This window comes from Astatotilapia calliptera, chromosome 12, assembly GCF_900246225.1.
Source record: "Astatotilapia calliptera chromosome 12, fAstCal1.2, whole genome shotgun sequence".
Lineage (NCBI taxonomy): Eukaryota > Metazoa > Chordata > Actinopteri > Cichliformes > Cichlidae > Astatotilapia > Astatotilapia calliptera.
The window spans coordinates 36,627,178-36,699,266 of record NC_039313.1 but is presented as its reverse complement, the minus strand read 5'-3'; the positions used below and the strand labels follow the sequence as shown (position 1 = coordinate 36,699,266).

Here is a 72,089-nt window from a genome sequence, read left to right as displayed (position 1 = left end):
TGGAGCTGCCAGGCAGGAGGAGAAGAGGAAGACCTCAGACAGTATTCACTGGTGTAGACATCAACCTGTCAGCCTTTTTCCTCCACAGCTGACTCTGATCCCACTCAGTGGAGCTCACACTGCTCCAAAGTCTTCCTGTGAACGTCGGCTGGCAGCGCCGACACGACTGCTGTGTCCAACAGTAACCCATCAACACTGCAACCAGAAACCATCCATATCCAGCACGAAGGGCTCCATCATCATCATCATCAAGAGGATTTCCAGGGCTTCCTCAGCCCCGAGACGTGTCCCAGTTTTCTACAGTCATGCTGTAATGCTGATAACACATTATATGTAACTTATAAGTAATGGAGTATGTTGCTTAATTACTCTTAACTACTCGCTACATTACTTTCATGTTACGTCATAAAATGACCTGAAACATAAGAAGGAGGGAACAGTCCAGCCCACCTTCACAGACCTCTGTCCGACTGAGGAGACACATGCAGAGCGAAGACGAAAACCCGAACAACCTGACCTCGGAGTGGTTGTCATGGTGATCCTACCGTAGAAACGAGGCTGCAGCCTGACTGTCTTTGTTACCTGCTGAAGTTCCTGCTCTGGCTGCTGGACTCGGGTCTGTGTACACTCGGCTGTCTGCGATAGGGGAACTGAAGAGGGTCCAGCGTGTCGGGGGGGAGGAGCAGATGTGACCTTTGACCAGCCGCTCCAGGCACTTCATGATGACGGATGTCAGTGCAACAGGACGGTGGTCATTCAGACAGGAGACCACTGATTTCTTAGGAATGGGGATGATGGTGGATGTTTTAAGGGACCACTGACTGCCTCAGGCAGAGGTTGAAGATGTTGGCGAACCCCCCTGCCAGCACACGCTCTGAGAAGCCGGCCTGGGATGCCGTCCGGTCCCGGAGCTTTGTGAGGATTGACCTTTTTGAAAGTCCATCTCACAGCTTCTGTTTTGAGAGTTACAGCCTCCCTGTGCTCCTGAGGGTAGAGGATCTGCTCTCTGTTGTCTTCATCAAAACGAGCACAGAAGCTGTGAAGCTCGTCTGCGAGAGATGCAGTGGGCTGAGCACTGACCGTGTTGTCCTTCTTGTAGTCAGTGATGCAGTCAGTCCATCCCACAGTCGCCTGGTGTCAGAGCTGTGGCAGCTGGACTCCACTTTGTCCCTGTAGTCCTTTCTGGCCTTTTTTATGGACTTTCGGAGGTCGTACCTGCTGCTTTATATGCATCAGCGTCCCTGGAGTTAAAGGCAGAGGTCCGCACTTTTAGCTTAGCACGAATGTCTTTAATTACCCAGGGTTACTGACTTGGATATATGTTTCTTTACTGTGTCACTGAAAAATGTAATCTGATTACACTGATCATACATCACCATTATGTGGAAGTGATCACAAACAGAAAGATCTGCAGCTGCAGTGAAGGGTGGGAAACATGCAACAAAGAAGCCGGTGGAAGGTGGTTCTGAGGCTCCCTAAGTTAATGTCAGTTTTGCTGATTGGCTGGAAGCCATGGCTCTGCTCTTTTCTTCTTCAGAAGCTAAATGCCAAAATTGCAATCTGTGCTGGAAAACTTTGATCCAGTTTGATCAGATCTGGTCCGTCTACATGACGGGGTCCTGATCACAAACCAGGTCCTGATCACAGAGGCCTCCCCGCAGCCCAGCGGGAGCTTGGGATCTGTGTGGGCCAAACTGAAGGATTCTGGGAAGTCGACACCTAACCTGCCGCTGATGCAAAGACTCTGTTCAGCTTTAGGCTGCACTTCAATCCATCCATGATAGCATGCGACTGCAGAACCTTTCTCCTGAAATCTGTAATAAACGTCCGTATTAGAACGAAGCTGTGCACAAATTGCTGCCATCATTTTTACTTTTTAGTGCCACTGAATGAAAAAGGTGTAATTCACTTGTTCTAAGTGTTTCCTGTCAGGTTCAGACCTGCGGCTCAAACAAAGCACAAAGAATTCATTCACATTCACATTCAGAGAGAAAGCAGCCACAAAATGATCCCCCTTCAGGCTGACGCGTCCCCCGCAGCTCACACTCACATGCAAAGGTAACCTCCCTGCTCAGCATTAAAAGGCAGCTGTCATTAAGGCCACTGCAGTGTGTAACCACGTGTGTGTGTGAGCTGCCATTAGGCGCCCACCGCAGAGCAGCTCGGTCCACTCTGGCCCACGGCATGCTGGGAAAATCTTCAGCTTCCCTGCCGGTCTGAGCTCAGAGCCAGAGAGCTAAATGACAGGGTTGGCTCCTCCTGGACACCCCGCACGGCGAATCCAGCGCTCCCTCCACTGCTACCCTGCAATTAACACACTGCTGAGAGGAGGAGGAGGAGAGAGCTGAGGGAAAATAAAAGTGATGAATGTGTCAGATGAGGATAAAGATGTACTGAAGGAGTCGCAGCCATGATGGAAAAGCTCCATGTTCATGTATGTAGTCTGTGTACCACTCAGCCTCTTCTCACTGCTGCTGAATCATCATTCAGAGCCTGAACGGATCATGATGTCAATAAAACAGCAGAATAGCAAAACAGTCCTCTTTCATCTAACTGATGAACTAAGGACCGTTAAACGCTTTGAGTCAATTCAGATTAAGACTTTGGGGTGAAAAAAGGCACCAGGGAGCCTCCTGGGTGGGTATTTCATTACCAACATCATGGAGACCCAGATCATGCTGGGGGTGGATGGATGGCTGACAGACGGATGGATGGATGGATGATGGATGGATGGATGGATGGATGGATGGATGGATGGATGGATGGATGGATGGCTGACAGATGGATGGATGATGGATGGATGGATGACAGATGGATGGATGGATGGATGGATGGATGGATGGATGGATGGATGGATGGATGGATGGATGGATGATGAATGGATGGATGGCTGACAGATGGATGGCTGACGGATGGATGGATGATGGATGGCTGACAGATGGATGGCTGATGGATGGATGGATGACAGACGGATGGATGGATGGATGGATGGATGATGGATGGATGGATGGCTGACAGATGGATGGCTGATGGATGGATGGATGGATGACAGATGGATGGATGGATGGATGATGAATGGATGGATGGCTGACAGATGGATGGATGATGGATGGATGGATGACAGATGGATGGATGGATGGATGGATGGATGGATGATGGATGGATGGATGGATGGATGGATGGATGGATGATGAATGGATGGATGGCTTATAGATGGATGGATGATGGATGGATGGATGGCTGACAGATGGATGGATGATGGATGGATGGATGACAGATGGATGGATGGATGGATGGATGGATGGATGAATGGATGGATGGCTGACAGATGGATGGATGATGGATGGATGGATGGCTGACAGATGGATGGCTGATGGATGGATGGATGACAGATGGATGGATGGATGGATGGATGGATGGCTGACAGATGGATGGCTGACGGATGGATGGATGATGGATGGCTGACAGATGGATGGCTGATGGATGGATGGATGACAGATGGATGGATGGATGGATGGATGGATGGATGATGGATGGATGGATGGCTGACAGATGGATGGATGGATGGATGGATGGATGATGAATGGATGGATGGCTGACAGATGGATGGATGATGGATGGCTGACAGATGGATGGCTGATGGATGGATGGATGACAGATGGATGGATGGATGGATGGATGGATGATGAATGGATGGATGGCTGACAGATGGATGGATGGATGACAGATGGATGGATGGATGGATGGCTGACAGATGGATGGATGATGGATGGATGGATGACAGATGGATGGATGGCTGACAGATGGATGGATGATGGATGGCTGACAGATGGATGGATGATGGATGGCTGACAGATGGATGGATGGCTGACAGATGGATGGATGATGGATGGGTGGATGGATGACAGATGAATGGATGGCTGACAGATGGATGGATGGATGGGTGGATGACAGATGGGTGGATGGATGGATGGGTGGATGGATGACAGATGAATGGATGGCTGACAGATGGATGGATGGATGGATGGATGGATGGATGGATGGATGACAGATGGATGGATGGATGGATGGATGAATGGGTGGATGACAGATGGGTGGATGGATGACAGATGGATGGATGGATGGATGGATGGATGGATGGATGGATGGATGACAGATGGCTGACAGATGGGTGGATGTCCTGACTGCACGAGATCTTAATGCAGATTTGATATTTGCATTCTAGTAAACAAAGTAAACAGACCTACAAAGCTTTGTCTCTCTCGGGTCATCTGCTAATCTGAAGGTCGATAGTTCGATGCTGGGATGCTCCAGTCCACATGCCAAAGTATCCTTGAGCAAGATGGGACCCTGAGTTGCTCGTGATGGAATTACTGGAGTGTGACTGTGTGTGGTGACATATAAAGTGCTTTGAGGGCTACAGTGGAAACATGGAAACAAGGACCGGTCCTGATGACCTGCAGCTGACGGCCCTGCACGTTTCACACTGATGCATCATGATGCGACGCCGACCGTGGATCAGAGACGCGTCGGACGAGCTTAAACGTCTCGCAGCATCTGTGCTCAGTCTTTATGTGATTTATTTATTATGTGATTTATTGATTGTTTTGTAGCGATCAGCAGTCAGACTGACGGCTGCACTTCCTGTCCTCTCGACTCAGAGTGCTAATTGGATAATTATCCAATCAAACATCAGAGCTTGTCCACAAATTAGCTGCTAATTGACCTGAGAGCCCCGAGAGAGCCAGAAACATCCACCCCGCCTCTGTGTGTGTGCGTCTGTGTGTGTCGCAGTGGGGGTTACTAATGGAGCAGGTAGGCAGTGAATTCATTACTGTGTCATTTCTAAGGAGGCCGTTTAAATGACCGAACCCCACGGAGCGAAATTACTGGTCTGTGTGTGTGCGTGTGTGTGTGTGTCTCCTTGTGCGTGTGTGTGTGTGTGTCTCCTTGTGCGTGTGTGTGTGTGTGTGTCCGTCTGTCTGTGTGTGTCCCCGTGTGTGTGTTACCGTCTGAAGGTCAGATGTGTTTTCAGGTGGAAATAAATAAAAGTAAACGAACAGTAGAAGATGATTTTACTGCCGTGTGTGTTCCTTTCCTAACCTTGATTGGCGTCTATTTCAGTCTCAACTGTGTTTTTATTGGTTTCCAGTGCGCTGAGCCTCCCACACTCTGCGTGAGTCGTCCTCCAACACGAGCTCGTGGTTCTGGTCCGGGTCCAGAGATCACATTTAAACCCAACGCAGCACCAAAGACTCTCAGAGGACACTCGGGGAGGTCTCGTCTCTACGTCGTCCTCAGACCGCCACACAGACTGAGCGCGTCCAAACTTTGGCTCATCTCTACCATCATCTCGTGCTTGTTAAAAAGAAGACGACCTCCATTTATCCAAATGTAATTCACCAATGGCACGTCCTCCTGATGAGCGTGACAGCAGCGCTTTCATTATGTCTGAACAGACGTGTTTTCGCCACGATCGTCCATAAACAGATTTCTCCATGAAAACACACAAAGCGTGTTTATGACGAGGAGGAATCAGACAAAACGAGAGCAGACGCTGCCGTAGGAACAAACGGGGACGCTCAGGGTCTTTCATCACAAACTGCATCCGAATGAAGACAAAAGAAATCCCATTTTCATCACGCAGGTGGAACAAAAGGCAGGAAACACAAAGAGCTTCCTGTCGAAGTCTTTGTGTTTGTGTCAGAGTTTCTGACAAACACCAGGAAGAGGAGGAGGAGGAGGAACGCACGAAGGTCATTGAACTTGCGTGAGCAAACGTCCTAAAAGTTCACGTCATCACTGAACGGCCTCTAACAACCATGTTTTTATTACTCTGCAGCTTTGTGTGTTCGGGGGGTGAACTGGTTTTACACTGGTTTTACACTGGTTTATTCTATTCATTTTTTCTTTTTTTTACTTTAGTTTTGTCTCATTAAATCATGCAGAATATCACCAATAATTAAAACTCATATGTAAACTGATACTGGATTGTTTTACTTTCCAGAAATTTCCTTGATTCTCCGGATGAAATAAAGCAGAATTTTCACGGGAACATTTCCATCATGAGCGTCTCCTGAACGAGCACCGCCACCCGAGTCTAACCTCAGTCCCGCATCTGCAGAGAGGACCGGTGCTTACAGGCTCTGCTTTGTCATTGGTCCTCACGTGAATCACACACACACACACACACACACACACACACACACACACACACACACACACACACACACACACACACACACACACTGTAACTGGTACATAATTGACTCACGAGTTGTTTTCACACCGTGGATCGGCTAACACGCCGTGACTTCTAATGGACGTCCGCACAATGCGGCCTCATTAGTCGGGCCGACAGCCTCTCCTCCCTGTGAGGCCACAGCTGTGGGACTTGTTGCAAACAGATGGACTCGTTTTTACGGGCGACCCTCGACACAGCGCGCTCGGCCTGTATTGTAGCGGCACAAAGAGCAGCTGGTATTTAGCGGCTGCTGCAGTCATGTTCGAGGAGGAGGAGGCCGCTGCGCGTTCTTAATCTTTTGACTCTCGAGACTTTAATGATCCTTTAATGAAAACACTCATTTGTCACATTTATTGGTGGAAAGTCGTTGCGTTTGGAGGCCGCGGGAGCGCCTGCAGATATTTGAAACTGCAGTTTTCATCCTCCAGCACAGCTCAGCCCGGTGAAACAGAACAATATTAATAATGTCTTTATCTTTTCTTTATATTATTTATATTTGTTGTGTGCAGGAATCTGACAGCGCTCCTGTTTTCCATTTTAAACATGACAGATTTCCTCTAAGTCAGTGGTTCCCAAACTTTTCCTGCTGGCCCCCCTTTGTTTAACAAGAAACATGTTCGCCCCCCCTGCGTGCACGCGCACACACGTCCTCCAACCACACGCCCATATTTTGCTCCATTGCGGTTTATTTCACACCTCAAACATTTAGTAAACAATTAAACAAATACAAGTAAACAGCAATAAATTACAGGTAGTAATAAAATAAACCACTAACTCTTTTACGCTGCGTCCGCACCTACACGGGTGATTTTGAACACGCAGCTGTTTCGTCCACGTAAACGGCGTTTCGAATCACCGAAAACTGAGATTTTTAAACTCCTTTTTTTGTGTTTACGTGGACGAGGAATACAGAGTTGGTCACGCAGTGTCAAAGCTATGTGTCTTTTTTCACGTCACGCTGTGGCCACGTTATTGCTTACACGGGATGAGTTGCAGAATGATAGAGACGAAATGCTGTTAATCTGACTGTCTGCAGGTTTTACACGCAGTTACTGTCCCTCCGTTTACAAAGGCAGAGGCGTCACAGTGTGATTATCTTACGTGTAGTTGTTTTTTCTGTGTAATAATGTTCAACATTGCTGTCAATGCATTTTTCAAAAAATGCCTCTCTGTGCAAAATGTGTTCAAAAACATAAACAGCTGTGAGATCCTGTTAGTCCCTGATTTGAAGAGCCCAGCGCTGCTCCCGACGCAGGGAAACCTACCTCCGCACCTGTGCAGGTGAAGCCAAAGGGAAGATTTGCTTCACCATACTTTCTAGTCTTTGGCTTAGAATGAAGTTGGTTTGGAAACATATTCAGCGACGCTTCATCTCCTGCTTTGCGTCCGTGTGGGCGCCGTGCTAGCAGTGTCCAAGTGTTGTTTTTTCTTTTCAGTGGTGAGAGTGAGACAGGGATCAGTGTTTTGAGCCATTTTATTCAGATCACAACACAACACACACCAACCCCGAGTCCCCGTGTTTTAACTCTGCGGGCGTGATTAAGGATGCACCGCAGACCACGCCCCCCCCCTGCAATGGCTCGGGGCGGGCCCCACACTTTGGGAACCTCTGCTCTAAGGGAACACGTTTGTTTTTCTGCATTTTTGTTTGTTGTTTGCGGCGCAGTTACAAACCTGTTTAATGACATCACTCTGTTGTTGTTTGTGTAGTTTTCACGTCATCGTTTAGTTTGGTTGTTGTTTCACTGAAACAGGAACTCGTCTGTTCAAACGCATCATAGTCCTCATGAAACAACACAGTAATCAGATTACCACAGGCTGCCAGTACAAACCGTGGCAGTAAGAACAGTCATCATCACTTTGACCTTCTCATTAATCTGTTGACCTTGATGGAGAGGTCAGAGGTCAAATGTGACACCATGTTTGAAGTCCTTGCCTATGTTGACAGCACGCTCATGCTAAATAAATCCTGACTCGAGCTCGTGGATAGACCGTTACCGTGAGCCCGTTCGACCTGACGTCTGTGGCGTTGATGTGGCGGGACGTTCCCATCGCCCTGAACAGCACGGGTGAAGTACCATCAGCAACACGTGGCGTGTGCAGCTGGCAGTTTGTCCCGCGAGCTTCGCACTTTGTTTGGGGCTCGTCGAGGACTCGGAGCGAGCCGCCGTCTTCAGCTCTTTAAACTCAACAGATTTCCGCTCTCACCGCTTCATTCGCAGCCTCGACAAACACAAAAAGAAAAGATGAATATTTTTCAGGGAAAGTGACGCTATTGAACCGCATGACTTTGTCCTCCAGAGCCAGGCGGAGATTGACGAGCGCTAATTTTCCCCCTGAAAGGCTCCCATTCAGGAAGAGGACTTTCTTTCAGCGCTGAAATCATTATGATTAACATTATTATGAAGAGGAAGAAAAACTAAGGTCAACACGTCTCCCACAGGTCAGCAGCTGAGAAAAGCTCGCCCATTAGCACACGCATGACAGCTGATAGGAGCCGGGTAAGAGAGGGGTGATACTGAGCCACACACACACACACACGTTTGTCCTTATATCCCTGTGGGGACCCAGATCAGTGCCGAAACATGAACCTGCTTCCATAATAATAAAAATACAAAGGTCCCCACAAGCTATATTAATCTGTCGTATATTTTTCAGGGAAAAATAATCTTTATGCTGAAACATTTGTTTTTATATCAGGCCAGTTCACAGCAGCAGTCATCTTTGGTTCATTATTTTCCTTTTAATCTAATTTTACATTCAATTATTTTTGAATTTATTTTTCATTTTACTTTATTTTTTATTCTATTCAGACTATTTTTGTATTTTCCTGTAACATGTGATTTTTATTGTTTGTGCTCATTTTATTTTATAGTTTGCCCTGCAGCATTTTCAACGTATATTTTTGTAAAGACTGGAAAACACTTTAAACTCGTGTAATTTTAAACGTGCACACATCATATCATCTGCAGGTAAATACACTTAACTGTTCGACCTCCAACACGAGCTCAGCTTCATGGTCTGTCTCTACGTACTGTCTCCATGAAGTGACATTTAATATTATATATAGTATTAAATACCATTGAAATCATACTTTTGTAGTATCAGTGCTGTAGTACTGCAGCGGAGGACCCGAGCATTTCTTCCTGAAGCAGAGCTGGTTTAAAGTGTCCTCGCAGCGTTGGTTAAAAGCTGAGGCCGGTCCTCACAGAGGTAGCCCGGTGAGCGCACACACACACCAAAGATTCAGAATTGCTAATTGAATTTCATGGCCTGTCTTTGTCGTTGGCCGCCACCTTCTGCTACTGTTGTCGTGCTCTGTAACAGTGAATGAATGAAAGTGTGTTTATGGGGGGGGGCGATGAAATGGCTCTTTGGCAATAAATGGCTCTTTTCAGTGGCGGTGTGTGTGTGTGTGTGTGTGTGTGTGGGGGGGGGGGGGGGGGGGGGGTAATAGACAAGCCTATATACTCCCAAACAATAGCTCCCCTCCCCTGGTGGCGGTGGGGGGCGGCGGAGGATCAAGGCCTTTCCAGCCCATGAATTCATTAGTGCTGCTTTCTGGGCGAGGGGGCGCGCTGCCTCGTCTTTATCGTGCTGAAATGAGCAATAAAAGAGGCTTAGGGAGGTGACGGGGGGGCGGCGAGGGCTGACAGGACTCGGGCGAGAGACGGAGGGTGGATTTAGGGAGACAAGAGAGAAACTTTTGTGGAGGTGGAGAGCGAGAAGAAAAGTGGATGGTGTGGAGAATGGGGAGTGACGGGTGCGCTAATCTGGCATCCATCTGCTGCTGCTCGTACGTGACTGCCAGCGGCCCCCAGCACCTCGAAATGACACCAAAACATTGGACTAAATGTTTCTGGATTAGGGGCTTTGTCAGTGACACCCCTCAGCACCCGGCCTAGTGCATGACAAAGAGCCCCCCCACCACCAAATGGTTAATAATTAGATTAAAACTGAAAATAAATGAGGTGTGAATGAGGCTGAAAGCTGTCTGCCCGTCCCTGGTCACACCGTCCACTCGTGGAACCAGTTCACAGCACTCTGCTGGTTCCCAACGTGCAGCTCGGGCCCCCCCAAAGTTCCCTGACAGATGATTAATGGTCACGGGCGTCAGTCCGCGTGCACGCTCAGTCGTGCAGGTCGCTGTAGACTGCTCTGTGCCTCGTGAACATGTTTAGATCCTGACCAGCGGCCTTCTGCTCGACCGCCGATCTCTGCAGCAGTCACTTTATTAGGAACACCTGCGTGTCATGCAGTGATCGAACGAGTCAGGATGTGACCATATGTTGCCCATTCTTGACCAAGAAAACAAGAGAACGGCGTGTGGCATCACGGAGATGGAATGAGCTTTTCTACTGGTTTCTGATCAGTTAGTGAATCAAAACTAAATAAATAAAAATATGAGAGAGGAATAAAAGTTCCCGGTCCATCCTCCCAACCCGCGCCCATGGTCTGGATTTGCTTCGTGACTGGACCAATAATATTTCAGTTTGAATTTCATGACACGATGCAGCTCAGAGCGTCGAGTGCTTGGCACCAAACATCCTCCTTCTGTCTGCACACACACATCTCACCAGAGTCCACTGAAATTTTCCCAATTTTTAGAGTTTTGTGACAGAAGCTGAGGCTTTGATGCAGACACGTGCGTTTGTGCGTGTGCACGGAGATAATGCAGGCAGGACGAGGCGGCTCGTCCCTGAAGCTGTAATAGCGTCGATGTTGTTGTTGTTGAACCATCTCGGCGCTCAGCGGCAGCGTTCGAGGAGATTGAGGCGCAGATGACATTTTGTGTTTGGAGCTGATGTGAGTTTTCCCAGCGGGAGGTAAAAAGGACTCGACTGCACTTTATTATCACTTAGACACACAGGAGGGTGAAATCAGGCTGTTTGTATTCAGCCTGACACTCCTCTTCATCACCTCCTCCTTCCTGCCTCTCGCTTTCTCTCCTCTTTTCTCATCCTGCACACCTCGCTCGGTTCAGTTCAATGATTCAGTCAGCAGGCAGTGCTGGAATGTAACTAAATACATTTACTCAAGTAAATCAGATTACTCGATTACTTTCTTTTTAACTCAGCAGGAAATATTCTGCACTTCCTGGATCCAGTGAATGCACACTGAATGAGTTCATGTTGATGGTTTGGCTATAAAAACATAAAATATGCAAAGTTTTAGCAACTCTGCTCATTTTAATATACGGCCATCATCGTCATCCTCATCATCACCAGCTGTACCTGTGTGTTTAAGTTAAAGACAACAGCTGTGATTGGTTGTGACGCTAGTCGACGTCCACATGGAAACACCAAGCCTGCAGTTCCTCCAGCATCCAGCAGGGGCAGCAGTGAGTCAGCCCCACACACTTCCATGTTAAAACTTTCCAGCAGAAATAAACATGTTTACAGCCGGATACACAAACTGCTCGTCTACAGATCAGCGCCCCTTGGTTATTTTTAGGGGCGTGGCCTCTTTGACTGACACTGTAGCTGCTAGCTGCCTGCTAGCTTCGCCTGAACTCGCCGTCTGGACCGTGTTTGTGCTGTTGGAGCCTTTTGGAACATTCAGAATTATATGACCAGTAACAGGTTATTGTACTAACAGGCCGTCCAAGAAGCTCCAGCTTTACTGAGAGAAATTGTGGTCAATTTATGTTGACTCCACCCTCTCATCCCATTGTGGTCACCAACGCAGCGACAGCCACAAAGCAGTCGTTGCTTGTTGAAGTCGATGATCTCAGCCGGCTTTGCTGAACGTTGCTTTGAGCTTGAGTCACAGTGATACCATAAACACGCCTCCGTCTGATTGCGCCCAAGTGCCTGAGAGCAAAACAACCCCGAAAACGAGTAAAGAAAGAACAACAATTAAAAGAGAGGTAAGAGAGCAAACTGTGAGCTGCGAGCAGTGCTTGTCGTCACCGATGGAGCTGCCATGAAACCGACAGCGTCCACAGTCTCCCTGCAGTCTGTGTTTGCTCAGTCGGAGCACGCTCACTGGGCTGAACGCCTTTAAATGTGTGGTTCCAGAGGAAAAGTTTGTGGCTCCATACATTTGGATGTGCCGGGCGTCTGCCTGTCTCAGTAATGTGTAATGGATTGAGTCTGCAGGAGGCCGCCATAATGAGTCGTCTAAAAGCAGCAGGCCTCTGATCATCTGTGCGATCAGCCCTCCTCCGCACACTTCAATCAGAGCTATCCGAGCGGGGCACGGCCACAAGTATGTGGACGCTGCTCAACGGGAAGAGCTTTTTATTCTTTGAATGATGATGAGCACAGAGGCAGAGAGGAATCTGCCAGAGGAGATGATTCAGAGAGCAGAGCCTCTCCTCAGCAGCACATACACGTCCCTCATAAACTGTATGTGCTACCCGCATGTCTGAACACCTCTTCTTATCACACTTTGTGCTTATCTTTTACATATTTAGTGACATCCATCCATTTTTAACCATTTGTCCGGCTTTCCTCACCTCAAGCACCACTTCCAGCTTTCCGCTGCGAGTCATTCCCAGGCTGTAGTATCCTACAGCGAGTATGGGTTTGCAGCAGTGGTGAACCGACAGCTTCTCTACAGATGCTCCGTCTGTGTTATTGACAATGAATCAAGTCAACTTTATTTACACAGCGCCAAATCACAACAACAGTCGCCTCAAGGTGCTTTATATCGTAAGGTAGACCCTACAATGATACACACAGAGGAAAGCCCAACAATCATGTGACCCCCTGTGAGCAGCACTTTGGTGACAGTGGGAAGGAAAAACTCCCTTTTAACAGGAAGAACCAGGCTCAGGGAGGGGCGGGGCCATCTGCTGTGATTGGTTGGGGTGAGAGAAGGAAGACAGGATAAAGACCTGCTGTGGAAGAGAGACAGAGGTTGATAACAGTATGATCACCTGCGACCGGTCTTTGGCTAGAGTTGGCTCTGCTTAGGTACATGCGAAGTAGAAGGATTTTCAGAAACTGGCAGAGACGCACTTTTTAAATGACGTCTCCTACAGTCAGGTGTGAAATTCTGTAAAAAGGAGAGGAAGTTAACCACACCCTAAGCCTGGATGGGTCACCAGAGGCCTGAGGTACGCAGTCAGGTGTGTAGGACTTCAGGCAGTCACTGCAAAGGACTGTCATTCAAGTACTAAAACCAGGCCTGGTGTTTAACATGATGTTAGTTCATGCTTCATTCATATTTTATTATATGAGTATGAGGGGAATCGGAGGCGCCTGCAGCTTGTGCGTCACCGTCCCATCAGCACAGAAACCTTTCAGCAGCTCTGCGCCGACCTGAAGCGGGACGAGCCGACCCAAACCCGCCGCTGCAGGAGCCTCAGCTATTACTCACAGCCTGCCATCCTCATCCTCACTGAGAGCTCCCTGACCTGTAAAGCTCGGGCCCCCTCCCTGCTCTGCGATTTCAACAAAGAGTCACTCTGAGCACCCGACCTCTTACAGCAGCTCGCTGACCCGACCGTCGGTCTTTGCGTCATTTTAGAATTCATTGTAAGACGTGACTGATGGTTGTAAACGCTGACCCCACCCTCTCTTGTGTGTAAGTATTTGATTTTTTTAAGTATATTTAATGTCTGCAGCAGGAAGGACGTACAGGCTCCTCCCCCAGGATGCATTGTCATGGCAACCAAAAGAGGAAAGCTTTAAGGAGAAGCGGCAGGGTTTTCCATGTCTGCGTGTGTGCGAGCGCTTTGTCCACTCAGACTCGCTGCCGACGCCCACAGCTGGCCTTCAGTCAGCCCAAACTCAGCCTCAGGTCCAGCTGCTGTGGGCCAGATGTTATTATTCGTTTCATTTGTAAAGGCACCATGTGCGGTTTTACCATACATGCTGTCGCTGTTGATGAGATCAGGCAGGGCATGTCACTGCCTGAAAGCAGAAGAAGGTACAGTTCAGTCTTCAGCTGACCCTCGTTGATCTGACAGAGCGAAATCAGTAAGGTGAAGCAGCGGAGGAGGTGCCACTGTTTCAAATGTTAAACACTGAACACACGCTGCAAAATAATCACACTTTTCTAAAGTCGTTAAGTGACGCCTCTGCAGACTCTCACCGAGGTGGGACTGCACACATCTTTTTAGTGGAGCGCTTCGGTCAAAAGCCAAAGTTGCTCGTAAGAAGCTGAGCTGTCAGGTGACTGCAACCCTGGATGATCCTGGCAGCAGACTGACGGGTCTCCAGTCAGTGATGAAGGCCTCTGACTTTGGTCCACTCAGGTTGTGTTTGGTCAGGCAACGTTTCCGGCGTCTGCTGGATGTGTTGTGGTTGGTAGGACCTCCGTGTACGCAGGACTTACACTCCACATGTGCTCGTTGTGGACGTCCAACTTATTTTAGACGCTGTGCAGACGGCTCTTCAGCTCATTCAGACACACTTGCACAAACTTGTTGTACTTTCTGTCGCCAACGATCACAAGCACACTCACTTCCTCTTTCACAATAAAACTTGTAAAAATTATACATAAATGTTCTTTTAAATTCATGAAAATGAATCGTGAATTTTCAGATTCATGTTTCATAAATTTAAAAGAGCAAAACGGATTCAAAATGTTCTAAATCCTTTAAAAATGAAAATGTGATGAAAGTTATGAGCGAGTGAGACACTGCAGTAAAAACAGCTGTTAAATCCAGCAGGGACACAGAAGGTCACGCAAGACTGAGGACATCTACGTTTTTACATGGACATGTTGGATTCTGCAAAAGGGGACAGTGAGATTTTATGCGTTTTTTACGGCCTGTTAAAACTGCTGCGACTTCGTCATTGATTCAGTAAATAAGTCAAAAAAGATTTTTGATCCCACAAACACAGAAGGGAGTAAAAATCTCGACATGTTTCTCAGACTTATATGTATGAAATCAAACTTTATGGTTTCACCGGTAGGTACAAACAGGCCATTATCATTCTTCCCGCCTGCGCACTAAACACGGCAACGACGCGCACGTCGTGTCCAGCTCTGGACATCTAAACACGTCCACGGTTCAAACGTGGGCGTCTGTCACAGGTGCAGGAAATGTGCAGGATTAATAAATGTGATATTTTTACATTTACAAATATCAACATGATACATATGAATTATTTATAAACAAACGTGATTTATTGGGGTTGTTTTTATTTCACATTTTGCTGTTTTTCTTTAACTGGTTTGTTTATTTAGGTAGATCAACATATTTCTTTGTCATGAGGTTAAACTGTCAGTTATTAAAATGTGTTGAAATATTAAAAATGTTGAAATGTAAAATATGAAATAATAATGTTCAACAAAGCAAGTGACGTTTTTTCAGCTTTTATTCTGACGGAATTCATTTAACCAGCAAAAATGTTGCGACATGATTTCATGAATGATTGCGACACGTCATCACCTTCAGATCATTTCTTTCTTCATGCAGCGATGAAAACATCGAGTCACGTTTCTCCACGATCACGGAGTCTGTCTGACGGCCCAGAGCAGAAACGGGTTTAACTTGTTGTCTTTAAATATTCACGCGTGTTTTTTATTTACCGTTTTTCTTTTTCATGTATCCTTCCGCCCATAAACACGTGCAGAGGGAGGCCTGCACACTCCACACCTGTTGAGACCTTTCACACCTGTGCCCTCCGTCGTGGAACACGTTCGCCGTCTCTAACACGGGAAACGTGACGTGAACCGTGTCGCGCGCTAACCTGTGGAAGTGTCCCGGCCTCAGGCCCGCGGTGCCCTCCGACCTCAGCCAATCAACAGAGCGTCCGCCGAGGTCGTCCCGCTGAGCTCGGCGCGTTTGGGAGCGTCGCCGCTGCGGGGACCTCGGGCGGTTCAATATCGGAGAAAAGAAGAAAAACAGGAATTATCCACATGATTAGAGCAGAAACCTTCACTTCACGCACCATTTCACTCCAATACTCCCCCCAACCCGCCCGTGTCTCCGCCCCCCGCTGGGATCACACACACCTTCAGGAGAAAGACTCAGTCAGGAGCTGCTGCTTCGTAAAAATCCTCAAGTACCCGCTCAAAGTGCCGCTCGTCCATCAGCGCTGCGGCTTTGCTGTGCCGCAATAATAATAATAATAATAATATTAATAATAATATTAATAATAATAATAATATTAATAATAATAATAATAATAATATTAATAATAATAATAATAATAATATTAATATTAATAATAATAATAATAATAATAATAATAATATTAATATTAATAATAATAATAATAATAATAATAATAATAATAATAATAATAATAATATTAATAATAATAATAATATTAATAATAATAATAATAATAATAATAATAATAATATTAATAATAATAATAATAATAATATTAATAATAATAATAATAATAATAATAATAATAATAATAATAATAATAATAATAATAATAATAATAATAATAATAATATTAATAATAATAATAATAATAATGCTCTCTCCGTGTATTTAATAAATGATTTGGAGTTTCTCAGCCTCGAGCTCTCCTGATGCCAGCCGAGGATGAGACCGGTTGTTTGACACCAGCACGCAGTTTCCACCACACGCCACGGCTGATTGCAGACACGGCACAGAAAACCCCCGACAGACCCCAGTGCGTTCGTGGCCAAACTGACATCATCTGTTGATGCTTATAAGTCCGTTTTTATCTCGAATTACTTCCCATTTTTATTCTTTCTGCTTTTTTATTTAGTGCTATTTTATCCGAGGCGCAGCCGAGCCCACGTGGTTTCGTATAATAACGATTCAGGTCTTTGCTTTATGAATGCTGAGGGACTGACAGGCTGTTTCCATCTCTCACAGACACAGATGATGCTTTTATTTAGCAGGACCAAAACCAGGTGCCGCGGCTGATGAAGCATTCGTAGAAATGAAGGTGAGGTGATGACTCATGTGCGCAAACAGCAACAAATGCAAGGAGCGAGCTTTCAAAACACCAGCTTTGAGCAGGGATGGGTATCGTTTAGGTTTTATCCGATACCGGTGCCAAACCGGTACTTTTGAAACGTTGCCGGTGCTTAAAGAATGGAGAACACACACTTTGTCCAAAAACTTCTCATGTTCAGCTGTTTTTTGTAAAAAGATAACAATGTTAGCCTTTTCTGCAGCTATGGGGCATATATGGTATCACTCTTGGCTGGAAGCAGTGCTTAAACAATGGAAAAAACACAAACTTTGTCCTAAACCTCTCATGTTTAGCTGTTTTCCACTTTTTCTTTGGTCATTTTAGCCTTTTTGGCCAGGGTGAAGGGAGTATCTGCCATCAAACAGGAAGACAGCCGCATGTAGCTATGATGATGTTTGCTAGTTCACCTTACATGCATTAATGTAATAACGTGGTTAGCCTACTCAACGTAAATTACACACGAACAACATTAAGCTACTCACGCAGAGAAGCACGGCTGCTGCTGCATCATCATCCTCATCATTTCTGCTACACTGGCAGGGCTAGGGGCCAGGACTCTCCTCTTCGTGTTTTTGGGGGATGTTGCATAACAGGCAACCCACCCGCAGTAGATGTGCTCGGTGTGAGGTCTCGCGGCAAGCTATCAAATACGGCGCATTTCTCGGCTTTTAACAAAACGCTATACGTCGCCAGGTGTTTCATCAGATTCGAGGTGTTACCTCCTTTGACAGTATCACAGTATCAGCTTAAAGCACTTGTTGCTACTGAGTTTGCATCTTTTGCTGTGAAGTACAGCCAGACTTTGACCGCTTCGCCTTGGGCATTTTTAATCTGTAGCTCTGCTCTAAAAGAACGCACGTACCTGGACCCGCCTACTATCCTCGGAAACGTAAAATGATTGGCTAGAAGTGTATCACAGCTCAGGAAAATAAAGCACCAAAATGTGCGCTGCTTTTCGGTCTGGTTACTACCGTTTATGTCAGAATCCGGACACCGGTACCCATCCCTAGGTAGGAGCAGCGGGTGCAGCCGTGCACCTCCTGCGGACATGGACACTTTGAAAACACACTTTAATATTTGTACTTTTTGGAAACGAAGCTCCAGAAACACGAGCTGTGAAACTCCTTCAGCTCTTTAGTCTGTGACGTTTTCGTGGCCGTAAATAATCCGAGTTCTTTATCGGCCCCAGTGCGTGGATCGTGATTAACCAGCGCGCTGTGATGTTGACATCAGCACAGAGAAAAGGTCAAACCAGCTGCTGCACGAGCTTTTTATTTTTAACCTCGTGCACGACAAACGATCCCGAGAAAATCAGACGCAGACTGAGCGACTCCACGCGTGTCTGCGGAGTGCTCCACATGAAATCACAATACTTGATTCATCCATCAACAGTCACGCACTGGATCACATTAAATAACACAAGAAATGACAAAGTTTACCAAACACTCCTCTTCGTGGCGTGTGTGTGGGAAGCAGATGAAGAGGATGAGAAAGAAAAAACTGGAAAGAGGAAATGAAAATATAAAAACGTTAAATGGTTCTTTGAAACAGATCCTGGTGATTTTAAACTTCAGGTAACTCAGAATTATTATGCTGTTGTTTATCTGATGCTCGTCTCTGTTGATCGGTTTTTGTATTCTTCTATCTGAAACAGGAAAGTGATTAAAACGATCGCTGCACCCAACTGTAAGCAGAGAGGGGTAAAAAGTCGTGACTCATGCGTAAGTTCCCTCTGGGCGTGACCTCTGCCCCTCATCACATCCAGCATGGCGGACACACTCTCGCATGGTCCAACAGGGAGAACCCTCACTGTAGGACACACACACACACACACACACACACACACACACACACACACACACACACACACACACACACACACACTGTGGGTCTTAATGCCACTTAAGGCTGTTAGTGTTTCCTGTTAATGGTCAGCAATAACCTCTTCAGAAGCCATCCTTTTCCACTCTGCAGAGCTACACACACACACACACACACACACACACACATAATAAAATGTACACACTCTATGATTTCACAGCCTTTAACTGAACGAAGTCTCAGATGGAGGGACGGGGGGATCACGGGGACACCAACTGGGTCTTCATAAACCACCTCATTTGAACAGTGCAGGTGTGTCAGTGTGTGTGAGGTCACTGCAGGTCACACTGAGCCTCTGTGTGATGTGTGGACTCGTGTTTCTGGAGGAGCTCTTCTCCTCCTGTGGATCCTGGTCACACTGCCTCCAGACCCACCTGAGACCCACCCGACCTGATCCACACGAGCTCGTTTTCATTATGTTGCACACCTGCACGCTACTTCTACCTGTCACTTTGCTGCTGGGTACCTGAACTCCCCTGATGAGGGACAGTAAAGGATATTTCTGAGCTGCTGTACTCACTCTCACCAAACTCCTGCATGAACTGAGCACAAACAGCTTCTCTCACAGACGTTTCTAATAAACGTGGCCTGGGGTCATCAGGTGGTCACAGGGTGGCGGTGTTCTGAGAAACCATCCTACTGACAAAACGTCCTACCTGTATTATAATTTGACGGTGACTTGTGAATAAACCTACCCCTACCATAACCATAACCATAAGAAGTATCCTGGCTGGGTGAGAGAAAAAGAAGTTAATCGGCGTTGGTGTTGTGCATGCGCCGCGTCTGCGCAGAAACATTGGGATGTCTTTTCAGGTAGGATGGATTCCCACAACAGCGTCACTAACCATCATACAGGCGCTTCATCAACATCAACCCCGCACCTATCGCCTCAGACCCTGTGTCAGGAGGCGGGGACTGAGGGCAGAAAGCATAAATCAGATTGGTCCTTAAACGCCTCGCTGCTGTGACATTGAAGAGCAAAAAATGTGTATATCAAGAGCAGAGTAACCTGATTACTTCTTATCCTTATTGCTGTGGACTACACGTTGAAGTCAAGTTGTCTTTATGTGCAGTGGAACCAGAGGTCAAAGGTCAGAGGTCTGTTTGCACACACACAGAAAACCTCTCTCTGATAGATCCTCCTTCTCCTTCATCTTCTTCTGCTGCAGCTTAAACTTCACTCCGCTCTCCACCTGTGGAGCTGGCTCTGACACGTGACTCAACGCGGAAGCGGAAACACAGCAGCGAAGTGGCAACAGCTGAGAAGCCCAGCAGAGATCGTCTATGAGGGCGACGCTCCGCTCAGAGTTTAAAGAGACCGGAAACGGCTCCGGAGTACGTGTTCACCGAGAGCTGCAGGAAGTGCAGCAATGAACAAACACATTAAAAACCGATCAGTGTTATTGATCACTGATAAATATCAGACAACAGTGAGAACTCTTAAAAAACATTTTTATTGACTGAAAACATTGCACACAAATTCTTTGTGGCCTTTTTAGGGTCATTTGTAGGTTCTCATGGGTCTTTGCGAGTCTCTGAGTTGGTTTGTGATGTTATTTCAGTCAAAGCTCTGATATATTACCAACGAGCATTAAGACCAGGATTCTTTATTAAAGTTCTGAATCTTTTTGGTCATGCTGAGCTTCCTTGTTTAACGGTTTGTGTTATTTTGTGAGAGCTTGCGCATCATTTGTGTTGATATCTTTGCTAAAGTTGTATTATTTGGTAGAATTGGTTTTAAAGCCAGCTTTTATCGTGTCCGTATGGCCACGCGGGCTCTTGCACTTTCAGTAGTGTCATTCGAGCGTGGTGCAGCTCCGGGTCTAGTTTTTCTCTCGGAGTGACACCTCTCGCCTCTTTCTTCAGAGCAGCTAACAGCGCGAGCTAATCCGGCTAACAGCTAACGGCTAGCTAGTGGCGCTATGATGGCGGAGCTGGTGCAGGGACAGGCCTCGATGAACCAGCCGGGGCTGAAGTCAGAGGGCCTGGCCGATGTTTTGCAGCGGGCCCGGCAGGTAACAACTCCACCCGGGCTCAGCCCACACCCGTTCCGGGCCGAATCGGGTCGTTTAGATCGAGCCAAAGCACTTTTATCGGAATTGTCCGTGTTTTGCTGCTGCTACTCGAACTTGTACCACACACACACACACACACAGTTACACTCACACACTCCGCAGCATGCTAACTAGCTAGAAGCAGCTCGGAGTTGGACTTGTGGCCGCTTGTGTAAACTTTTCCGGTGCTGACACGCTCCGGGAGAGAGTTTGGGGGGAGTTTGCCGAGCTGTCACCCGGAGGGGAGCGCGCTGGGACGGCGGAGGGGAGACGAGGGTGGGGGGGAGCGGGAGAGAAGTTTGGCCACACGTGTCACTCCGCCAGCGGGCAACCTGTTGGGCTGCGAGGGGCAGAAAGGACGCGGGTCACCGGGGTTACTGCGCCTTCTGCCCCCGTCGAGGGTCTCCTGCAGGCCGGGGGGTGTCTGTACCGAGTCCTAGCGGTTAATGGGGGAGACGGGCCCCCTCCCCCCCCAGGCTGCTGTTTACTGTAAGTTGGTTAGAAAGTAGGCTGGCGTTACGCAACAGCCTGAGAGCCATATACAGGCAGGAGGTGTGTCTGCGCCTATAGACAGACAGGTTCACCCTCCTGTGTCTGCGTGCACCTCACTCTGCACTTCTGCCTGCGTGCACCACACCTAAGAGTCAGCCTCAGGTAAACAGACAAGTGAGCGTGCCCTTTAAATTGGCACCCTGACCTCTGAGTGCCACCCCAGCCAATCACAGCCTGCTCCCCCAGGACTGACTGAAGAACTCCTCCAGGCACCGGTAACTTTCACCTGAAGACCTGAGAGCTCACAAAGTCACAGCGAGTCTGTCCGGCGATAGTTTCCCTGTTAATGGGTCTGTTTTATTGGACCAGAAACAAGCCAGTGCCACAGGTGTGTTCCTCCAGGTGTCACTGCGGTGACCTCAGGTGTGAGGTGCACGCAGTCTGCAGGAAGTTGGATCATTTGTGTTTTACTTCCTGTTAGTGTGTTGTCTCTTAAACTCCCTTAACTCTCAGCCACACTCTGTCACACTGGGTAAAAACATCCGTCACTGCCCGCTAACACCTGGCCTGGGGCGACGCTTGGTGGGCGATGCAGACTAACCAGGCGCAGTCCTCCGTGTACAGAGTGCTCGGCGACTTCCTGGCAACCACCAGTTGCTAAGGAAAAATGTGTTGAGTGGTTGCTGCTTGTCATCGCGTAGAATTGGTCATGAAACGATGCTTTACCAAAAACCTCGGTGCGATTGCTTTGGTTACCAGCACGTTGATTCGATCGTCTGTAGTTTACATGCAGCCAACCTGTCTGCAAACTCTCACAAAGCGAAGTGTCTCAAACGGGAAATGTAGAATGCTCGTCTTCAAAGTAAAAGCTGTGCTTTTTGTTAGTGATAAAGGATGACTTTTACTTTGAAGGCAAACGTTCTACATTTCCGGTTGGTGTCGCAGTGTATTTAGCGTCTTCCATCAGCCAGCTCGCTGATTTGATGGTGATTAGAATTCCCCCCCCCCAAGTCTGGTCAAAGTTTAGCTCCACCCTGTTCCTCTGATGATGGTTTACACCAAGCGAACCTCCACTAAAGAAACTGCAACACCTCCAGCAGATGGTCAGGAATCGCACACTTCGCCTCTCATTTACTACGTAGGAAGTGATGTCACAGTGTTACCATACTGAACTGTGGAATCACTTCTTCTTTTTGAGTGCAAGTGCTGCTGCTGACCAATGAAATCATGCTCTGGAAATGTGTGCACTGGTGATGTTAGCTACGTTGTGCTAACTCACAACGTTTGTGTGTATGTGTGTCAGATGTGCAACAGATGTGTGAGACATTTAAAACGTGACTGGATTTTGAGGTTTGTGACTTGATGTTTGTGCGGTCAGCGTTTAGCTCCCTCTCGGTTTTTCGGCTGCTGGACTCGTGGCTGCTCTCGTGTTTTCTCTTAATGAGTAAATTTGTTGATGTGTTCATCCTGAGAGCAGTCAGCAAGCTCTTATTTTGAAAAGTCAGTTGTCGTTAACCAGTTGTCCCTGGTCCTTACGAGTAGGGCTGGGCGATATGACCCAAAATTCATATCTCGATATTTTTTAGCTGGATGGCGATATAAGATATATATCTCAATATTTTTTTTTTTTTAAAGCCATAAGTTAAGAACAAAAAGAGAGTTCTTAGTCACACTGTGTCCCAGATGTCACACGGGCACTTTTATTTACATACAGCGTAGATGTACATGAAAACATTACTCAAAAATAAATTATCAGCATTTATTAAATAATCATGCTCCATAAATAAAAGAAAACTGTTCTTTTTGTGCATAACAAAAAGCTCACAATTGTGCAGTCAAAATGTAAACTAACAGACGCTGAGCATAATAACAAAGAGACAGATTTCACAGCTGCACCACGTCTCTGAACAGGTGCCATTTGTGGTCCTTATACACACACAGTACGTATCACTCCGCGAGGCTCCTCCTCGGTAGCCGTAATCATCCGACAATCCATCAAGTGGTGCAGCTCCGTAGCTTAGCAAAGTCATATTAAAACATTTTTTGACAGATTGCTGAGCGCTGTGTATCACATAAAATCGGTTCGCGGTCAGTAAGCACAACCAGAATTCATACATAAGGCGCACTGTCGAGTTTTGAGAAAATGAAAGGATTTTAGGCCGTGCAGCCCGGTTAGCGCGGTTAGCTCGCTAACACGTTGACGCCGTCCAGCCCCACGCACGGGGCGATCCGCGGTAACTCGCTAACGGAGATTTTCCGCTTTCATCTTGTCATTGCCTGCAGATGAAGCTATGGCGGAGGGGCAGTTGTGTTCAGTGAAGGAGAGGCGAGGCCGAGTAACGCAGTGTAGAGACAAAAGTGGACGAAAGAGAGGCAAACCTGAGGCTCCACAAGTATAATTATAACGTAACATAGACTATATCGATATAAACGATATTGTCACATCTTATATCTCGCATGAAAATATATCGATATTTTTAAAAAACTCGATATATCGCCCAGCCCTACTTACGAGTAAGTCACGACAGTCCTTCATGTCATTAGCAGCTTCTCGTCCTTTTGTTGGAGGCTTCTCCTCCTTTGTGCCGCACTCCAGGTGTGACGGTAACCTTGGTTCTGTTCTTCACACCAGAACCTGCAGCAGGTGAAAAATGGTTCATGAGCAGAACTGGGACCATTTGGAGAATAACGTGGAGAAGAATGAGTGTTCGAGCTCAGGAGAGGCGGTGGGGGAGCCTCTCCTGAGTGTGGAAATCTCACCACTAATGTCAGTAGATTGGAATTATTTAAGTTCTGTTTTCTTTCTCAAAGTTTAAGGGCATAATCTTCGCTGTGTTGGCTGCTGAAAGACAAACAAATCTAGCTGCTGTTGATCTCCAGTGAGTGTAGGCTTTCAGCCTGCTGTGTACCTCAACTGTCCAGGTGTGTTTACTCTGGAGGCTATAACACTGTCTGAGAGTACGATACGAGCTCACTTCTGTCCAATGACGCTGTTTCTAGCCTTTGTTTAGCCTCAGGTAGCTTCTGTTAGCTGCCGTCAGCCTCAGTTAGCTGCTGTTAGCCTCAGTTAGCCGCAGTTAGCCTCAGTTAGCCGCTGTTAGCCGCTGTTAGCCGCAGTTAGCTGCCGTTACCGAAACTGCCTTCGAAGTGACTATAAAATAGTTGGAGTTTGATGGCTGGTGAATAAAACCTCACACGATGTGAAATCACTGGGAAAGCATGATTCTTTAAAAAAAATATTAGCGTAATGTTAGCAGTTGTTGATGTTTAGCTTGTTAGGTGTCAGTTGACCAGAGATGGGAGGGTCACATGTCTAATCTCCTGACAATAAGTTAGTGCAGCATTATCAGGAGTAAATGAGCACGTTTAGTGTTAGAGCCCTGACCACAGTTCAGCAGACGAGGCTTGAGCTGAGGAGGAAGAGGACGACGCCTCCGTCAGGTGTCGGGTCAGAAACCTTTGTTTAAAGTTTGCACGTTTCAGCTGAGAGAGTTTCAACGGATTATTTTCTTTACTAGCTGTCTGCGGCTCACCTTTTACAGGTAATACTGTGAGGCTGTGGAGCACTGTGAACAGGTGTGAGCAGGTGCAGCAGACTGACTCCGCCCACTGGACTATTTTTACTGAGCAGCAGATTTTTCTTTAGTCTTTATCAGGAAAACACTCAAGGTTTCCTCTGTGTGCGTCTGTCTCTCTCTGTGTGTGTGTGTGTGTGTGTGTGTGTGTGTGTGTGTGTGTGTGTGTGTGTGTGTGTGTGTGTGTGTGTGTGTGTGTGTGTGTGTATTTAATAGTATTTGCAGTCTGCGTACCGTCAGTTCGTCCTCTGAAACAAACAGTTTTAGCTCCTCCCCCTAAATGGCAGCTGAAGTCTTGATGTCATTCCCTGGTTTTTTGTGGCCTTCTTTATAGTTTGATGAACATTTTCTGGGTGTTTGTGGTAGAAGAACATCTATGCTGGACCCTGAAGAAGATGATGGACGTGTTGAGGAAGGTTTAGTCTCCCAGGTAGAGTTGTGACGTTTGAGCCTCACGCCTTTAAAACGGCTCCACCAAATCTTTGTTCTTCACACCAACTGTAAACTTTAATGAGCTGCAGCTCTGTTAGAAATATCTGCGCCCAGTCAGTCGAGTGCGTCTGCAGCCAAACCGGGCGCCTTATTAGGAAGCCTCCTGGTTTAGGGAGTGAGGCTGAGCTGTGTCGGCCTCTGGAAACAGGCTGCATATGAAGACACGTCGGCCTGCGCTCGGGCGGCCGACCTGCTCTAAAGCAGAGGTGCTGTTGGACTTTCTGCTGACCTGGGACCAGTTTGGGGCCTAGTCTTTATCCTGCTGTGGTTTTGGACCTGTGTACTGTAAAAACTTTACTGTTCTAATTTTAGTATCGCTGTTAGTTTCCGGCCGCTCACGTGTGCCGAGCTGCTGTGAACAGATGCAGGTGTTACAGCTGTTTCTGCCATGTTCACAGATGGTGGGCAAGCTGGGCGGAGAAGGGATGTCTCACCTCAACAGCTCCTCAGTAAGTGTCGAGCCCTCGCTGTACTACCCGGGCCAGAAACGACCAGGAGAGGATGGAGGTAAGAGGCTCATACACCCGCACTCCACCCGTCAGACTGCTCAGTGACAGGACGGCCGTGACGTTCCAGCATTCAGCGAGTTCTTATGAAAACACTTTACAGGCCGTCTGTGGATGTAAGAAGGGAAACCTGCTGTAACTGCGGCCCGACTGAAGCTGCAGTGACGTCTTTTTATTTTGTTTAATAAACGACGGCGGGAGAATAGCGTGTCTGTGCTCCGACGTGTTCCCGTGTTTGCCGCACACGTCATGCCAGTTCGATTCTCGCTGTTCGCTCTGATGATCGGCGCCGTCACATCAGCCTGACGTCTAATCTCTGTCTCTGTCTCCCAGTAGGTAACCAGCTAGCAGCCATGGGGCATCAAAGGTACGACCCGCAGCTCGTATTGATCACACTCACACACACTCTCTGTGGTGTGTAATGATGCGTGTGCAGCTTCATATTCTTGTTTGCAAATCGACACGTGTGAGGTCGTGGAGGTGCACCTGTGTTATAGATCTGTCCTCCTGCAGTCTGCATCAGAATAATCACTTATTGACACACACACACACACAGCCATGCGTGACCAGGATGCCGATGTGTGTGTTTCTGTGTGTGTTGCAGGGTAATCACAGAGGATTACAAGGTCCCTGACAGGATGGTGGGCTTCAGTGAGTATGACCTCTGACCTTTCGCTGGGCTCTCGAACCTTTACATAGAATATGCGTGTGAACCTGGAGCTGTTCCCCTGTACTGTGCTCTGCAGGCGTCCTGGTGTCTGTCTGTAGTCTCATTTCTAGCGACCAATCACATCTGAGCAGCCTGTGGCTGTGTGCAGGTAAACAGGGGGATGGTATTTGCATCGAAACCTTTCTCACAGAGACTAAATCCTCTCCTCAGCCAATGGGCTTCCAGTCTGATGGTAACCTGCTGTCTCGGCGTTTTTACTGAACCTTTCCTTTGACTCAGAACTGCGACGGTTCTGGTTTTTCTGGATGCAAACCCCATAAGTCAGACGTTAATGTCAGAACCAGAATGTGGGTCCGAGGCGCCGTTTGGCCTCAGAAGCCTCGAGCACATCAGCTGAGCCAAGTCTCATTTTCCTTCCCGGTACCTCAGAGGAAGCAGGCTGACGTCAGTGTGTTTGACCTGGAGTCACGGTCCTTTACTTACTGCATGTACAGAAGCAGCAGGTGGATGTTCCTCTAATTACGTCTGTCCTCCTCCACCTCAGTTATTGGCAGGGGAGGAGAACAGATCACCAGGATCCAGTTGGAGTCGGGCTGTAAGATCCAGATCGCTCCCGGTGAGTTCAGCGCTCCGTGTTTTTACGTTTCCTCGGACCACGGAGAGTCCAAACTTCTCCGTGGTCCCTTTGAATTAAACGGCCTGACGACTTACCTGACGCATGCGTGTTTCTGCAGAAGGCGGGGGTCTGATGGAGCGGCCGTGTTCTCTGACGGGGACTCCGGAGAGCATCGAGTGAGTTAGTGAAGCTGGAGCTGGCGGAGCTGCAGGTGAAGCGACGCTCCCGCTAAACTCTGTCACGTCTGGCTGTTTTCAGGCAGGCGAAGCGGCTGCTGGCCCAGATCGTGGACCGCTGCAGAAACGGTCCGGGTTTCCATGGCGATGGAGAGGGCGGGGCCTCGGTGCAGGAAATGCTGATCCCAGCCAGCAAGGTGGGGCTGGTGATTGGCCGAGGAGGAGACACCATCAAACAGCTGCAGGTAGATTCACGTCACAGGTTCAGATCAACAGGGGGGCTCTCGCTCAAGGAAGTGATGTCACTGCGAGAGGTGAAATGAATATGACAGCTGACATGGTTCCGCTCACTGTTGGGTCTGCAGACAGACATGTTTCCAAGTCTTTGAACTTTAGATAAACAAGTCTAGTGTTTCTTTTACATAATTATAATCATTTAATGACTCAGAGTTCTTTGTAGTTATTTTATGGTAAATGGCCTGTATTTGTATAGCGCTTTTACTTGGTTCTAAGGACCCCAAAGCGCTTTACACTACATCCACCCATTCACACACACATCCACACACTGGTGATGGCAGCTACATTGTAGCCACAGCTGCCCTGGGGCGCACTGACAGAGGCGAGGCTGCCGGACACTGGCGCCACCGGGCCCTCTGACCACCACCAGTAGGCAACGGGTGAAGCGTCTCGCCCAAGGACACAACGACCGAGACTGTCCAAGCCGGGGCTCGAACCGGCAACCTTCCAATTACAAGGCGAACTCCCAACTCTTGAGCCACGATCAGATCGTTTTCACTTTCGTAACCCTGCTGAGGAGAGTTATCTGTGCTGGCTGGTGGAGTGTGTACGTCCTGTTTAGAGCGTTCGCCATGAAATCAGGTGTTTTCCTTTTATAGAACAAATCGTGACGATCGTGAAGCAGGAACGTTTGTAGGGTCAGGACTGAGGTGCCGATTGAATAACAGGGTTTCAAATAGCAGGAAATGTTAGTGATGTTAACTGCTCTGGTTTTCAGGAGCGAGCTGGAGTGAAGATGATGATGATCCAGGACGGCCCGATGCCAACGGGGGCCGACAAACCCCTGCGCATCTCCGGAGACCCGTACAAAGTGCAGGTACGCCGGCGAGTACTGTCCAGGGGTAATCGTTCTGCAGGACGATAACTGTGACGCAGACTGCTGATTTATTACTGAGCGTCAGTGAAGCAGGAGCCGTCAAAGGACGAGCTGAGGACACCTGGAGCCACGTACAGCAGCTGCGTCCTAATGAAATGAGACCATGTGACTATCTGCAGCTTATTAATACAGGGAAACTGACCAGTTACAATCATCTAAAAAACATCCTGATCTGATTCTTTTCACTACAGATTTGCTGTAAAGTGTTTAGTGAGGAAAGATTTACCGCTGAATCCACAAAGTTTGAGGACATCCTGTAACAGGATTTGTCAGTGGAACCTACGGGCGGATTCAGGGCTCTGATTTGTTGGATCTGTCATGGGTTCCTCCGAGGTCCTGGGCTGGTTCGGTTTAGATGATCCTTAAAAGATTTTGGCTTTCAATGACAAAAGGTTACTGATCGAATTGGAGACTTGAGGTCAAGCAGAAAGTTGGTAAATATTTCGATGCTTTTTAGTTCCATCCTTTGAGGCGGGGCTAATCCCGGGCCGTTTCCTCCTGCAGGCAGCGAGGGAGCTGGTGTTGGAGGTGATCCGGGAGAAGGACGGAGACTTCAGATCGGGTCGCAGTGACTTCGGCGCCCGACTGGGAGGAACCAGCCTGGATGTATGACTTGGGCAAACAAGCGTTCCTGGGATGGTTGTGTTTAGACGCCGTGCTGATCTCTCCGTCTGTCCTCAGGTTCCCGTTCCCAGGTTTGCTGTCGGCATTGTGATTGGCAGAAATGGAGAAATGATCAAAAAGATCCAGAACGATGCAGGGGTCCGGATCCAGTTTAAAGCAGGTGTGTCATGCTTTGGCTCATTACGTGCTGAATCTTTCTGAATGTGAGCTTCGAGTCCGCTTCGTTCTGCAGCTCCTATCATCACATCATCCATGAACACCAGTGAGCGGCTTCCACCATGATGTGGACGCGTCAGCTGCTTCTCTGCACTTTCCTGCTTCATCATCTTCAGTGCCGTTATTGTGAACGTCATCCTGGTTTCATCTCTGTCATATTTAAAGCTGTTAGTTTGTCCGGCTGCTTTTGGAGGAACAAACGCTCAGATTGACTTGACACACTGCCTTTCTTCTGACTAGCATTAGCTTACTAGTTGACTTCTTGATGGCTACCGTAGCAGCTAGCTGGGAACCGTTAGCTTGCTCTTTAACTTTGTCCCCATTTAATCCTCTGAGGCGACGTATTTCTTTGCAGGTAAGCTAGCTAGCATTAGCAGAGAGACAGCTCAGGCTGGTTAGTCTGATTTTGTGTTCACACCAGTTTAATCCACAGTTCAACTGGTCAGTGTGAGTTAATCATTTTATTACAGTGCTTGTTTACACAAGTGTAGAAACAGATAAGCAACGGACTTTCTGTTCACACTGCTGAGGATTTGACCTCTGACCTTTTAGATGATGGTGTCAGTCTAGAACGTGTTGCCATGGTGATGGGTCAGCCGGACCGCTGTCAGCATGCTGTCCACCTCATCAATGAACTCATCCAAACAGCACAGGTAAACACACACACGTTGGTTTTTCTTCTGAGCGGGGACCTTTGTTTATGTTCTGCTTCATGGGTCCTTTTACATGTTGCTGTTTTCACAGGAACGTGATGGTTTCGGTTCAGCCTTGCGGAGCGGGCGGGTCAGAGGTCGTGGTGATTGGACTATGGGCTCTCCTGGCCCCCTACAGGAAGTGACATACACCATCCCTGCTGACAAATGTGGCTTGGTCATTGGCAAAGGTAGGAAACTGAGTCTGCTTAGTCTGGTTAGAAAACTGAAGGTGAGGAAGACGTTCACACTGCTGTCGTTTGTGTTTACCAATGTGTTTACATTAATGCAAAGGTCAAGGTTCAAACGGGTGCCTGAAAACCTTGAATATGCTTGGATTTCAATGTTGTCTGTTCAAGGTTTGAAATGTGCGCCCTGCATGACCGCACTAACATGCTGCAGGTTTTAATGACAAATACAAATCATGGCTCAGATAACAAGGGTGCAATCCGCCTGAAACGCCTGCAAACAGGATTTGCACCTTTTCACACTGGGGCAGTTTGTGTAAGTCCGAGTGAATCATTTTCCACATTGTGTGCGTTACTCAAGATTATCATAACAATTATTATTACTATTTTTGTAGCTAGCAAACTCGTGAGATGGATGATTGACATGCACTGAGTGTGATGCCATACAGCAGCGCCAGTATAGCAGTTAGTTACGGTGATTTATGGAACATGCTGTGAACTCAGACTGAATACGGTTGTTTTCCCCCTGAACAGAATAATAATAGAGCGTGTCTCGTTTTTAAACACAATCTAAAGATCACAGCAATCTGAGGAAGTTTCACTTTAATCCACGTGAACGAGGCTGCGTTAGCTCATTGCAGCAGAAACTGCGCGACGTGGATTGGATGAGTAACATGATAATGATCTTATAATCCTGTCACTGTGCGTCTTATTTTGGTGTTTTGGTCCTGAGTGTTTGTGCTGTGAGCAGACGTCCTGCAAACATCAGTGAGACACATTTTAACCCCACAATACCAACAACAGGCGGCGCAGCCTCATTGACTCTATTTAAAAACCTCTTACAGCCCATCAACCTGTGTGTGTGTGAGAGAGTTGGAGGTCAAGAGGGTCGAGCAGCAGCCTCCAAATTAAAAGCCACAAAGAAGAAGATGTCAAGTGCAGCGTGTTTAGACACCATATGGCCTGTTTGTGCGCGCGCGCACACACACACACACACACACACACACACTCTTACTTTGCACCACTTTAGAGGACCCCGTGTTCGTTTCCTCTGATGAATTCTTCGTGCTGACAGTCCCCCCACACATTCAGACCTGCTGGTTGTGAGGAGCAGCCAATCACAGAGGTGGAGGATGAAGTGAGGGGCTGCGCCGGCCCTGATGATGGGTTATTAATGCAAAACTACTGAAACAGAATCCAAGAATGAAACAAAAGAAGAGGTGACCTTTAACCTCTAATTATCAGGGTTATACTCGGGGTCAGACTCAGAGCTGATCAGATCTAGCAGGCTCCACTGTGTTCATGTGGAAATGAGGTTCAGTATGGAGGTTGGCCCCGCCCCTCCCCGCCCCTGGTTCTGCTGGAGGTTTCTTCCTGTTAAAAGGGAGTTTTTCCTTCCCACTGTCGCCAAAGTGCTGCTCATAGGGGGTCATATGATTGTTGGGTTTCTTTGTATTATTGTAGGCTTCAGACTGACAGCAGCAGCTCTGAGTCGACACAGGTCCTCCTCCTGGTCTCTGCCAGCAGGTTCGTGTTTCCTGTCCTCATCTTGACCGTCCTGCTGGGACCAGCTGTACCTGTGAAGCCCCCCAGGCTCCGCGGCTAATTACACAAACTGAAATTTAATTTAATAATTTTCCCAGAATTAAGCAAATCAGATAAAATCCTCAAGTCAGGTTTAAAGTTAAAGTCGAGGTTTTCAACTTCCATTTATTTAAACTAGAGCTGGGCGATTTTTTTCATATCACAATGTGTTTTTCATTTCAGGCGATAACGATATCTATCACGATATCAGCCAAATAACTATATTTGTAAGATTTAAATGTGCCGTTGCTCACACGTAAAATGTGAAATAATCAGCAGCTTGTTTTGATTTAAATATTTATTTCCCATAATAAGTTCAACAGGGTAGATGTACTTAAGGAACATGAGACTTTTTCAGATAAATAAAGGCAAATATTGCAAACTACACAAAAGGCAGCCGCTAAAGCGTTTAAGTTTCAAAATAGAACAAACGAAACAGACTAAACTGTCAATTCCACTTAGAAACAAAATATTAAACGAACGTTGTTCCTCTCACACGCTCCTGCACACCAAATCTGGAACTACTGTCCATCATGTGTCGTCCTTTTTATCTACCTCGGGAATTTACATCGGTCATTGTAAGTGCCGTTTATATTCCACCACAAGCGGACACGGTCACCGCCTTATGCGAGCTGCATGAGGCACTCACACAGCACCAGACACAACACCGGGACGCTGCGCTTATTGTGACGGGGGACTTTAATAGCGCCAACCTCAAACGCGCAGCGCCGAACTTTTATCAACACATCACCTGCCCCACCAGGGGTGAAAGGACACTGGACCACTGCTACACTACAGTCAAGGACGGCTACAAGGCACAATCCCGCCCCCCGTTTGGCAAATCTGATCACGCCGCCATCTTCCTCATGCCAAAATACAAACAAAGGCTGAAACAGGAAGTTCCGGTTCAGAGGAAGGTCGCGCGCTGGACGGATCAATCGGTGGCCGCGTTACAGGACGCACTCGATGACGCAGACTGGGGCATGTTCAGAAACAGCTCCGACGATGACGTCAACGTGTTTACGGAAGCGGTTGTGGGATTCATCGGGAAACTAGCGGATGATACCGTGGAGACAAAGACTATCACAACGTTTCCCAACCAGAAGCCGTGGGTGGATAAAACCATCCGCGACGCTCTGAGATCCCGCACCGCTGCCTACAACACGGGACTCATGACGGGGGACATGGACCCGTACAAAGCCGCGTCATATCATGCCTGATGTCATGATGTCATGAAGACATCATGCCTCGTCCCTGTACCAAAGACGCCTCGTCCCAGTGGCCCCCAGGATTACAGGCCCGTGGCACTGACCTCCCACATCATGAAGACCCTGGAAAGGCTCATCCTGGACCAGCTGCGACCCATAGTAAGACCACATCTGGATCCCCTTCAGTTCGCTTATCAGCCTCGTCTCGGAACAGAGGACGCCATCATCTACCTGCTCAATCGTGTCTACACCCATCTGGACCAGCCGGCGAGCACTGTGAGGGTCATGTTTTTTGACTTTTCCAGTGCTTTCAACACCATCAGGCCGACCCTCCTGGGTGATAAGTTAGCAGCGATGCAGGTGGATGCTTCTCTGGTGTCCTGGATTGTTGATTACCTGACAGGAAGACCACAATATGTACGTCTCCCACAGTGTGTGTCTGACAAGGTGATCAGCAACACAGGGGCACCACAGGGGACTGTCCTCTCCCCCTTCCTCTTCACCCTCTACACCACAGACTTCAGCCACTGCACAGAGACCTGCCATCTTCAGAAGTTTTCTGATGACTCTGCGGTGGTTGGATGCATCAGCAGGGATGATGAGACAGAGTACCGGGCTGTGGTCGACTCCTTTGTCACGTGGTGTGAGCAGAATCATCTGCAGCTCAACGTGGCAAAGACCAAGGAACTGATCGTGGACTTCAGGAAGACCAGGAAACACTTGACCCCTGTTTCAATCCAGGGGGTCAGTGTTGACATTGTGGAGGACTATAAATACCTTGGAGTACACATTGACAATAAACTGGACTGGGCTAAAAACACCACAGCACTTTACAGGAAGGGCCAGAGTCGTCTCTATTTTTTGAGGCGACTGAGGTCCTTCAACATCTGCCAGAAAATGCTGAGGATTTTCTATGAGTCTGTTGTGGCCAGTGCGATCCTCTATGCTGTTGCATGCTGGGGGAGAAGGCTGAGGGTCGCAGATGCCAACAGACTTAATAAACTGATCCGTAAGGCCAGCAATGTTGTGGGGATGGCGCTGGACTCCCTCAAGGTGGTGTCGGAGAGGCGGATGCTGTCCAAGATAAAGACAATGTTGGATAACACCTCCCACCCACTCCATGACATGTTGGTCAGTCACAGGAGCTCGTTCAGTGAGAGACTGAGATTACCCATGATGCACCACTGAACGACACAGGAAATCATTCCTGCCTGTGGCCATGTCCCTGTACAACGCATCCACTTAACACACTGTTTGCTGCTACAGCTACACATGTTTCTTTTCCAAATATTTATTTATAAGTGACTTATGTATGTATGTATGTATATATATGTATATATTGTACTATTCTTAGTTAGCGTATTGTCTGTCTTGTCTTAATGTTGGTTTAAAATGGAGCACTGTAACAAAAAATAATTTCCCCCAGGGATCAATAAAGTATTCTGATTCTGATTCATATAATGTGCGGAGGGCGGTGAAAGAGGCGAAGCAGCGCTACGGGAGGAAACTAGAGTCACAACTCCAACAGAGTGACTCTAGGAGCCTGTGGCGGGGACTAAGGACAATAACGGACTATAAAGCACCAACAACCGGTATGACGAACGCGGCCGTGACTCTGGCAGACGAGCTGAACACTTTCTATGCTCGCTTCGAGGCTGCAGCTAAGGTCTCCAACAATGCTAGTGTTAGCGGCGCTAACGGCTGCAGACAGGAAGATACTGCCAGCACCGGAAACGTGCTCGTCATCTCCGAGCATGAAGTAAGGAGAGCCTTCAAGAGAGTGAACACCAGGAAAGCAGCAGGACCAGACGGCATCCCAGGTCGTATCCTCAGAGACTGCGCATACCAGCTAGCTCCTGTGTTCACTGAGATATTCAACATCTCTTTATCTCAGTCGGTGATCCCCACATGCTTCAAAGAGTCCATCATTGTTCCTGTCCCGAAGAAACCCCACCCTGCTTCTCTCAATGACTATCGCCCTGTAGCCCTCACCTCAGTAGTGATGAAGTGCTTTGAACGCCTGGTCAGAGACTTCATCATTTCTTCACTACCAGACACACTGGACCCACTACAGTTCGCTTACCGTCCAAATCGTTCCACAGACGATGCCATCTCTCATCTCCTCCACACATCACTCACTCACTTGGACACTAGAAGGGGGAATTATGTTAAAATGCTCTTCATAGACTACAGCTCTGCATTTAACACCATAATTCCCTCCACACTCACCACCAAGCTGGAGCATCTGGGACTCAGCTCATCTATGTGTCAGTGGATCTCCAACTTCCTAACTGGCAGACCACAGGCAGTAAGGATGGGCGGACATGTCTCAGCCTCCACCACTCTCAGCACTGGAGCCCCCCAGGGGTGTGTTCTGAGCCCCCTGCTGTACTCTTTGTACACATATGACTGCGTGGCCACTACCAGCTCCACCACCATCATCAAGTTTGCTGACGACACCGTCGTGGTGGGCCTGATCTCTGATAACAACGAGACGGCCTACCTGAAGGAGATTAGGAATCTGGAGAACTGGTGCCAGAGGAACAACCTCCTTCTAAACGTCAGTAAGACAAAGGAGCTGATAGTGGACTTCAGCACTAAGCAGGAGAGGAACTACCAGACCCCCGTCATCAACGAGTGCCCAGTGGAGAGAGTGGACAGCTTCAAATACCTCGGAGTTCACATCACACAGGACCTGTCATGGTCCTGTCACATCAACACCGTGGTGAAAAAGGCCCGACAGCGTCTCTACCACCTCAGACGCTTGAGAGACTTCCAACTGCCCTCCAAGGTGCTCAGGAACTTTTACTCCTGCACCATAGAGAGCATCCTGACGGGAAACATCTTAACCTGGTTCGGGAACAGCACCATGCAGGACAGACGAGCTCTACAGAGGGTTGTGCGGTCAGCTGAGCGCACCATCCGCTCCGAGCTCCCTGACCTGCACTCAATCTACAGCAGGCGGTGCTGGACCAAGGCCAGGAAGATGGTGAAGGACCTCAGCCATCCCAACAACAGACTGTTCTCTCTGCTGAGGTCAGGAAAGCGATTCCGCTCCCTGAAGACCAACACAGAGAGACTGAGGAGGAGCTTCTTCCCGCAGGCGATACGGTCTCTCAATCACACCACCACACAGTCCTGACCCACACATGCAGTTCTTACACACACACTGGACTTTCTGGACTTTGGTTTTGCACAACACTGGTCACTATATTCTTCATTTCCAGTTAATACTTGTACAGCTGCTGTTATTGTGTATATATTTATTTATATTTATATTTCTTCATACATTCTTATATAGTTCTATATTGTGTATTTTGTTGTACAGTTATTTTATTTTCAACTTTAATTTATATATTTTATCTTATTCTTCCCAGTTAAATTGACCCTTCATTCTAATTTGTGTTGTACAGTTATTTCATTTTTAACCTTAATTTATATTTTATTCCTTCCTAGTTAAATTTACCCTTTTTAATTTTTCATATTTATTTCCTATCTTATTCATAGCCTTTCCCTTTTTTGTTTTCTTTAGGTCACGAGCAGTTGTCCAAGCATTTCACTACATATCGTACTGTGTATGACTGTGTACGTGACAAATAAAATTTGAATTTGAATTTGAATTTTATTACTTCTAAAAATAAATCTTAGTTTGTTTTACAGAAGAACAGACAAAACTGACTAACTTTTGTCAACATCAACTAAACTGAGAACTAAAAGGAAATTCTCGACCTCTCCTTGTTGTATAGCTGAGCTTTTCAAACAGCTGTAACAGTTACTAGTCTGACAAAAGCCGAATGACGAATCAGCGCTTCCAGTCAGAGACTGAGCTGCACCGCTTTATTGTATTTCCAGACTTGCTTTCGGCACATTTACAGTGCAGCTGCTCTGTTTTTGTCAGACTTGAAATAGCAGAAATACCTTCACACTACGGAGCTTCTGTGGCTCTTCCGTTCGACAATCTCTCCGGCGTTGGAACCATCGTCTGTTTTCTCCTCGGTAACCTTCGGTCGCGCTCTCGACACACTCATTTGCTCCGTTACCCGGCGGCACGGCGGCTGGCTGCTTCCCAAACAAATACACATGTGCGGCTTGGCACTTGTGCTGTACGCAACAAGTCACGTGACGTGACGCTGCGGCTGTGATTGGTTCGGCTCTGCGCTACTTAATTTGGATTGGCTGGTTTTTTTTTTGGTTTGTTTTTTTTAAGAGGACAAGAGCGGTGAGGTCTATCGCAATAGTTTAATTTTTCTATCGAGAAAAAGTTATATCACAATACATATCGTTATCGTTCTATCGCCCAGCTCTAATATAAAGTCACATAGACCGACATGTCCAAGAGTGCTAAGCTAACCCAGCCATCGAGGTCATCCCCTGATTCCATGCAGCATCCTGCAACATGATTTTACTTTGAGTGTAAACACATTAAAATCCCACCGATGAATGAAGCACGTCTGTTTCTGTCAGAAACAGCAAAGAACAACAGGGTCTACTCTTTTCTACTCTGAGCGCTTCTGAGCGTCTGTCGGACGCTCCCAACATCTTCATCCGATGGTTTCCACCTGAGCTTTGTCGCGTTTTCCCAGCAGTGACACCACTGAGCCCTGCTGAAGGACTCACCACCTCTGCACAGTCCTGCTGACCCGGGGCCGCCCCCGGCGCTCATATTGATCAGCTGTGTGAATGACACCTGCTGTTTGTGTCTGCAGGTGGAGAAACCATCAAGAGCATTAACCAGCAGTCTGGAGCTCACGTGGAGCTGCAGAGGAACCCCCCACCCTCCACTGACCCCAACACCCGGGTCTTTACCATCAGAGGCACCGCCCAGCAGATGGACCTGGCTCGCCAGCTAATAGATGACAAGATCGGGGTATGTAAAACAAGCGCACCTCTGTAGATGCTTTATCTCGAAGAACGAGCGCTGACCTGCGTCTCCTCCCACAGGGTTCGGGTATCATGAGTAACGGAGGGTTCGGCTTCAGCCCCTTCACCCAGGGTCCCGCTGCACACCAGAAGTAAGAGTCCTCAGATCTTAGCGCACGCTGCCGTCACACAGCACATACGTCCGTGATCCACGTCCCTCAGAAGCAGGAAGGACGCTGCACCCACGGAGCGAGTCCAGTCCATGAGTGGGCGGGGCTGCTTTGGTGTTCTTCTACAGCGGGGGTGGGGAAGTCCAGGCCTGCAGCTTTTAGATGATCGCAGCTGATTTAAAGGAGCTCCTCAGGCCTGGAGTTCCCCACCCCCGCTCTGAGTCTGAACATCCTGTTGTAATGATAGCCAGCTGCGCTCTGATTGGCTGACTGTTAAAAGGCATTGCTAACTTCACTGCAGGTAAATGTGATACCTAACAGGTAGTTTCAGGTAACCATGGAAACTAGGGCTGGGTATCGTCACTGATTTCTGGAATCGATTCGATTTGAATCAGGGAAATTTTGCCTCAGACAGTCAGAAATATTATAACTCTGATCACTTATCACTGCGTATCTATATTTTTATATCTATAAAACAAAGCTGACACTGTGGAGGGTAAAGAGGGAGGGAGGGGGGGAGGGAGGGGGGGAGAGCTGTGCATGAAGTGAGATAAGATAAGATAAGATAAGATAACCTTTATTAGTCCCACACGTGGGAAATTTGTTTTGTCACAGCAGGAAGTGGACAGTGCAAAAGTTATGAGGCAAAAATTAGAATACAATAAGAATAAATACAGTACACAACTGTACAGAATAGAATAAAATAAAATATACAGTAGAATAAAATAAAATAAATATACAATAAGATAAAAATAGAATACAAATACAAATACTATATACAACTGAGTAAAAATACAACGATGACAGAAAGGATTATTGCACTTAGTATTATATCGTGGTCGAAGCAAAACAGCAAAACTCAGAGTGAGTTCATGACGGTGTTTATGTGGAGCGTAGTTTGGATCAGGTTCAGAGATAAACTAACAGCTTCAGAATCGGCGCAAAAAGGGCGTGAACACAAAGCTCGACCCGCCGAAACGTCAGAGTCAGCGAGCTGTCGGCTTTCAGCCCCGAGCGTGTCCGTGCCGTCGGTGAGAAAGTCACAGCTCGCTGACTCTGATGCGTCGGCGCTGTGTGTTCACGTCTCTGTGCAGAGTCGTGTTCCTGCTCTCAGTCACTGTTTCAGCTGTTTGGTGGTTGTTGAAATGTTGTGAGGCTGAACCTGAGATTCTGGCGTTTCGGCCAAAATAAAATCGATTCAGGATTTTAATGAATCGATTTCACGCCATCCAAGCCAGAGTCGATTCTAATCGATGATCAAAACCCTAATGACGTGACGTTCTCTAAACGAGCAGTTCCACGCTCTGCCTCAGGGGGAGTGAGGGCGGAGGCCATGTTTGCTGTGGGCGTGCTCCGTGATGGCGCCGTGTGATGACGGTTCATGGAGAATTTCAAGAGCTACGAGTGTGACCTGTTTTCCTGTGGTCACGATGAAAACCTTCGCGGTCCACACACGTGACGTTTCCACCTCCAACACGACCACGGCAGCGCCGCAGGCCCGTGTAAGTCTGAGGCAGCTGTGGGCGTGGCTGTGGGCGCTCCGCCACATCAGCTGATTCGTTTAACTGTCCTCTGCATTCTGTCGCGTTCGTTTGTCTAACGGCCTCATGCTGAGACGCTGATGATGATGGACATGTGTGTGTGTGTGTGTGTGTGTCTTTGACTCAGCCAGCTGTGTGTTAAACACATGTTTTTATGCAGCTGTGGGAGTGGGCAGACCTTCCTGACCGGCGTCTGGGGAAACACCTACCAGACCAGCTGGCAGAACCCAGGACAGCAAGACCCAGGTACCACACACACACAGACACACACAGACACACACACACACAGACACACACAGACAGACAGGGACGGACAGGGTCACACACACACACAGGGACACACACACACACACACACAGGGACACAGACACACACACACAGGGACACACACACACACACACACACAGGGACACAGGGACGGACAGGGACACAGACACACACAGGGACACACACACACACACACAGGGACACACACACACACACACAGGGACACAGGGACGGACAGGGACACAGACACACACACAGGGACACACACACACACACACAGGGACACACACACACACACAGGGACACACACACACACAGACAGACAGGGACACACACACACACAGACAGACAGGGACACACACACACACACACACACACACACACAGGGACACACACACACACACACAGGGACACAGACACACACACAGGGACACAGACACACACAGACAGACAGGGTCACACACACACACACACACACACACACACACACACAGGGACACACACACACACACAGGGACACACACACACACACACACAGGGACACACACACACACACACACAGGGACACACACACACACACACACACACAGGGACACACACACACACACACACACACACAGGGACACACACACACACACACACACACACACACACACAGGGACACACACACACACACACACACACACACACACACAGGGACACACACACACACACACACACACACACACAAACACACACACAAACACACACAAACACACACACAAACACAGGGACACACACACACACACACACACACACAGGGACACACACACACACACACACACACACACACACAGGGACACACACACACACACACAGAGACAGACAGGGACACGGACAGGGTCTCACACACACACACACACACACACACACACACACACACACACAAACACAGGGACACACACAGGGACACACACACACACACACACACACACAAACACAGGGACACACACAGGGACACACACACACACACACACAAACACAAACACAGGGACACACACAGGGACACACACACACACACACACAAACACAAACACAGGGACACACACAGGGACACACACACACACACACACACACACACAGGGACACACACACACACACACAAACACAGGGACACACACACACACACACAGGGACACACACACACAGCCTTTGTTTAGTCTAGAAGCTAAGACTTGTGTGTGTGTGTCCCTGTGTGTGTGTGTGTGTGTGTGTGTGTGTCCCTGTGTGTGTAGGTCACAGTATGGCTCAGACAGGACAGATGGACTACTCTAAAGCATGGGAGCAGTACTATAAGAAGCTAGGCAAGTCAACAGACACACACACAGACAGACACACACACAGACAGACACACACACAGACAGACACACAGAGCTGTGACAGAAACATATTTTGTATATGAATGTGTGATGTTTATGTATCTGAGCTCCGAGCAGTGACATTGACTGTGTGTGTGTCTGTGTGTGTGCGTCTGTGTGTGCGTCTGTGTGTGTGTGTCGGTGTGTCCAGGTCAGCAGAACCAGCCTCAGAGCTTGATGACAGACTACAGTAAGGCCTGGGAGGACTACTACAAGAAACAGAGTAAGACGTGTGTGTGTCATGTGAAGCTCAGTGCTGGGAAGGTTACTTTTAACATGTATTCCACTACAGATTACAGATTACATGCCCCAAAATGTATTTTGTAACGTATTCTGTTCCGTTACTCAATGAGAGTAACGTATTCTGAATACTTTGGATTAGTTAATATATTACCTTGTTTTTTACAACTACATGAATGTCCTATTGCTGTGTGATTTATTACTATTACTGAAGGTTACTCTCCACACCAACACCAACTAGATGTTTAAATCTTAATATAAATGAGTAACAGTAGGTGGACATTAGGTAAGGCTGCACTTTTTGCAGTGATCTCGTATAGAAAACTATTCGGCGCGTACATACAGTGGGGCGAAAAAGTATTTAGTCAGCCACCGATTGTGCAAGTTCCCCCACTTAAAATGATGACAGAGGTCAGTAATTTGCACCAGAGGTACACTTCAACTGTGAGAGACAGAATGTGAAAAAAAAATCCATGAATCCACATGGTAGGATTTGTAAAGAATTTATTGGTAAATCAGGGTGGAAAATAAGTATTTGGTCACCTCAAACAAGGAAAATCTCTGGCTCTCACAGACCTGTAACGTCTTCTGTAAGAAGCTTTTCTGTCCCCCACTCGTTACCTGTATGAATGGCACCTGTTTGAACTCATCATCTGTATAAAAGACACCTGTCCACAGCCTCAAACAGTCAGACTCCAAACTCCGCCATGGCCAAGACCAAAGAGCTTTCGAAGGACACCAGGAAAAGTATTGTAGACCTGCACCAGACTGGGAAGAGTGAATCTACAATAGGCAAGCAGCTTGGTGTGAAAAAATCAACTGTGGGAGCAATCATCAGAAAATGGAAGACATACAAGACCACTGATAATCTCCCTCCATCTGGGGCTCCACGCAAGATCTCATCCCGTGGGGTCAAAATGATCATGAGAACGGTGAGCAAAGATCCCAGAACCACACGGGGGGACCTGGTGAATGACCTGCAGAGAGCTGGGACCAAAGTAACAAAGGTCACCATCAGTAACACACTACAACGGCAGGGAATCAAATCCCGCAGTGCCAGACGTGTTCCGCTGCTGAAGCCAGTGCATGTCCAGGCCCGTCTGAAGTTTGCCAGAGAGCACATGGATGATACAGCAGAGGATTGGGAGAATGTCATGTGGTCAGATGAAACCAAAGTAGAACTTTTTGGTATAAACTCAACTCGTCGTGTTTGGAGGAAGAAGAATACTGAGTTGCATCCCAAGAACACCATACCTACTGTGAAGCATGGGGGTGGAAACATCATGCTATGGGGCTGTTTTTCTGCCAAGGGGACAGGACGACTGATCCGTGTTAAGGACAGAATGAATGGGGCCATGTATCGTGAGATTTTGAGCCAAAACCTCCTTCCATCAGTGAGAACTTTGAAGATGAAACGAGGCTGGGTCTTCCAACATGACAATGATCCAAAAAACACCGCCCGGGCAACAAAGGAGTGGCTAAATACTTTTTTGCCCCACTGTAAAACAGGTCCGCGGCTCCGAACCGTAGTAAAGGGACCTCTGGCTAATACGTCGGGTTCGTGTCGGGCTCGTAGCTGAAAACTAGCTTTACTTTGTTGTGTGGGTCGACTTTGCTAGCGAGAGACAGAGAGAGGCGTTGAAAGACTCCAACGGAGCTTATTGTTTCAGAGGAAACACGAACACAGCGTACAGTCGAGTCTTAATAGCTTACTTACAGCTGGACTACACTGCCCACGAGGCTACATTCTTCAGGGCGATGCCTGTAACACTCTGCCTGTTGCCTTCTTATTAAGTCATTTTTTGAACAGTAATTTTTAAAAATATTTCTTCATGTCAGTATGCGGCCACATGTAGAGGTGACGTGGGCCGTGAGATTGAGACACAGACATTGTACTCTGTTACTCACCAACACTGGTGACGCTTCAGGCTGTTCCTCCGTCTCAGAAAGAAAAGTCACTTCTCTGCGTTTCTCTCTGAGCGGCTGTCAGGTGTGCGTTACAAGTTGAGCTAAAGAACAAAGGTAGGCGTGCACAAGTGTGTGCGGGGCAGCAGGCAGCTGACAGTTCCTGTTTTTACCTGTGCTGCTCCTGCTCAGGGACATTTGTAGTGTGAAGGTCAAGTTTGGCCTCATTGCATGTAAAACTATGGGCTCAAAATGTGGTCATAAATATTTTGTACTTGTAAAAAAAATTGTGTGTGGACTTAGAAAAAAAACCCTGCAAGTTACAAGTACGGATTTTGACCCTATTTTTCTTCCTTTCATCTGATTGGTCAATGTCATGTCAATCACAAATGTAACAATCCAATCAGAGAACAGATGGGTTTGGCTGTCGAGGGGCGCTTTTTTTGAACTGCAGGTCCTTGAAGGGAATAAATGCCCTTTTACATGCCAACCCAGCGTTTTCCTTCATCACCACGAAGGAAAACAGTCTGTGGTCGTCCGAGTTTGGTGATTTTTGTGTCACAGGACTATGTGTTTAATACAGGGACTTCCACAGCCTTTTCAACAGCGCTGCGGACCGCGGGGGGGGGGGGGGCAGTGTTTTGTAAATGACAGTCTTCATCACAAAGCTTTCTTAGTTATGAATTAGCATACATGTTTTTATTGAACATTTGAAGAACCAGCAAAAAAAACCAGAAACTCTTGTAGAGGACATAAAGTCAGAGATAGAAAAGACAAGGAGCAGGTGCATCTAGTGCAGGTAGAGCTGCTGCAAAAACCCACAGAGCCCAGCAGCCAGCAACAAATTCTGGATCCTTTGCTTTTAGTTAGCAGTTAGCATTAGCAGCACATCCTGCGTCCGATGTGAAAGGACTTTTATGCTGCGCACTGTGACTCACAGCAATGGTCCCGGGTCAGCCCTGACTTTGTGTTAAACTAATCCTAAAGTAATAATGTATTTCTAACCACTGATATACCACAACTTTATCCTTTCAACAGCTGCTCAAAGTTAGGGGACCTAGCTGCTATCGGATATTTATATAGCGATCCTCCAGCTTCAAACGGTATCACCCTTCAAGGACCTGCAGTTCAAAAAAGCGCCCCTCCGACAGCCAAACCCATCTGTTCTCTGATTGGATTGTTTAATTTGTGATTGACATGACATTGACCAATCAGATGAAGGGAAGAAAAATAGGGTCAAAATCCGTACTTGTAACTTGCAGGGATTTTTTGGCTAAGTCCACACACAAATCTTTTTTACACACACAAATCTTTTTTACAAGTACAAAATATTTATGACCACATTTTGAGCCCATACAAAACCAGCTGATTGATGAACAACATCACACTACATGCGTGTGTGTGTGTGTGTGTGCGTGTGCGTGCAGCTCAGTCGTCTCAGCAGAGTTCAGTGCCAGACTACACTGCAGCATTAGCAGAATACTACAGACAGCAGCAGCAGCAGCCCTACCTGTGGAACCCCGCCCAGATACAGGTAACACAGGCGCCTTCTGCTTCACAGCGATGTCCTCCTCCCGTTTGTCACGACGGCTAAATGTCACTGTCACTTCCTGTCTCCTCAGGATCACTAGAGGCTCCTCCCTCACCGGCGAAGGCCTCGGATGGTTGTCGATGGCGTCCGAATCTGGGTTTCCTAGCAACGCTCTGCCGCTTCCTCCTCCTTTTGTAGAGAAAAACTAAGGATTAACTGAAAAATCACGAACTTTCTTTCTGTTTTTTAACCTTACAAAGTCGATATTTTGTCAGGCAGATGTTTTTGGACTAGCCTCCGGTCTCCCGCGGTGTAGACCTGGTTTTTCTTTGTTTTTATTTTTTATCAAACTTGAATTTCAAGATGTATCCGTGTGGCTTTGAACAAAACGAAATCCAGTATAATCTATATTTTGTCTAGTTTTATTTTCCAATAAGAAAACGGTATAAGGCTTAGCAGTCTTGAGTATGAAAATCAGATATTAATATTATTATTATCATTATTTTGGTTATGATAATGTTTTAAAGCATGCGTCAGGCTGTGTGTTGACTCAGTTTGTTTTTTATTTTGGCATCAAACCGTTTTAATGACATCGGATGGAAATGTAAAGTTTTTGTACTAAATCTGCTCGCTGGGTCTGTTTCTCCTAATTTTACCTGTTCAGTCGCCAACTTGGAGGTGCAATGATGCATTACTGTTTTCTTTTGGTTTGACCATAGCTCTTATTCTTGTATCTTTATAGTGATTTCTTTAGGTTTTTATGATGTAACAATGAATAAATAGCGACTTGTATTGCGTTGTCTAAAGCCAGATCTCTCTGTGGTCTAACGCTTTGTATTCTCACACGATTTAACCTCCAGTCACCGCCACATTTTCCTGCCTCCGCTTTTATGACCGAGTCTGGGAAGATAAGTTTTCTTTGAGTGAACTTTATTATTGTTGTTGTTGGTCGCATTTCTATTTTCTGATTTGTTTTTAGAGGAAATTTCAGGAGCTGATCAATGAAGTTATCGATTCCGTGTTAGCTAAACAAACGTGTGTGTTACCTCAGCTGTGTGAATGTTTCTGCTAGCTGTGCTTCGTTAGCTAAGTGGTGCCTGTTAGCTGAATGTAAGTAAATGGAAATGCTGTCCGAGCGCTACGTTAGCTGCTGTGGGGTTGTTTGTTTTTTTCTATGCGCACGTTACAAAGGCTAGCTGAATGAATGTGCTAACTGAACACCGTGCTTGTCTGTTGTGTGTTAACCAGGTGTCGGGTAGGTCTACAAAACCACGTTCCCAAAATTGTTCTCAAGATCATTTATGCCTAAGGTCACATGTTCCCAAAGTTGCTTCCCAGTTTCCAGGTTCCTAAGTTCTCAGGCTTCTTTGTTCCAAGGTTATATGTTCCCATTTTTGTTCCCTAGGTGCTTTATGGTTAAGCTAACCTCTAAGCCTCGTTTCCATCTCAGGAAGCGCTAAGCTTATTTCAAGTTCCCTGACATGTCGGGCAGTCTAACTAAAAGCCATACAGGGAACAGAAAATCCCTTTCACAGGTTCCAGCAGTCGTCACGTTGTGTGGCTAACGACTTACATTACGTATAGCTGTGGGGAACGTAGCAGTAGTGACTGTTTGGGAACTTGGTGTTACTCTGCGCTCGTGACGTGTTGCACAGACTGTAAATAACGACTAATAACATTTAACCTGATGCAGATCGTGGAGATTTTGTAAACATTTTAGAGGAAAAGTATATTAGAAAAGTAGAGCTGTACGGGATAATGTCTGAACGTGGAAGCATGAGCTCTCACACTGTTACTGCTAAATGGTGTAATCTGATGTGTTAGCAAAAGGCCAAAAACAGCGTTTCTAGGCTGAACGTCCATCTGTCTCATTCAACCGCATGACTAGCATGAACGAGTGACTCTGTAAATACGACTTTAATGTTCGTTAGCCAAACAAACTAGCCGGCTGCTGTACATTAGCTGTATGTTCTGTTTATATTAGGGCTGGTTTACACTTCAAAATAAATGTACAATTGTTTTGTTGCTGTTTTATACTTGCACAGATTGTAAATGTGTTTTTTTGTTTGTTTTTCAAACGCAGCCGGACTTTGAATCTACTGATTAGTTTCTTTAGCGTTAACATGCAGTTAGCAATAAAATTGTTTTGTGCATAAATTCACATTCATTGATACTTTTTAAAAATGTGCTCATCTGTACATGTGCTACACTTAGCGTTAGCACTGTTGAACGTTATCAGCTAAGCAAGTGGTAAGGATTTAATCTGTGTGTTAGCTGAACGTTTAGCTAAACTTTGCGTGCGTGTTAGTGTATGTGTGCTAGCGCTGTGTGCTGTTATAAGTTTTGTTTGTTAGCTGAGCGTTTAATGAAAATGTGTGCGTTTTGGCTCACTTTGTGCGTCGGCTCGGCGCTGTGTGCGTGTTGGCAGAGCAGTTCTCTGAACGTTGTGCGTGTCGGACCACAGAGAGGTTTGTCTTGTCGAGGGAGATCTGGTTGTCGTTGAATCAGTGCTTCTGCTTCGTGTATGTGTGATGATGATGATGATGCTGATAATAATGACGATAATAATGAGTTCTCCTGTTCAGGGGTCTATTTAAATCTGTTATGAATATTCATTTTGTCGATGTGATGATATGGTTTGTGTAAATTTCCACTCTGGCGGGTGCTCTCCAGTTAAAATGTACTTTGTTAAAGATGATATTGTTTAATTCACGTGTCGTGTCTAACCGAAGCTGAATATGTGTTATATTCTCAAGACTGCTAGGCTAACTGTCTCTCTCTCCTCGCCTGTTCCCGTCTGGATGCCGCCACCTTCAACACGCCTGTAATTGGACCAGACGAGCTGAGCGTTGTCGTCGCAGGCGTGTTGAAGTCCCGCAGCTCGTTGTTGTGGCCCCTCCGAGGCGTGGGGAGCTATAGTGAAGGGGTTAAACCCCCCCCCCCCCCCCCCCCCCCCCCCCGGAGTTGTTAACGGTGGAGCGGACGCCGGCCTGGTGTCCGGTTCTCGCAGCGTCTCAGGACCTGAACCGGACACGACGCTCGCTCCACTCTGGCCTAGAACTTCCCAGTCCCGATCCCGGTCCTGAAGGGGGGACGGGGAGCTTTTTGGTTTTATGGTTTCTGTTGTTTTTCTAATGGACAGACGTCCTAACTGTAACCTGCAGATTTTTCTATTAGATTCTATTGACAGATAGAGTTGTGTATGAACCCGAGCCACGAGACTGTCGGTGGTCGAGGATGATGATTAACATGAGGGTTAATAAATGGGCTCATTCTTTCTGACTGTGTCTTTGTGACGTGCATTCACATCAAACATTCAGCTGCTGAGAGCTGCAGCCACGTGACAAACCTGTTCATGTCCTCTCATGAAGTCTTCCATCTCTACATAAACCCGCTGCTTCCCTTTAATGAGTTCTGACACTTCTGATGCAAACCCAGTGCTGTAGTTCTGGAGCAGGTCTGAAACAGAAACCGCCCGTCAGTTTGTGCTTGGTGTTATTTTAGGTTCAGCCTCTTCAGATGGGGTCAACGTGAACGAGCTGCGGTCTCAGAGCTGCGTGGTGGACTGCGTGGACGGCCGCTGCTCCGGACAAGTCCTGCCCAGATGTTCTCAAACAGCAGTGCTGAGAGAGCCTTGGTGAGTGGTTCCCACAGCAGCCTGTAAACAAGCAGCAAACCATCCAAAAAACTTGATTCTGTTCATCTGGACGTTTTCTTCAGTGTTGGCTGACTGCAGGGTTCAACCTTATAAACAGGACATCTGCACAATGGCTGACACATGCAGCACTGATGAACAATGCTGCAGCCGCCTCACAGCTCTGTGTGAATGCTTCTCATGGACATTGATCAGTGGACATAAGAATTTGCATATTAATGATGATAAACTGATCTCCAGCACAATGTCCTGTTCATAAGGTTGAACCCTGCAGTCAGCTGAGACTGAAGGAGTTACCTGATGATGAGGAAACGTTTCTCTCACTGACAACATCCAGAAGAACAGAATCAAGCTTTCCTTACCTGGATGACTGAGCGTGCATCAACACAACCAAGCTCATCGTTTCCATAGAAACAGCTTCCTTTGACCCACACTAGGCTGAGTTTGCCATATCTGAGCCATAACTGCCAAACGTGGCATCGATGTTTCTGCTATCAGGAAACTGATTTAAGGTTTACTCTTACTGACCTTAACACTCGTTGCTGTGCTGGAATCATCCGATCCGAATTGCCCCAAGTCTTCACATTTGAAAGTGAGAACTGTTGTGGAGCCAGTTCAGGGAATATAAAGCGCTCCCTCTGCAGTCTGTGCCTCAGCCAACCAATCCAAATCTTTCAGATGGATTTCAAACTTCCAGTTAAAACATGTTTGCCACAGAGGCGGACCTCCAGAACCTGCAACATTTAAAGTTTTCAGCCGGATGTTTGTGAAGACCCGGGAGGATTCCTGAAGCCATCTGAGGAAAGCTGGGACATCTTGGGTCAAAGCTGCAGCTCAGACTTCAGACATTTTTCTGTTCGTCTGTTAGATTCTGAATTTTCATTAGCTGGTGTGGAGTCGGTCCTCACAAATACATAGCAGCTCTTCTCACATGAAAAGTGGGAGTTATCATTTATTCATGTTCCCGGAGCGCAGACAGATGGTCTGAGTGACGGCCTGATGTCATCCATCATTAGGGCATTACTGTAATCACACGCCTGCAGATCCCCGGGGATCAATAACAGTGATCCATCAGGTCTGCAGCTCGAGGCGCCGGGCACCTGAGCAGAGTTAAAAGCCCCGCCCCAACACGGCCTCCTGCAGGAGCAACAAGTTTCAGAGATGGCATCTGTTTCACGATGAGCGTGACGAGACGGCGTTATTTTTGTAAACCTGAAGCTGACCGACAGGCGTTTGTTCCCACTGCGCTGAAAAGAGTGACAAATGTTTAAAGTGATGAAGATGAAGGGAAAAAGTGAGAGCTCTGTTATTACTGCCAGTGTAGGTGTACTCGTATATGTGCCTGTGTGGGGACTGTGGTGTCATTAGCGTCCTCAGGGGACCCTGCAGTCACTGAGTGCAGCACTTCAGTAATTATTCAGTATGAAACTGGCAGCTATCAATTCTTTTGGTAACTTCTCAAAGAAATAGGACGTTTCCTTATCGTCTGATGACTTTATGGAACGTTTTAGTGTGCCATCCTCAGACACCTGCACAGGGGCCAGTATTTGAACACGTTTCGCGCTCACAGTAGAATCCAGTTCAGGGTCAGCGCCACAGTCCCCATATTGCATTATATTGCCGCGGGTCCTCACAGAGACAGCTGGACCGGCGTGAGTGTGTGCTGCGGTGCGGAGGAGAGTGTTGGCGGTCGTAAAGTACAGGAAGCAGCTCGGTAAGTACAGATGAACCCTGAGTCTGTGGCAGGCCTGATTAAACATTAAAGTAATGGTGATCTGGATCCAGTCCAAACCTTTTCCCCGAAGCTCGGAGACCAGCAGGCCAATAATCTGTCTGCCAGCCTCGCTGCAGGGGGCAGAAGTATGTGGACGCGTGACTCAGTGTTCATTAATGCGCTGCTCTAAAAGCCTGCACTCGTGCGGTCTCAGTCCTGCGGTCGATGTTTGTCCCGCTGATATGACAGAACATTACAATGAACATTAACCCTTCACGAGGCAAAGAGCCAAGGTTACAGAGCAGCGTGACGCCTCGTTCATCATCCAGGCTTTGTTTGCTCCGGAGGACAGGCCAGACCACAAGTTTGTGGACGCTCCCGCAGTTGCTGCTTCATCTTTTGAGTTTGAAATGAGGAGAAAGCTTTGATGTGAGCAGGTGAACATCCTTCCGAAGGAAGCGTGACTCGTCTTTAACACGTACCTCCATGTCTGTACCCCCCACCCCTCCGCGCACACACACCAGCCCAAACAGCTGGACGGCAGACTGACACTTACTGTCGTTGGCACCAAAGTTAAACTGTAACTTGAGTGATGATAACATAAAATAATAATAATGAGAACATACATATGAGTGATGTCTCGGACTGGATACACAGTGAGCGACGTCATCGTCCTCTGTTACTGAGCAGCTGCAGACCAGATGTGCACCTGATGTACACCAACTGCTGCACCTCCACCCACCAGTCTGTCAAGCTAATCAAGTTCGCAGATGACACCACCGTTATTGGGCTCATCTCGGACGGGGACGAGTCTGCCTACAGGAGGGAGGTTGAACGTCTGGTGTCCTGGTGCAGCCACAACAACCTGGTGCTGAATGCCCAGAAGACAGTGGAGATTATTGTGGACTTCAGGAAGCACACAGCCCCACTCCCCCCCATCACCCTGACTGACACCCCCATCACCTCTGTGGACTCATTCCGCTTCCTGGGTACCACCATCACCCAGGACCTGAAGTGGGAGCCCACCATCACCTCCGTCATCAAGAAAGCCCAGCAGAGGATGTACTTCCTGAGGCAGCTGAAGAAATTCAACCTGCCAACACGGACGATGATGCAGTTCTACACTGCAATCATCGAGTCCATCCTCACCTCCTCCATCACCGTGTGGTACGCTGGAGCCACTGTCAGGGACAAACAGAGACTGCAGCGTGTTGTGCGCTCTGCTGAGAAGGTGATTGGCTGCAGACTCCCATCTCTGCAGGACCTGTACACCTCCAGGACACTGCGGCGTGCAGCTCGGATCTCAGCTGACCCTTCTCACCCTGGACACAGTCTGTTTGACCTGCTCCCCTCAGGCAGGAGGCTCCGGTCCATTCGCACCAGAACCTCTCGCCATAAGAACAGTTTCTTCCCCTCTGCTGTTGGACACATGAACAATAACCACATGATTGTCCCGCCACTAACACATGACCCTACGCTGTGTCACTGCATCATTCCATGTTTGGCACTGATCACCACCTGCACTCATGTATATATCTTTCTACGTAGCACTCATAATTCTTATTCTCATGTATATATCTCATGTATATCTCATGCACATATCTTTCTTTCTACATAGCACTTTAATTCTTATTGTCTGCACTGAAGCACCGCAGCAATTTCCTAATGTTGTAAACCTCAACATCTGGCAATAAACCCATTCTGATTCTGATTCTGATTCTGATGTGAGCGAGGTCATCGTCCTCTGTTACTGAGCAGCTGCAGACCAGATGTGCACCTGATGTGAGCGAGGTCATAGAGATGCTCACCTGGTTGTTCCACAGCGTGTCCGCAGCACTCGGCATTGTTCTGCGCTACACTGAACCTCAGTCAGACTCATGTTTGAATTGTGCTCGCAGCGCCCTGCTGAACTTTGACCTCTGCCTGAAACCATGTTGAAAGAGCGTGAAGCGAGACGTTTGTCTTGAAACCTCGAAAACGATGAAGAAATAAGGACCGAGCAGACGCTCCGCCTCAGCACCCCGGGTCACATGACCACGCGGAGCAGAAACATTTCTAAGCATCGGTTCGTCTTAGAAACATAAGTGTGCAGCACATGTACTCTATTACAACCCGAACACACCTGACAGCGCTCAAGTTACACTTTCCAACTTACAACGAACCAGAACCTGAACCTGAGCAGCTGAAACATGCCGATACGTTGAGCCGGACTCGGATCGACCTCCGATTGGGGTGGTTCCGTGTGGTCGTTGGTGAGAGGAGGGCGGAGACAACAGCCTCAGAAGATCACGTTTAACGCCATCTTTTATTTACAGTCTCACGGAGCAGGGCTCAGGTTTGTCTCCAAAAAACTGAAAACTGAATCTAACAGGTCAGAAAGACGATCACGACTGACCTCTGACAGCAGAGGAGGATGATGATGGTGGTGGTGGTGATGAGGCTCGGAGCGGGGGGGTGGGGGGGGTGTCTCGCGCAGCTGAGCTCATTAAAGCGCTTTTAAACGCGGATTATTTGCGGCTCCGTCTGCGCGCCGCATGAATACTAATGAGGCCGCAGCGCTGCTTAATCATGTTAGCGGAACAATATCAGTGCGCCATTTGTGCGCGTTCCCACCACCTCTTCCTCACCTCTCCTTTCACCTCCTCCCCGCCTCCCCCTCTTGTCTTCACGCGTGCCAGTCACCTGCCGCCCCCCCCCCCCCCACCGCCCCTGACTTCCCGCCTAAAGTGGATCCTGATTGGCCGTGAAGAGCGGGATAAAGGCGCGAGGACACCGGGCACGCTCACGGGCCTTTTTGTCGGAGAAGCTCATTAAAGCGTGTCCGCTTCAATACATGCGCGTCCCCGTCAGCAAAATCCTGCTCTGCTCCGGGAACGCGCGGCGGGAGAGACCCGGGGCCGAGGCCGCCGGAGGAGTCACCGAGCCCGGAAGGAGACACCGAGGACTCACCGAGGAGTCCCGGAGCAGATTGATGTCGGATTTTATATTTACATTCAAATAAGCACAAATATTAAGATCACACACACACACACACACACACACACACACACACACACACACACACACACACACACACACACAAGCCCGTTCAGCTATCCCAGTGAGGACCTTCATTGACATAGTGCTTTCGCTAACCATTACAGATGAACGCCTGACCCTAAACCTGACCATAGCCTAACGGTAACCCTGACACTAAAACCACATTTGGAGCCTCAAAAAGGCTTCAAACTTGTGAGACCGGTGTGTGTGTGCGCGCGCGCGGGTGCGTGCGTGCGTGCGCGTGTGTGTGTGTCCTCACAAGTGACTGTTCTCACAAGTAAAGTAGAATGCAGATTTCGGTCCTCACAAAGATAGCTAGACAGGTACACACACACACACACACTCACTTCATGACGCTGTGTGTGTGTGTGTGTGTGTGTGTGTGTGTGTGTGTGTGTGTGTGTGTTTGGACAATAAATGTTTAAAAGCTCATAAATACAGATCAGAGTGAGCGAGAGAATCATAATCCTGTTGAGAGACAGCGGGAGGATGAGGAGGAGGTGATGAAGAAAGCAGCTGTTGTCCTCTAATCGGTTTTTCTGCTCTGTCACTCAGCCCCCCAAACACACACACACACACACACACACACATTCCTGCGCTTCATTTTCAAACCTGTTAAACAGAAGAAATCTGTGTTAGATTGAATTTCAAACACACAAATGACACATTTTACATTCATCTGCATTTGTTGTGTCAGCTTGATTAAAATGATAACAATGTATCAGTCATCGGTTTATCATCAGTTACAGTTTCTGAGCTGTGGGCGGGTCTCAGTCTGATGTTAGGATCATTTTTCTCATATTTGATCGATGGATTTGATTTTTGTTATCGCTTTTAGTCTCCGCCCAGTTTTGTGACGTAGTTGTAAACTGAAATGTTTCCTGTTTTTGTTTTTAACGATCAGCTGTTTGATCGCTGTTTGTTTGATCAGCTGCCCATGAGCCTGACCTGCGGGCTGAAATCAAACTACCAACCCTGCCTTCAGGCAGGAGCAGGTGAGCTCTGAAACACGCGCCAGGAAGCTGACCTGCGCATGCGTGAACACCTGCCCTATGAGGTCCTGCCCTAAGAGGGCTTGGACCTCCGCGGGGCCTCGGTCCAGTACCGGCCCGGCTCCGCTCCTCCCGGTGGGGTGTCGGTGTCACGAGCCGAGCTGTAAACGGAGCCAATAACAGCGCGTGCAGGATTCCCCCCTCCCTCTGTTAGAGGAGGAGGAGGTGATGGAGCTCCATATAAAGACCCCCCCACACGGCCCGCGCCCGCTTTGCTCCTGCTCCTCTCAGGATTTTAACTTCACCTCTTACTGAGACACGCAAGCTGCTCCTCTGCTCCTGTCTCCTCCTCGCTCCTCGGTCGGTGTAAAACAGGAGTTTTTGACTGTGTTTTTTTGTTTTTTTTTATTTGTTCAGCGGGAGGATTTCTCCCTGACCCCGGCTCTGACCTCGGCTCTCCCCTCGGCTCTCGCCGCCATGGGCTCCGTGCTGCCCGGCTCCTCTCTGGGCCTGAAGCCGGGCTTCAAGCCTCCGCTGTCCCTCGCGGACATCATCACCTCGGACATCCTGCACAGCTTCCTGTACGGGCGCTGGAGGCACGTGCTGGGCGAGCAGCAGCACCACCCGCACCAGCATCACCTGCAGCACGAGGACCGCACCGCCCCGAGCGCGAGCCCCAAGACCGCGTTCACCGCCGAGGTGCTCGCGCAGTCCTTCTCCGGAGGTCAGTGACCAACCGTACAGCTCAGAAACGGAGACACCAGATAACAACAAGCATAATAATAATAATGATGATAATAATGTCAGTGGTAACTTTATTGTCTCCAATGGCAAATTGATTTGCAGTATGTCCACACATCACACAACACAAAAAACAAACAAACACACAAAATATTATTTTACTTATCCTACTATAATACTATTATTAATAACAACGACAATAATAATAATAATAATAATAATAATAATAATTGATCTCATTTCTTCTGTTTTTTTTTTACTCGTTTTATTTATTCTCTATATTTACAAATATTTGCAAATATTTGTAAATATTTACACAAGTGTCGCATAAATTTTAATTTTGGAGCCTAAAACGAAAAAGATAAAAATCTTTAATGAAACAGAAAAAAGATTTAATTTAACCTTTAAACTCGTATTTAAAATAAATCTGTTAAACTGTTTAAATATGAATTTAAAATATTGATTCTTGTTTGTTTGTTGCTAATTATCCTCATCAATAACTGATCAGATTTGATCACATTCTTTGGATGGTTTGTTAATGAACAAACAGCTGCTGACTGATTGGCTCCTGATCGGTAATCACGTCCGTGATCTCTCTTTCAAAGCGCGAGCCGCGGCCCGTTTCTCGCTGTCGCGCGCTCACTTCTTTTTTATTTTAATGTGATTTTATTGTGAAATTCGTTTCCGTTCTGGGTGAAGTTCGTTGGGGACAATTTAGGAGGAGCGACCGGGCTTCGGGTGGATGCTCCGGGTCAACTCTCCGACGGACGTGTCGCGTTTTCCCGCGGCGGCCTCAGCTTTCATCTTCACGCCTTTACTCCCGCTTTTCTCTCCCCGCGCGCTCCTTCAGCTCTCCCGTATAATGTCCAGGGGGTTTTCCTGATTGTAGACGTGTTCTCGGGAACATTTCCTGCTGCTTCCATCAGGTATTCATCTTTCGGGGACTTTTTCATCCATAAACCGGCAGAAAAATGCGCTCCGAGCGTTTCCGACGCAGTTTAAAATGCGTTTAAAAAGTTCGAAGCAGCGCTGTCATTTCTATTTTCATTTTTGAATTCCAATTGTAGAAGCAGGAGTGACACATGTTGACATGAAAATCTGCGCGCTGTGTTTGTGTCCAGAGGTGCAGAAGCTGTCCAGCCTGGTTTTACCCAGTGAGGTGATCATCGCTCAGAGCTCAGTCCCAGGTAAGCTCACCTGTAAACCTCTGTGGGTTTGCTGGTCTCTCTTTAAAGACCAGCCGCAGATCACCGGTGCCGTGTTCTTCTTACGCCCTCTCTTTACTGTTTTCTGTGGTCCCAGGAGAAGGTCTGGGCATTTTCTCCAAAACCTGGATCAAAGCGGGGACAGAGATGGGTCCGTTCACCGGACGCCTGGTGTCACCTGAACACATCGACCTGTACAAGAACAACAACCTGATGTGGGAGGTGAGGCGACGTTCACGTTCAGACTGCTCTGTCCCAGCTCTCATGTTTTGGTGTCTTTCTTTTTCCTTGGATTTTTTTTCTAGAGCAGCTTTGTGTGTTTCATAATGAAAAATAACCCTTCTTATCCTCTACTGGAAAGCAGCTGTTTGTGTTCCCTAAAAATAAATAAATAAATCATTAAAAACAAAAACCCTTGTCTTTGTCAGAGGAAGGTTTTAGGTTCAGCGTTGCCCCCATGGAGTTCCCCAAGGCTTGATTCTGGGGCCGTGTCTTTGCTCCCTTTAAGCTATAAGAAGTCTGCCGACTTTCTACCAGCTGTCAGACTAACTCACTCAATTTTAACACTCTACTTAATTAGTCACCTACTAGTAACGAGCTCCCCGCTAACTTATAAAACTCACAGCGAGCAAGTGGCTGGCTAAATGCAAACATACTTGCTAAACAAATACCTGAAGGCTAACTCAATGCTAACCATCGAGTCTTTCAGCTTATTTCCAGTGTTAACTAGCTGCTGGCTGGACCTTTACAGACAAACCTCAGTATTTACTTAAAGTTTGCTGGTTAAGAAGTTTAGTGACTTGATTTTAGCATATTAGCTAGCTCACACCTAACTAACAAGTCAATTGCTACCTAGCCAGCTAATTGGTTTATCAACAACATGGTTAACTGTTAACTATCCAACTACTTGCAACAAGTTACATGGCTAATCTAACTTACAAACTTATATGCTGATTCTTAGCTTGCTATTAAAATAACTGAACCAACAGATTAGCAGGATGATAACTAACTGTTAACTGATCCTCATATGCAGTTCCACTGGTTAGCATGTCAAAAAGCTTAGTTATTATCTGTGTATGAGGTCTTTGAAATAACCCCCTAGTGAGAACACTAAACTAATGACTTTAGCTGGAAATGGTGTTTACTTTCTTCTTCCTGCCTCCCTCCTCAGGTGTTTAATGAGGACGGCACAGTCAGGTATTTTATCGATGCGAGTCAGGAGGACCAGAGGAGCTGGATGACGTACATCAAGTGTGCGAGGAACGAGCAGGAGCAGAACCTCGAGGTGGTCCAGATCGGCAGCAGCATCTTCTACAAGGCGGTGGAGGTTAGTGAAACTCGCCATGTTCCAGCTCCTCAGGTATCATCGCACCTGCTTCCACCTGCAGGGTGACATCATGTGACCCAGGTACATGTACACCTGCGTTCACGGAGAGATGTTGGTGGTTTGGAGGCTGAGGTTCTTGGTGGTTCAGGGATCTTTTCCTCCTCATGTCTGCTCAGAAGTATTTATCGTTGCTTTTATCAAACCGCCTGCTGGAACAACAAAGGAATAAATAAAGGAAGGCGACCATGTTTCAGTGAATAAACCCAACATCACTGCACACCTCTACAGACTCTACACGCCTCTTAACTTACACCATAAACGTGCACACAAAGGTCACTGAAGCAGCACAGCAACTACAGAAACAACCAAAACAGCCAAAAGAGCAGTGGAGCAGAGGAGGGTGTGGTTATTCCACGTCGCTTCATCATGTTTGGAAAAGCTGATCTCAGATCAGCCTGAGAAGACTCCAGATCCATGTGAAGGAAACATGGGAAGCTTCAGCGCGCTGCCGTCACCTGTTCTCTAAAATAAATCCTTGAGCGATGAAGCTCGGCCTGATTTCAGGCGCCGTTCTTCGACCGGCTCCTCCAGGTGTCTGAGCGTAACCCTCCACTCGATGCTCGAAGGTTAACGACATGCAGCTGAAATTTAAACAGATTTGAACTGAAGAAAAGAAAAACATAAATTCTGAAACTGTTTCAGAATTTATGACAAGTTTGAAAGAAAGAATCAAATATTTACAATAAAACAATAATACTGTGATAATGAAACGCAGTAATGTCGCTATGATAAAGTAAACGCTGATTCAAGTATTTATTGCTCTTCCTCTTTTCTCTTCCCTCCTCAGACCATCCCTCCCGACCAGGAGCTGCTCGTCTGGTACGGAAACTCTCACAACACATTCCTGGGAATCCCTGGAATTCCTGGAGGAGAGGACGAACAGAGCAAGAAGACCAAGAGCGGTAATCATTATTGATTATTGATCAGTGAGGTCATTCATAAATCTACTCAGTTAGCCAAACATCCAGCAGCGCTGCAAGAACCCTGAAAACAGCAGCAAAAACATTGTTTCATTGATATTTTATTAAATCTGTGTTGGAGTCATCGAAAGGGCTTTAATCCATCACACTGTTACTATTATTAGTATTATTACACATGAAGTTCTTTCAGATATAAAATATTATTTTGGAAAATAAAAATTAATATTATTATGAATGTGTGTGAAAAATAATGTATATTTAATTTATCTTTAATCAGTCTGGAATAATAACTATTTAAAAAGTAAATGTATATTTTATATTTGGTTTTATTAAAAGTGTGTGTGTGTGTGTGTGTGTGTGTGTGTGTGTGTGTGTGTGTGTGTGTGTGTGTTATAATGGATAATATAAGTATATCATTGTAATATTGCAGTTAAAGTACACATTAGTATAAAAGTGTACACATTTAAAATTTGTAGTAATAATAATAATATAATAAAATGACAAATTAAAAATTTAATGCATATATGTTCAAATATATTATTGTTGGATTGCTATTCATAGAACTAATAATCATTATTATAGGAAAAATAAATAACATATATATAGTTCCATACATATTTAATGTTATAATAATAATATCCATCCATCCATCCATCCATCCGCTTCCGCTTATCCTTTTCAGGGTCGCGGGGGGCGCTGGAGCCTATCCCAGCTGTCATAGTGCGAGAGGCGGGGTACACCCTGGACAGGTCGCCAGTCTGTCGCAGGGCCAACACACAGGGACAGACAACCATTCACACTCACATTCACTCGCACATTCACACCTAGTGGCAATTTGTATTATCCAATTAACCTATCCCCACAAGCTGCATGTCTTTGGACGGTGGGAGGAAGTCGGAGTACCCGGAGAGAACCCACGCAAACACGGGGAGAACATGCAAACTCCACACAGAAAGACCCCGGCCTGATGGTGGAATTGAACTCAGGACCTTCTTGCTGTGAGGCAACAGTGCTAACCACCGCGCCACCATGCTGCTATATATATATATATATATATTATTATTATAATAATAATAATAATAATAATAATAATAATAATAATAATAATAATAATAAGAAGAAGAAGAAGAAGAAGAAGAAGAAGAAGAAGAAGAAGAAGAAGAAGAAGAAGAAGAAGAAGAAGAAGAAGAAGAAGAAGAAGAAGAAGAAGAAGAAGCAGCAGCAGCAGCCAAGTTTCAGAGAGGTGCTGTTGGGGCAGAAGCTTGACAGTGACAGTGGGAAGGAAACACTCTGTGAGGCGATTGTTGTTGTGATTTGGTGCTGTATAAATAAAGTTGAATTGAAAGGTTCCTCTCCACAGGTGAGAGGGTGGTCTCAGAGTTCAGTCTGAAGCTCTTCTTCTTCTCTGCAGATGATTTCCACACCTGTGAAGGCTCCACCTCCACGACCTCCACTTCTTCCACCAGTCTTGGGCGCATGCGATGTGTTATCTGCCACCGCGGCTTCAACTCTCGCAGCAACCTTCGCTCCCACATGCGCATCCACACTCTGGACAAGCCGTTCGTCTGCCGCTTCTGCAACCGTCGCTTCAGCCAGTCATCCACGCTGAGGAACCACGTCCGGCTGCACACCGGAGAGCGCCCTTACAAGTGCCACGTCTGCCAGTCCGCGTACTCGCAGCTGGCTGGTTTGCGGGCGCACCAGAAGAGCGCCAGGCACCGCCCCACGGGGGACAGCGCCGCCCCAGGAGGAGGTGTACTGGTGGTTGGAGGCGGAGGTGGGGTGCACTCGACGCACTCGCCGCCTCCTCCTCACCCTCCCCAGCTGACCGCCGTGCCTCACCCAGCGTCGCTGGTTCACCACATACCCACCATGGTGCTGTGATGGGGCGACAGCGAGAGGAGACGAGCTGAAATAACTGACGCGCACATGGACACGTTTCAGGCTGGAAATAAGACAGGAACCTGCTCACGTCTCATCAACCAATCACAGAGAGATGTTTCCAACCAACCACTAGAGGGCGCCATCGTCTTCTGCAGAAACAGCAACAATAAGAAAAAGCAAAGCTTCGTCATTAAACTCACCTCTGGCAACAAACAAACGTCCTCCTCCAAACAGCTCCATCACCCAACCCAGGGCACTTCCTGTGAGGGGGGGGGGGGCGCTGTTACATGCATGGAAACGAGTTTTAGCCGACATATGACCCTCCGCCCCCCGTACCCCACACACTGGTACAGTTTGTTCTGAATGCGCTGCTTCGTGAGGACAAGCTGAAACAAAAGATGCAGGCTCCTGTTGCATGACCAGTCGTGTTCGGTCCTTCATGTATGTTTGAATCTGTGTCTGTGAGCTTACGTGTGCCGTGCTTTGGTCTGCATGCTCCAGCTTCTGTGTTAAAGGATGTCATGTATGTGTGAAAACAAGAAGAAGATGCTAAAGTCGCCAAGTCTTTCAACACTCAGACTTCTTCAGAGGACAACACTGAGTTTCTGGTAGACAGCCCACCTGGTCAGTTTGTCCAGGTGTGGTCATAGTGAAAAGAAAGTACAGGACATATCAGCTGCTTAACTGGTTTCAAAATGATTTAAATCTGATGAACAACAACACAGTCTGTGAAATCCTAAGTCCACCCTTTGTTTGGATGGAAGGGTTACTAGTGAAAGCCTCTTCTCAGTTTAGGTTGCCAAACCCCACCAACACCTCGTACCAACTGTCAGCACGGTGGCTCGCTGAATGAACCATGAACTCCTCTGTATGCCAAAGTATTCACATGTGAGGCCGTCTGTCTCACAGCTAAAGCTTGGACCAAACCGGACATTGATTACAAGCACAGCAGGAAACCTGCAGCAGAACGGCTGGAAAAAAAAAAGAATGAAGCTGCTGCAGCGGTCCAGTCAAAGTCCAGACCTCAGAGAGCTGTGCATGAATGAATGCTGGTTTTACTTACCGCTGAAGCGTGGGGTGGACTCAGTTTTTCACAGGACTGCATGCTGTGCCTGAATACTAATTCAGTAGTAATGTGTTAGTTTGTTGAGTTAATTATAAAATAACTATTTGTGACTACATTCATCTATTATCAGAGCAACTTTATTGACACTTTAGCCTTGTTATGCAGCATTAGCCACCACGCTAGCACTTTAGCTTACACGTTATGTATTTAATTTAAAAAAGCTCAAATGAAAATTTTAAATGTAGAGCATTATTTTACTTTCACTCTAAAAGTTTTAGTTTTAAACACTTTAAGCTTAAATGGTACCTGCTAGCCTAACAAAGCGTGGTAGTTACAGATAGTTTCATACAAATGTATTAGCCTGCTAAGGCAAATTAGCAGGCTAATGAATACATTCATGTATTTTATCTCATGCTCACCACTGAAGAAGGAAGTTGTGTTTTGATATTTGGTGCAGCGTTAGCTGCATGCTAACATGTTAGCTACAAACACATCACTGACCAACAAATCAGTCTGCTAAAAAGTCATTAAATCCCTCTGAAGAAGTTAACCACTTATTAGAGTAAGTAGAGTCTGAAATTTAGCATGTTTTACTGTTTTTTCATTATTAATGCTGATAATGTTTTAGCTGTGATGCTAACTAATTAGCAGGCCTAAACGGGCTAACAGATATGTTTGATAGAAAAAAAGAGAACTGTAATTTTTTCTCTTCCCCACTTTTTACCCTGAGGCCTGATTTGTGTATATGATGCTCAGAATGATGACAAGAGACACTAATAACTGACTGAGCCTGTTAACTGACAACTAGCTGTCAGGCCTTATTTCCTGCTGTGTAAATTAGCATCGTCAAAGATAAGAATGTGAATATAAACATGAGATATGCCCAGAACATAATTCTATTGTCACTTTATCTCTGTATATGTATATGTAGAAGGTCATATATGGCACATGTATTGGTAATGAAGTATGTTGACTTCTAAAAGGGACACTGTATTTGAGCCTATATACTCTTAATAAAGTGTTACTGTATCTCATCTTCACCCAGCAGTCGCCTCAGGACAACTGTAAGCTAAGGTAAAGGTAAAGACCCTGCAATAATACAGAGAAAACCCAAGAATCTGACAAGCTCCAGTGAGGAAGCACTTGGTGACACACACACACACACACGCATGCACACACACACATACACACACATACACGCACACACACACACATACACGCACACACACACACGCATGCACACACATACACGCACACGTACACGCATGCACACACACGCATGCACACACACATACGCATGCACACACACACATACGTACACGCATGCACACACACACACACACACGTACACGCATGCACACACACGCATGCACACACACACATACGCATGCACACACACACACACACACACGTACACACACACACGTACACGCATGCACACACACACACACGTACACGCATGCACACACACACACACACGTACACGCATACACACACACACACACGTACACGCATGCACACACACACACACACACGTACACGCATGCACACACACACACATACGTACACGCATACACACACACACACACACACGTACACGCATGCACACACACACACATACGTACACGCATGCACACACACACACACACGTACACGCATGCACACACACGCATGCACACACACACACACACATACGCATGCACACACACACACACACACACGTACACGCATGCACACACACACACACACACGTACACGCATGCACACACACACATACGCATGCACACACGCACACAATGGCATCAACTGGGAATTTAGTGTCTTGCCCAAGACTGGAGCAGCCAGATCGAACCACCAACGTCCAATAAGTAGATGACCCGATTGACCTCCTGAGCTGCAGCTCTTTGAAGAACGTTTGCGATGAAGGGAAGGTTGGAGACTGGCTGGGCTGCTTTAACAAGGAAAAGGTCAAACACTGCATGAAGTTTGTTTACTGACAATTACAAAGTGGTCAGTGACACCGATGGTTTTTGATTATTTCCTCTTTTCACTGCTAGAGATTTTTAATTTTTTTGTTGTCTTTAATGAAACTGCTGTTGTGTAGAGGTGAAGATGACAGTGCAGACAGGGTGGAGTGGGTGGAGACGACTGTCACGGGGGACTAACAGATGTTTGTGAAGGACGCTTAGTGTTGGTGCGACACAGGGAGATGCTGGGATAGGAGGAGTCAGAGGAAGGACCAGTTCCCTGTGCAGCATAGTTTAGCTGGTGGGCATGTACTGGAGTCAGGACGTGTCTGTGTTCATCTGGATGTTTCAGTGGGAGAAACGTTTCATCATCATCAGGTGACTTCTTCAATCTAGACTTGTCGTCAAGACCGAGACCAAAAAGTCCTTAAACTGCAGCCAGATGCTGCTTCGTTTACGGGTGTCGGGCATATTATGTGTTTTTGCGATGCACAGCCCTCCTCACCGCTGTCCACTGTCTCACTCACTGAGAGGACAGACGCACGCTCCACGTGACTCTCACCCTCTCTGTTTTTCACACAATGATATTATCCTATATCCTCGCATGTGATTGGCCACAATATGGAGGGATTGGAGCATAGCTGAGCCCCTGTGTGAGAGCTGAGCAGCCAAAGGAAATTAAGTGAGGAGCGGCTCTCGCTCAGTGGGAGTCGAGTCTGATTCACTACAAAGCGCTCTGTAAGCACGGCTCTTAGAGCTGATGCTTTTGAAATGACACATCATCGAACGTTACGGTGTGTGTCATGGAAACTGTTGACTCCAGATCTCCCGACCACTATGTCGATCTGAGACGGCGAGACCGAGACAAGACGGAGACAAGACGGAGACCACGTAAAAGTGGTCTCGAGACATCAAGTCTACTTCAGTCTCAGCTGAGTGTAGGCCTCCAACCTTATAAACAGGACACTGACTGAAACCAGTAGCACTGACAACAGTGCGCTGTGAGGTGACTAAACACATCACTGTGTTTAGTGATGTGTGGAGCGAGGACCCAAATGCAGCCTAACCGTAGCCCGGCTGGAGCAAACAAACATAATGGAAGCAAACTGATCTCTGTCATGGTCGGCTGTGTGGCAGGCAGGCAGGAGTGGTGGACCCAAAATGCAGGACTCTTAGGAAACGAGGGTTCAACTGAAAATGCAGCTTTACAAAACTCACAAAAGCAAACAAAACTCTAAACTGAGATGCAGGAGGACTGGAAATCATGAACACACAGCAAGTGCGGGTGAACAGACGTTAACAACGCGACACTGACACAAAGACACACTGGGCTTAAATACACTGAGGGAGTCATCAAGGAATTAGAGACAGAAGGGGGACACAGCTGGGAGAAATAAGACCTAACGAGACAGGGAGAGCAAAGCCGGAACACTGACATCAGACAGGAACAAGAACCTTCAAAGTAAAACAGGAAACAAAACACACTTTACTAAGACACGGACTAGACAGAGAGAGACAGACTCGACACTGACCAAAGTCTACTAAATAATAATCATAATCAAAACAGTATCACTGATAAATCAAATCATAAATCATAATCTAGAAAAACACCAAAGGATGAAAAACAGAAAGCTGGGTCAACATGACCCAGAACCGTGACAATCTCAGTGCACATGAGACAGAGGCCCAGACATGACTGAGCTGAGGGAGAGACAGATACGAGCAGAGCAGAGAAACAATACACAAGATCTCAAACCTCATTCCAGAAATAACTAACACTTCCACGCAAACACAAACCCGGGACAGCGACAGTCTGTGAGGGACCCGCAACCCAAACCAGGTACAAAACGTAGGACTGTAGAAGATGTTCATCAAGGGTTGCAGTTTCTCCGGGTTTAGATGGATTCTGATGGCCCCAATTCCCAGGTGGTGCAACACCTGGTGGTGCAGATGCTCCTCAGAGACAGAAAGGCCTCGGAGGTCTGCAGCCCAGTAAGAGCAGAACCACCAGAAAACCCAGATCTGATCTCACAGCAGTCTCAGCCTTCAGACGTTGTTTGCTCTTGTTGTGGTCACCGCGCCCTCTAGTGGGCGCTAACAACACCTCACTCAGTTGGTCTGTTTTATTAAAATTCTCCAAAATGCTTTAGTGTTGACCTTTGATCGTGTTTTCTGGCGTCGCGAGGAGCCCGGCCGGCAGCAGACAGGTGACTGCCTGCGTTCTGATAACCTGAGAGTCAACAGTGTTAGGTAAGACCCAAAAACCCCTGCTGAGTAAACTCACCTTTGTTACACACTCAGCTCTGCATACAAACAAACAGGAGCTTCCACCTCGGTTGTGTTTCACTGAGGACCCCCAGCTGTTTGCCAATAGCCGAGTAAATGAATAACTAATCAAATCCAGCTGTGTCGCTCAGTTCTCTGCAGAGCTCAGTGTGCTTCTTACCTTCAGGATGAAGGTGTGTGTCCTCCTCGCGTGTGTGTGGCTTCTCTGCTGGAGGTCGGAGGCTCAGTCCAGCTCGTAAGTCTGTTTGAACTTTATTACTTGTTAATGAATGTTTTATTACCCTGCAGCCTCCCATTTACTGCCGCAGCTGTTTTGGGCTTAAACAGCTGTGTTCATGTTCAGCTGCAGGGTGTGCAGAAGAAACAAAGGGTCAGAACAACTTATTTGATGCCCAAGCACAAAGAAGCTTGTAGCGTCCTGCATTTCCTCAATCAGGCCGGCCGTGTCAAACAGCAGAGAGTCAGCGTGGTCCTCGTTAGTCCTGTTTACCGTCCATCAGGTCACCAGTGGATAAGTGAGGGTTAAGGTTAGGTTGAATTTCCCCACATGCTAAACATGCCCAGCTTTTCAAACTAGAAGATTTTACCTCTCAACCAAATCTCATAGATCCATTTTGACCTTCCAGCTTTCCGGCACGCCAAACAGGTGAAAATTCCATATAAATGTGATCCTATTCCAAACAGGTCGGTGGAAACCTGTGGGTGTTAAGAGGTTAAGAACCACAGAATCAATAACCTCTATAGACAGGGACAAGGTTTTTGTGCAAGAAGCTTTTGTTGACCAATCACATTTGACCGGGTGAGTCACACACCTCCAGGAGAGCGTTAACCAACCCAAACGCTCCCTTGCTCAACGGTCATGTTTACCAAGGCTTCAGCAGGTTCCAGTACAGGTGCAGAGCAGTCGGGGCTGTTTTTGCAACCAGCATTTTAAATTTGCAGCTGCAACAAAGTTTGTAGTGATAGGTTTGTAGCTTGAACCTATTCGCTGGAACGTTGAAGGCAATATAATTACACCGCAAGCAAGACACGAAGTAGGCAAAGTTCTTCATGTTTCTCGTGCACGGGAGAGAACCGGACAGACGCCGTTCCTTCGCTTGACCCCAGTTGCTCTCGTCCGTTCTCCCGTAACACTGTTGTTTTATTGAGGCTACATGAATATGCATAGGTTCATTAACATATGATGTCTACATACAAACAAAGAGTACCGTGTGTGTGTGTGTGTGTGTGTGTGTGTGTGTGTGTGTGTGTGTGTGTGTGTGTGTGTGTGTGTGTGTGTGTGTGTGTTACTGCTGATCAAAGGGTCCTATAACATGAAAGCACAAAAGCAAACATCCTTGGTCAGGAAGAGGGTAGCCTCCCCCTCACCCTAGATGGTTCACCCTAGATTTCCCCCAGGGATCAATAAAGTATTCTGATTCTGATTCTGATTCTGATAACACGGTGAGGAAGTCCAGCATTTAAAGCACTTAGACTAGAACAGACGTAGCTACGTTAATCCTACCATAAAACAATAAGACAAGGTACGACCTCTCCCGTGCTCCCAGAGTGCTCTCTAATGCACACAAAGTTTGCAGACTATCACTACACAATTGATTATACACCTCTAAGCATATATGGTTAAATATTTCTAAGCATAAATGACAATCAACAATACAAAACCTAACATGTAGTCTTTCGATAAAAAGAGCTGCAAGATAACGTTGTTGTGAGTTGGCACTATGTGATAAACTGAAATCTTCACACCGAGTTCTGAGTTTCCAGCAGCCTGAAATAAACCAAAATTACATCCAGTTGACTTTAAAGACCCCGAAATAAGAAGGTGGAAAAAACTACTAAAGGTTTGTTTCACCCTTTAAAGACACCTTTGAACTCTTTGGGTACTTCCTGGAGATTGAGAGCATTGGACTTGTGAGGATGTGTGTGGGGGAAACAGCTCGTAGCTTGCATGGAGTGTGAGTCTGTGAAGGTTCTCAGTCATCCAGGTCATCGTAGTCCAAGGAGCTCGGAAAGAAAAGGGTCTGGACTTCTTTAAGCTGCTTGACGACGCTTCATCTGAGAAGCTTCTTCAGGTATAAGGTTAAATGGTGGAGAGTCCCAGATTAGACTATCCTCTCTACATAATCGCACGAGCCAAGGAGTGATTATGGAGGTCTCAGTCTTCTAAAGAGAAGACAGATGGTTTGAAAGAGGAGTGAAAGAAGCATCTTTGTCCACTTTGAACGGCCATCTTTGAACAGAGGCGGGGCTTATGACCCCAACTGTCTGCCTATAATCCAGACACCTTAACGCCCACATCCAGGGCCATCTGACCTCAGTTAGTCACATGACAGGGTGGGGCTAGGTTTCACAATGAGCTCACCCGAAACCCTGGTTGATTGTGACCCACACCCGTTTTCACACCTTGGCTCGTGTGATTAGGTGGAGGATCATCAGGGGGTCCTTTGTCCCTCTTTGGGGGGACTCTCCGCCATTTGACCCTAGAACTGAAGAAGCTTCTTGGATGAGAGGTGAAACGTCTTCAAGCAACTTACAGAAGTCCAGATGCTCTTCTTTCCAAGCTACTTAGACCATGGAGCGCTAGCTTTGAGTTGTTTCTGACTCATTGGAATAACAGCAGAATATTCATTGAGCATAAATATGCTTTTTGAAAATGTAATTCCTTAAATTTAAATTTGATACGAGTCTGGACAAACGTTCACAGACTGTATGTGCTGATGATATGTGCAAGTATCAACAGCATAAGCCGCTCTAGACGAACGTGACAAACTGATAACAACCTAAATATGCATCACTTTAAAACGTCTCCTCTCTCAGGTATCTGATAACGGCACCTCTATCGCTCCGCCTGGACGCCGTGGAGACCGTGGTGGTGCAGCTGTTTGGTTTTACAGGTGAAGTCAACGTCTACCTGTTCCTGAAGACGTCAATGGCTCCGAATCACCGGGTTCTGGCTCGGGAGGTCGTGACCCTCAATGCACAAAATAACCACCAGGCTGACGCCAAAGTCCGGGTGAGAAAAGATGCTAACAGGCTAACACCTGCAGTTTAACTGAAGGCATCTGAAATACTTATGATGTCACTTCCTTTTTACAGCTGTACCCAAACCAGCTGGACAAGAGTGCAAATCATGTGATTCTCCATGTGCAGTCAGACGTGATCAATCAGCACCAGTCTGTGCCCATCAGTCGCACCAATGGCTTCCTGTTCATCCAAACCGACAAACCGCTGTACACGCCGCGTCAGAGCGGTGAGAGAAGTTTGTCCCAGTTCAGACTCCAGCCTTCTCCTCATTAATCTTATGTTTTATAACCCATCTTTACACTCAGCTAGTCAGGTGGTTGTCTTGTAGTCATAAAGACAGACTGGTTTGGGGGTCAGAGGATAGAGGGTGTGGCCTGTTGAGGCTGCTGGAGCTCAAACTGCAGAAGAAGTTCATGGTGGTTCTGATAGAAAGGTGCCACAGTACACAGAGCATGCAGTTTGTTGCATAAGGGACGCATAGTCACGGACCAATCACGTTACCCGCGCTGACCCGTGTTCAGCTGACAGTACCAACGATGGGCACGAGAGCTTCAGAACTGGACCACAAATCACAAATTATACAGCTCCAAATCCCAACAACAGTGTCAAGGTGCTTTATATTGTAAGGTAGACCCTACAATAATACATACAGAGAAAAACCCAACAATCATATGACCCCCTTTGAGCAAGCACTTTGGCGACAGTGGGAAGGAAAAACTTCACCTGGAGGGGCGGGGCCATCTGCTGCGACCGGTTGGGGTGAGAGAAGGAAGACAGGATAAAGACATGCTGTGGAAGAGAGACAGAGGTTAATAACAGATATGATTCAATGCAGAGAGGTCTGTTAACACATAGTGAGTGAGAAAGGTGACTGGAAAGGAAAAACTCAATGCATCATGGGAATCCCCGGCAGCCTACGTCTATTGCAGCATAACTAAGGGAGGATTCAGGGTCACCTGGTCCAGCCCTAACTATATGCTTTAGCAAAAAGGAAAGTTTGAAGCCTAATCTTGAAAGTAGAGATAGTGTCGGTCTCCTGAATCCAAACTGGAAGCTGGTTCCACAGAAGAGGGGCCTGAAAACTGAAGGCTCTGCCTCCCATTCTACTTTTAAATACTCTAGGAACAACAAGTAGGCCTGCAGAGCGAGAGCGAAGTGCTCTAATAGGGTGATATGGTACTACAAGGTCATTAAGATAAGATGGGGCCTGATTATTTAAGACCTTGTATGTGAGGAGCAGGATTTTGAATTCTGGATTTAACAGGAAGCCAAAACAGGAGAAATATGCTCTCTCTTTCTAGTCCCTGTCAGGACTCTTGCTGCAGCATTTTGGATCAGCTGAAGGCTTTTCAGGGAGTTTTTAGGACTTCCTGATAATAATGAATCAGGTGGAAAAGATCAAATATTACTCAGTGAGTTGAACTTTTTTCCTCATGCGTGCAGATTAAAGAAGAAAGAATCAGATTTTACAGACAACTGTGTTACTGCTGTGTGTGATCAGCAACATTATGAGCTCATTGTCTGTATCATCAGGAATACAAAGACACAGATACATCAGTTAAATGTTTTTATGATGGAGGGGCGTACCATCTAAGCTGATGTTTCTAAAATGTCCTTTGGGAGCTTCAGGCATAGCTGGACTGGAACCATCAGCTGCTGATTTGGAGATGTCTGTTTAAGAGAACAGATAAATAACTTCAATCTGAATTCCAGCTGCATGTTAACCACTGTATCAATGTACCTGTATCATAGCAAATTACAGTTCAATGTCCAATGTGTAAAAGAGGTCATATAACTGGAGATCCAGTTGGGCCACTGGTCGGGGGGCTGCTCCCTCCTGTGTCTGTGTGCTGTTGGCTCCAGCCAATCCAGGAGAGAAGGACAACCGCTGCCTAAGCAAAACCTGTAGTGATCCCATACGTGTCAGGAGTATCGGAGCAGCTGAGACGCATTTTTTCTAAACACCGGGTCTCTGTGGCTTTTAAACCTCAAAACACGCTGCGCCAAAAACTGGTCCACCCCAAGGATCGGGTCCCCAACACAAACAGAGTAACATGGTGCACGCTGTTAAGTGCAGGAGGATTGGCAGGATTTATACATCGGGGAAACCAAACAAGCTCTGGCAACACAGAAGAGCCGCCTCGTCAGGCCAGGACTCTGCAGTCTGTTTACACCTACAGGCCAGTGGTCACTCTTTCAAGGCAACACGTTCTCACTCCCAAAGCATAACATTTTACGCTAGGTGACAAATCGTCAACATATTACGTTTTCGGCTACACACTACGTTCCTAAATGACGACCTCGGAAAAATGAGGAAATATGAGAACCGTCTGAGTTCTCATGTTCTCCCCGTGTTCGCGTGGGTTCCCTCCGGGTACTCCGGCTTCCTCCCACCGTCATGCAGCTTGTGGGGATAGGTTAATTGGATAATCCAAATTGTCACTAGGTGTGAATGTGGAAGTGAATGTGAGTGTGAATGGTTGTCTGTCCTTGTGTGTTGGCCCTGCGACAGACTGGCGACCTGTCCAGGGTGTACCCCGCCTCTCGCCCTATGACAGCTGGGATAGGCTCCAGCGCCCCCCGCGACCCTGAAAAGGATAAGCGGAAGCGAATGGATGGATGGATGGAGTACCGTCTGGACTCAATCTACACGTTCGCTCTTTTTCTTCACATCGCTTAGAAACACGCTACTTAACATCATTAAAGTCCCGGTTAAGGTCAGGAATAAGGTTAGGTTTAGGGCTGGAATACAGGGCTGGAACGTCTATTACCGCGGGAGCATCATTGCACTGGATTTCAGCCATAACCCGCAGTGTACCATAAGAACGCCGAAGGTCTCCTTTCGCGTTCCTCAGGAACGCCGCGGGACGTGACAAAACATCGGCATGTTACGCCTCGGGAGTGAGAACGGGCTGTTCAAGGATGGGGGATGTACACATCCTGGACAGGCAGGAACGCTGGTTTGAGGGCGGAGTCAAGGAGGTCATTTACGTGAAAAGGGAAAGACCATCTCTGAATGGAGGAGGGGCCTAAGGGTACAT

The 72,089-nt window shown here is 47.1% G+C and overlaps 3 protein-coding genes across 5 annotated transcripts in view; all 3 read left to right on the top strand.

Annotated features, from left to right (window-relative positions):
* Window positions 1-20,860: 20,860 nt before the first annotated feature.
* Window positions 20,861-48,450, top strand: LOC113033271 (far upstream element-binding protein 3-like). Of its 3 annotated transcripts, none has more exons than XM_026186910.1 (19): window positions 20,861-21,005; window positions 26,002-26,110; window positions 26,446-26,476; window positions 26,714-26,760; window positions 27,324-27,395; window positions 27,514-27,571; window positions 27,654-27,816; window positions 28,587-28,685; window positions 29,250-29,351; window positions 29,427-29,529; window positions 30,138-30,238; window positions 30,330-30,468; window positions 37,964-38,124; window positions 38,199-38,269; window positions 39,989-40,074; window positions 41,370-41,438; window positions 41,644-41,715; window positions 45,065-45,171; window positions 45,260-48,450. In XM_026186910.1, the coding sequence occupies exons 1-19, from the start codon at window positions 20,913-20,915 to the stop codon at window positions 45,266-45,268; spliced, it is 1,692 nt and encodes a 563-aa protein (XP_026042695.1). In that variant the 5' UTR covers window positions 20,861-20,912; the 3' UTR covers window positions 45,269-48,450. The 3 variants fall into 3 exon arrangements, with proteins under 3 accessions (XP_026042695.1, XP_026042694.1, XP_026042696.1); XM_026186909.1 differs by having other exon boundaries at window positions 26,443-26,476; XM_026186911.1 differs by lacking the exon at window positions 41,370-41,438 and having other exon boundaries at window positions 26,443-26,476.
* Window positions 48,451-54,595: 6,145 nt separating this feature from the next.
* Window positions 54,596-60,716, top strand: LOC113034210 (PR domain zinc finger protein 12-like). The gene is made up of 6 exons (XM_026188600.1): window positions 54,596-55,292; window positions 56,431-56,496; window positions 56,612-56,736; window positions 57,686-57,841; window positions 58,689-58,803; window positions 60,233-60,716. The coding sequence occupies exons 1-6, from the start codon at window positions 55,046-55,048 to the stop codon at window positions 60,703-60,705; spliced, it is 1,182 nt and encodes a 393-aa protein (XP_026044385.1). The 5' UTR covers window positions 54,596-55,045; the 3' UTR covers window positions 60,706-60,716.
* Window positions 60,717-66,154: 5,438 nt separating this feature from the next.
* c5 (complement component 5) overlaps window positions 66,155-72,089 on the top strand; it is a 39,005-nt gene continuing 33,070 nt past the window's right edge. The window contains exons 1-3 of the mRNA XM_026186397.1: window positions 66,155-66,259; window positions 68,842-69,037; window positions 69,121-69,274. Of these exons, the coding sequence (XP_026042182.1) occupies window positions 66,192-66,259; window positions 68,842-69,037; window positions 69,121-69,274 (418 nt within the window). The 5' untranslated portion in view covers window positions 66,155-66,191. The remainder of the gene's footprint in view (window positions 66,260-68,841; window positions 69,038-69,120; window positions 69,275-72,089) is intronic.

Bases quoted from the DNA above. Each gene is read 5' to 3' on its own strand.
- LOC113033271 (XM_026186909.1), top strand. From the start codon at position 20,913: ATGATGGCGGAGCTGGTGCAGGGACAGGCCTCGATGAACCAGCCGGGG. The intron at 26,111-26,442 runs GTAAGAGGCTCA...TCTGTCTCCCAG, and splicing joins ACGACCAGGAGAGGATGGAG to TAGGTAACCAGCTAGCAGCC. The intron at 40,075-41,369 runs GTACCACACACA...CTGTGTGTGTAG, and splicing joins CCCAGGACAGCAAGACCCAG to GTCACAGTATGGCTCAGACA.
- LOC113034210 (XM_026188600.1), top strand. From the start codon at position 55,046: ATGGGCTCCGTGCTGCCCGGCTCCTCTCTGGGCCTGAAGCCGGGCTTC. The intron at 56,497-56,611 runs GTAAGCTCACCT...CTGTGGTCCCAG, and splicing joins CGCTCAGAGCTCAGTCCCAG to GAGAAGGTCTGGGCATTTTC. The intron at 58,804-60,232 runs GTAATCATTATT...TCTTCTCTGCAG, and splicing joins GAGCAAGAAGACCAAGAGCG to ATGATTTCCACACCTGTGAA.